General features: G+C 42.1%; 1 protein-coding gene across 1 annotated transcript; it reads left to right on the plus strand.

Moving 5' to 3' along the window:
* The first annotated feature begins 5,336 nt into the window (after positions 1-5,336).
* Positions 5,337-48,579, plus strand: inppl1b (inositol polyphosphate phosphatase-like 1b). Its single transcript, XM_034181641.1, has 27 exons — positions 5,337-6,796; positions 12,250-12,313; positions 20,825-20,963; positions 21,152-21,266; positions 26,295-26,435; positions 26,569-26,656; positions 26,737-26,814; positions 30,068-30,205; positions 30,307-30,421; positions 30,517-30,617; positions 30,698-30,800; positions 30,890-31,086; positions 33,512-33,629; positions 33,721-33,817; positions 33,896-34,034; positions 34,185-34,284; positions 34,400-34,488; positions 40,319-40,400; positions 40,584-40,673; positions 40,764-40,877; positions 41,106-41,194; positions 42,051-42,138; positions 43,084-43,236; positions 43,631-43,712; positions 46,703-47,498; positions 47,595-47,710; positions 47,978-48,579. The coding sequence occupies exons 1-27, from the start codon at positions 6,660-6,662 to the stop codon at positions 48,069-48,071; spliced, it is 3,663 nt and encodes a 1,220-aa protein (XP_034037532.1). The 5' UTR covers positions 5,337-6,659; the 3' UTR covers positions 48,072-48,579.
* The last annotated feature ends 23,510 nt before the right edge of the window (positions 48,580-72,089 follow it).

A 72,089-nucleotide genomic window follows, 5' to 3' on the forward strand; every position in this document is an offset into this window, starting at 1 on the left:
ATCATAGTCCATGGGGACTCCTGTCTGATCTCGTCCGTCAACCTGTCCATCACTACTGCGAACAAGAAAGGACTCAGAGCTGATCCTTGGTGTAATCCCACGTCCACCTTGAATGAGTATGAGTCTGTCATTCCTACTGTGCATCTCACCACTGTCACACTATTCTTGTACATGTCCTGCACTACTCTAACATACTTCTCTGCCACTCCAGACTTCCTCATGCAATACCACAGCTCTTCTATTGGCACCCTATCATAAGCTTTTTCTAAGTCCACAAACACACAATGTGACTCCTTCTGGCCTTCTCTGTACTTCTCCAACAGTATTCTCAGAGCAAACATTGCATTGTAGTGCTCTTTCTCGGCATGAAACCATATTGCTGCTCACAGATCTTCACCTGTTTTCTAAGCCTAGCTTCTACTACTCTTTCCCATAACTTCGTGCTGTGGCTGATCAACTTTATGCCTCTGTAATTACTGCAGCTCTGCACATCACCCTTGTTCTTAAAAATAGGAACCAGCACACTTCATCTCCACTCCTCAGGCATCCTTTCACTTTCCACGATTTTATTAAACAATCTGGTTAGAAACTCCACTGCCATCTCTCCTAGATATTTCCATGCCTCCACTGGAATGTCATCTGGACCAACTGCCTTTCCACTCTTCATCCTCTTCATAGCAGCCCTCAATTCTTCCTTGCTAATCTCTTGTACTTCCTGACTTACTCTCACCACATCATCCAGCCTTTTCTCCCGCTCATTTTCTTCATTCATCAGCTCCTCAAAATATTCCCTCCACCTTCCCAGCATGCCCGTATATAGAGGGGGTTCAGGGGGTTCAACCGAACCCCCCCCCCCCCCGAGAATTCTGCTGATTTTTTTCTGATCTGGATATCAACGTTATGTATTTTCTTTTCATTGATAATAAGCAACAAGCACTAACTGTTACACAGCTATTATCACACACCCTCAAGTTTCAATTTCCTCTGCCAGAGTAATCCCTTAAGTGATGAAAGGGGAAACTGCTAGATAAACTTTTCCCATGGGGGTTGAGAATTTTTGCTCCCTGGTCCCTATCCTCCTCTGATGTCAAACAGATTAGTAGGCTTGTAAATACCCATGTAGACACACAATTACACTTGTCTGGTTTGTAAAAACATGTTTGTATGTATAAGCTGAGAAATAAAGGGAGCTTCTCCTTCCTGTTGCAAATACTGTAAAGGTGCAAATATTCACGTGGGATTTATTATGCGAATTTCGCGAGTTAAACAAGGTCGCCAAATTAACTACTGCTATTTTAATACATAATGTACATCCATCCATCCATCCATCTTCTACCACTTAGTCCAATTAAGGGTCGCGGGGGGCTGGAGCCTATCCCAGCAGTCATAGAGCGCGAGGTGGGGTACACCCAGGACAGGACGCCAGTCTGTCGCAGGGCCACAAATAGACAAACAAACACAGACTCACCCACACACACACCTACGGACAATTTTAAAGATTCCAATCCACCTAACCCGCATGTCTTTGGATGTGGGAGGAAACCGGAGCACCCGAAGGAAACCCACGCAAACATGGGGAGAACATGCAAACTCCACACAGAAAGGCCACGGGAACTGAACCCATGACCTTCTCGCTGTGAGGCAACAGTGCTAACCACTAAGCCACCGTGCTGCCCACATAATGTACATATACGTACATATTCATAATGTAAACGCGAATATTAATACCGTTAAATACGAGGTCTGTTAGAAAACTATCCAACCTTTTTTATTTTTTTCAAAAACTATATGGATTTGAATCATGTGTGCTTGCATCAGCCAAGCTTGAACCTTCGTGTGCATGCGTGAGTTTTTTTCACGCCTGTCGGTTGAGTCATTTGCAACCGACAGGCAGGTATAAAGTTTGCATTAATGTTATCTTGGTTCAGGGTCTGTTCCAGCTGCTTTTAAACATGCTGTGGTTCGACCTCTTCTTAAAAAACCTCACCTGGACTCATCAGTTTTATCCAATTTTAGACCTGTGTCTCATCTGCCATTTCTATCTAAGGTTTTAGAAAAGGTTGTCTTTTTACAGTTACAATCATTTTTAGAAGACAATCTCATCCTTGAAAAATTCCATTCTGGGTTTAGATAGCAACACAGCACTGAGTCAGCACTTTTAAAAGTTCATAATGACATTACTCTGTCGGTGGATGCAGGAAATCCTGCTGTGCTGGTTCTGTTGGACCTCACAGCAGCCTTTGATACTGTGGATCACACAGTACTTGTTTCCCGGTTAGAACATTTTATTGGCATTCATGGTACTGCACTTAAGTGGTTTAGATCATATTTGGCTGAAAGGAGCTTTTCTGTCATGATTGGGGACCTCTCCTCATCAACTGTTCATCTGTCTTGTGGAGTGCCGCAGGGTTCTGTCGTTGGGCCGATTCTATTTTCTTTGTACATTCTGCCATTGGGGTCAATTATAACCCAGCACAACCTGTCCTTTCATTGTTATGCAGATGATCTGCAAATCTACCTGCCTGTGAGGACTAATGGGAGTGATGCTTTGTCATCATTATTTAATCGTATTCGTGATGTAAAGCAGTGGCTGTCCCAAAACTTCCTTTACCTGAATGATGGTAAAACTGAGATCATGGTGTTTGAGCGCTCTGGCATACCAAATGTGGTAACACCAAATTTTGGTGCTTTGGCGAACTATGTAAAACCAGCTGTCAAGAATTTGGGAGTGATATTTGACAGCTGTTTGAGGTTCGATCAACAGATAAATTCTGTTGTCAAAGCTAGTTTTTTCCAACTTCGCCTTTTGGCTAAAATAAAGCACTTTCTCAGTAGACGTGATCTTGAGACGGCCATTCATGCTTTCATCAGCTCCAGACTTGATTATTGTAATGCACTTTATTCGGGCATTAATCAGTCGTTTCTTGCACGTCTCCAATTGGTGCAGAATGCTGCTGCTCATCTTTTAACAAACACTTTTAGACGTGAGCATATTACGCCCGTCCTGTACTCACTCTACTGGCTTCCAGTTCATTTTAGAATTGATTTTAAAATTTTAATGTTTGTTTTTAAAGCTATTTATGGCCTTGCACCTCCCTACTTGTCTGAAATTTTAACTTTGCGCACCTACAGTAGGACTTTAAGGGCATCTGGCCAGCTTTACTTAGATGTTCCAAGGTCAAGATATAAACGCTGGGGTGATCATGCTTTCGTGGTAGCCCCAGACTGTGGAATGAGCTACCTCTTGAGTTACGTACTATTCCTGACCTAGCACTTTTTAAATCTAAGTTAAAGACTTATTTATTTAAACTGGCTTTTAACACAGTGGGGAGGTGACATGTTCTGTTATTTTTATGTTCTTTTTATGTGTTGTTTTAAAATTTTATTTTATATGTGTTTTATTTTTGTAAATTTGTGTTTTTAATGTTAAGCACTTTGGACACCAGTCGGTGCTGTAAAGCGCTTTATAAATAAATGTTGATTGATTGGTTCTTCCTGGGTGGTTCTTAGGGCAACTGATCCAATCCCAAGCAAGGACTATTTGTATATATTCCCACTGTCGCCAAGTGCTTGCTCACAGGGGGTCATTTTGACAGTTGGGGTTTTTCTGTAATTATTGTATGGCTTTGCCTTGCAATATGAAGCGCCTTGGGGCAACTGTTTGTTGTGATTTGGCGCTATATAAATGAAATTGATTTGATTTGATTTGATATAAAAATGTATTTCCTAAAATGATACATTTTGGGTTTCAAATGAAATTTATGTAGCTTTTTATCCCTCGAAATCCTCAAAAAGCTTCTGCTTCGGGGGGCTTCGCCCCCCACAAGGGCGTTGCCCCTCGATCCCACCGGGGGCCCTGCAGCCCACTGGACCCCCAACTCAAGGATTTGAACCCCCCCTTTCACATTCCTATATACAGCCCTGCCCAGCACACACTCCTCACTTGTCAGCACATTATCATGTGCATCTGTTACCACCCTAACCTGCTGCACATCCTTTCCAGCTCTGTCCCTTTGTCTGGCCAATCGGTACAAGTCCTTTTCTCCTTCCTTACTATTCAACTTCTTGTACAGCTCGCAATATGCCTTTTCCTTCGCTTTTGCCACTGCCATCTCCTTGTACTCCTGTCTACTTTCTTCATCTATCCGACTATCCCAAAACTTCTTCGCCAACCTCTTTCTCCTTATGCTTTCCTGGACCTCTTCATTCCACCACCAAGTCTCCTTGTCTTCCTTCCACTGTCCAGATGTCACACCCAGTACTGTCCTAGCTGTCTCCCTCACCACATCTGCAGTACTTTTTCATTTGTCCAAAATTGCTTCCCCTCCATCCAGTGCTTCTCTCACCTGTTCGCTAAATTTCACACAAGTCCTCTTTCAGCTTCCACCATCTGATCCTTTGTTGAGCTCTCACTCTCTTCTTCTTCTTTACCTCTAAAGTCATCCTACAAACAACCATCCTATGCTGTCTAATGACACTCTCTCCTGCCATCGCCTTAACAGTCTCTGATTTATTTTAGCTTGCATCTCCTATAAAGAATGTAGTCCACCTGTGTGCACCTTCCTCCACTCTTATATGTTACCCTGTGCTCCTCCCTTTTCTTAAAGTATGTATTCACCACAGCCATTTCCATCCTTTTTGCAAAATGAACTGCCATCTGTCCTTCCCATTCCTATCCTTGATACCATATCTACCCATTACTTCCTCATCACCTCTGTTCCCTTCATCAACATGCCCATTGAAGTCTGCTCCTATCACCACTCTTTCATGCTTGAGCACACTCTCCACCACCTCATCTAACACACTCCAGAAATCTTCTTTCTCCTTCATCTCACAACCTACCTGTGGGGCATATGCACTGATGATATTCATCATCACCTCTTCAATTTCCAACTTCACACTCATCACCCTGTCAGACACTCGCTTAACCTCCAACAGACTTTTAGCACACTCTTCCTTTAAAATGACCCCAACACCATTTCTCTTCCTGTCCTCACCATGGTACAACAACTTGAACCCACCGCCGATGCTCCTGCTCTTACTTCCCTTCCACTTGGTGTCTTGCACACACAATATGTCTACCTTTCTCCTGTCCAGTGGCCAGTCAGAATAGTGTTAATAGTTGGAATAATAATAATAATATAACAGTTGGAATAGTTTGGAATAGTGGCCAGTGAGGCCACTATTCCAAAAAAATATTTGGAATACTATTGTACTGTTATGTGCAGTCAAGACCTCATAGCAGCTCTGAAAAAGAACTGATTACATATTCAGGGCTAAATGTGCACGTCACCAGATGGGGATGGAGCTGTATTTGTTTTGTGGAGGCTGCGGTTGGTGGTCGGCACATTTCTGCTGAGTAATGAGAGGCAGAACGGCAAATATGGAACCAAACAGCTTCACTCTGAGTTTTTCACTCTGGCTAATGGAGACAGAAGGGAGCAGTGGGGCAAAATAATGGGTGATGTTTTTGGACAGGGCAAAAATGAGAACATGAGGGATGATCATAACCATATGGAGGAGGTTGTTTATGACGGGGACCGAGTGAGCAATAGAAGAAAGGAAGTTTAGGGAGTGTGACTGAAGAAAAGTATTCGGAGGGGAGAAAAAGGAGAGAGAGGGGGGGGGGGGGGGGAGGGAGGTGGAGGAGGAGGAGGAAGCAGTCTTCTGTTTCACACAATGGCGGTGAAGTTGAGCCCCTCAGAAGAATTCTCCCAGCTGTGTCTGCACTCTGGAATGTCGAGTCACTTCCTCTTGTCTGTCGTCCGCCGTGATGAGGTTGTCCTCTGATCCTCTGCGCCTTCCCTCTGCTCTGACAGCACTCTGAAGGACCGCCGGAGAACAAACCAGAGCAGACGAGACCCGTCCAGCATTGGTGTGAGACTAGCAGAGAAAGCTGAGAAGAACCAAAAACATCTCACCAGCTGCACCTTCTGAAAGATGTTTCTCTTCCTTTATAAGTCAGCAGAGCTGGGAAATGATTTGAATTGACTGGGTTTGTGTCACCTCTTTGGTTTTACTGCTGACTGATTTCCCTGCGTGTGTGTGTCTGCTGCGAGCGTGTGGGCGCCTGATTTGTTTGTTGCGCTTCTCTTTTTTTCTGTTGTGTTTGCAAGTGGGGCCTTTTTGCTTTGGGTCAGGAGGAGGGTTATTGTTTGTGGTTGAGCTCGACGCACGGTCATTGCATCAGGGGTGGCTCGTTCATTCAGACACTGCAGTTGCTCCACTTTGGCTCTCCTGCCTCACTCCACTTTGTCGGTCTGCGTTCATCGGAGGAACACACCAACCTGTGTTCAAGCGCCTTCAAGCCAAAAAAGTGAAACGGAGGATTTTTACCAGTTGCGGTTTCCAGTGGACCTCTTGCTGAGGTTGGGGCAGGCATGGATGCTTCCTCCAACAGGATGTGTGACCCAGAATGGAGACCCAGGAAGTGTGAACTGAAATAGTCTATTTGTTGCTTTTTCTTGTTGCAGTTGATGCTTCGTTCACAAATAAAGGGATTATAACTAAGTAACAAGCATTTGGTGATGGTGACTGACAGATGCATAATGACCTCTAAACCAGTTTGACGTGGTGAACTCACCACTTTGGGTTATGTCAAATTTTTCATTTCACGTGGAGTATTTCTACACATCTATTTTTCTCTGAGATCAATTGCCATGGCTACGGCCGCGTGGTATCATCGTGACATCAGCCGTGTCCACGCGGAGGACTTGTTGGCACGGGCGGGTAGGGATGGTAGCTTCCTAGTGAGAGACAGCGAGTCTGTGCCAGGGGCCTATGCACTGTGCCTGCTGTGAGTAGACATGCACACACGCACGTATGCATGCACACATGCACGTACACATGCACACACAGGCACACACACATTATGATGTTGTTGTTTCAAAAATTTAACCAAGCAGATTCCGGACACTTGCGTTTTCCCAAAAGTGTAGCATGGATAAATACATACAGTAAACTGGCAAACTTTACCAAATATAAACATTAACCTTAGAATTAATGCTTACCTTTCAGGTGACCATCTTTTCAAGCATAGGCAGCTCTACAGTGAGGCTTGATGGGGCTCAAACACTCCATGATTTTCAGTAGACCTACAACAAATTAAATTGATGTTTGCAATTTAAAATCGCTTCAGTTTCTCACATGATCTGTCTTAATAGAGTTGTCACCTCTGTAGTTTGTGTGTTATTTTGTCTGTAGGTTTTTAAAACAAGTAATAGCCAGAAGAGCAAACTTTCATGCTTTCTAATATGAGTCTTTTTTGCATCCTAAAGAATACATTTTTGGAAGATTTTTCTGTCTTGCATTTTGAATCTCTAATGACATTGTGTGAGTCATCAGGATTTTCTCCATGAACAATACCTGAATGACAACACAGTAGTCAGCGGTATATAATGCAGTAATATCTTATGACTGAGTATGACCACATTCATTAAACTACAATGAGTTCATCTTCATATTCATCCTCACTGCCATGCAAAATTGGTAGTTCCTTTAACCATTCATTCATTCATTCATTCATTCATTCATTCATTCATTCATTCATTCATCCATCTTCTACCGCTTAGTCCAATTAAGGGTCGCGGGGGGCTGGAGCCTATCCCAGCAGTCATAGGGCGCGAGGCGGGGTACACCCAGAACAGGACACCACTCTGTCGCAGGGCCACAAACAGAGAAACAAACACAGACACACCCACACACACACCTAAGGACAATTTTTTTTAAAGATTCCAATCCACCTAACCCGCATGTCTTTGGATGTGGGAGGAAACCGGAGCAACTGGAGGAAACCCACGCAAACACGGGGAGAACATGCAAACTCCACACAGAAAGGCCACGGGAATTGAACCCATGACCTTCTCGCTGTGAGGCAACAGTGCTAACCACCAAGCCACTGTGCTGCCACCTTTAACCATTCATTTGGAAGTTATTGATGAAAGATGTTGGATTCACTGACAGTTTGGGTGCCCTGCTTAGAAGAAGAAAATAAAGAAGCAAGTCTGCATAGGCTCTGAGGCCCAGGATTCCAGGATTCCATCATGTAAACTGATTTTACTGATTTCCACCAACTGGTGTGAGATTGGGTTGCATTACAACTGAAACAATAAAATGAAGAATGAAATAAAGGAATCAAAACATACAAAAACATCTCATAACAATCACAAAAGAGAGCAAGCCCAACAGTTCCAGTTGAATCATACAGCACTTCCAAAAAAAAAAACAAACCAAAAAAAAAAAAAACATACTACACGTAGCTAAATGTCGACTAACGACGACTGAACTCTGGACTGTGCTATGACTGCAAAACCTGGTTAAATGACAGAATCTAGCAACTTCAATATTTATCTTCTGCATTTAACATGTTCAAAACTTTTTTCTGATGATGATACATTGGTGAAATTTGAACAAATGTCAGAAAAAACCCAGAAACTGACGTAAGCACAAAAAATTCAGATATATCAAAGTGTGCGTAGTCATGGATCCACGCATGTTTGGTTTATACATCCCACAGAACATGGCATTTAGCACACGTTCACACGCACCAAACTCCTTCCTGGTCATGCCGTCTGAATATGTAAATTTATTCAAATAGTTTGGTTGTGTCGTGCTGATGGAACCATAAGTGTAGAGTGTTGTGTCTTTGATGACGTCCATTGTCTCTGTGTTGTGTGTAAAAACATTTTTTTTTTTTTTGAGACAACGTGTAAAAACAACAAAAGCAGTGACTTGATTGTCATTCTCTCACTCAGCTTGCTGCAATGTAAAATGAAAATTAAATGAGTACGCACACAGAAGTACAAAAATATTAGGTGTATGGTGGGTGACAGTGTGTGACATTAACAGTACACACACGTTTATTGACAAATACAGAACACAGTCAGGGGCTTGTTAAAAAGCTCTCTAGTTCCACCATCAAAAAAAGAAAACACATTAGTAAATGGATTGCGTTTAAATAGCGCTTTTCCATCTGCATGAGATGCTCAAAGCGCTTTACAGTTATGCCTCACATTCACCCATGCACACTCACACACCAATGTCAGGGTGCTGCCATGCAAGGCACTCACTGCACACCGGCAGCAACTCTGGGATGAAAGACCTTACCCAAGGGCCCTGATGTTAATATTTTTATATCATTTTATTTATTTTCATTTATATAGTGCCACATCACAACAATGTTCCCTCAAGGTGCTTCACACAAGTTAGGTCTAACCTTACCAACCCCTAGAGCAAGCACACAGGTGACAATGGTAAGGAAAAACTCCCTCTGATGATTTGAGGAAGAAACCTCTAGCAGACCAGAATCAGAGGGGTGACCCTCTGTTTGGGCCATGCTACCGACACAACTGACAAAACAAAATATACAGAAAATTTTGAATGTCCATGCCGGTGAACAGGACGGGAGGCTTGCACATAAAAACACCACCCCATTTCTGGATGGAGCTGCACCTCAAACAGAGAGAAAAACAGAATCAGGCATCAGAAAACAACAAATACAGTATCATTTGTCAGCATTAAGCAACATGAAAAACAGAAGAAATACTAAGGTGATCACCGACCACTAGCCATAAGCTTCACTAAAAGACACAAACTTTAGATAAAGTTGAGGCACTCTCTCTTTACTAATGAATGAATTTAAAAGGGTAAAAAGCATAGTAACATACTATGCCAGTATGCTAGCCATACAAAAGGGAAAATAATCCCTTAGTGATTGTCCGGTCTGGCTGGGGTTTGAACCAAGGATCCTCTGGTCTTTGCCCAGTGCTTAATCACCTCCCCCAAAAGTAGTAATAAGAATTATTAGTAATTAGTAATAAGAAAATATGTGAATGCATACATGTCCAAATGTGCCCGCACTTCCATTTGGAACAATTACGCAAATAAACTATAAACACCAAGCAGCCCCCCCATCATGCACCATGCCAGCCTCCAGCCTGATGCGCAATTGCGTACCACATATGATTTGAACATTGAAGGAATGAAAATTTTTCCTATTAAAAGAAACAAATTCATCATGTGATGGTGCCTAATAGCTCTTATCACATTCAGATGACTGGGTTCCCCACAGCTGGCATGGCTTGGCTCAAGGTTGACTGGCACACCCCTTACCGATCAGCCAGCTCACACTGGAATGCCCCTGATGCCAGGACGCCCAGCGTGGTCAGCACCTGTTGTGTGCACACTCACAGACACCCCCTAGGTCCTCACTGTATTGTGCTCTGGGCTGAACACAGTTCTGCGCACACCTTCAGTAACACTGTCCTTGGTAATCAAAATCGGTTTACGAGCCAATTATTGTCATTTGCAAGTAAATCCTCGCATCCCCTGAATACATGCTCATGTCAGATTGCGGCATTTGTAAGTAATTAAAACTTCCTGTGTCTCTTAGTTTATCGCATGTAGGATTGGAAACTTTTCATTTGCTCTACATTCCTGGAGAATCTCACCCTCTGCAAAATGATTCAGCAGCTCACACCCTCCCGTTGTTTCATTTGCCCGCAAGCAGCCTCGAATCTATTAAGGATTACACGGCTGTATCAGGATAAAGACAACTTCACACGCATGTGTTGTCCAGTGTAGTTTGATTTGCTTGCTCAAATGTAGTCCACCTCACCCATTCCAATCCTGGTTGAAGATTCCCTCTTTCTCCTTTACCCCTCTTTCTTCCATGGAGCCCCCGAAAGAGGGCGGGAGCTCCAGAGACCGCACGACTGACTGCTGATCAGCCCGAGCCAAATACATTCCTGAAAGCTGAGCCTCTTTCTTTGCTTTGGTTCTTCTCTCAGTACCTGATTTGTAGTTTCTTAAATTCCTTTGCTCTTGATTTTTTATTTATATTCCAATTATCTCCACCACAGAGTTCGTGTTTTCACTTTCGTCGATTGGTTGATTGTTAGCAGGGTTACTGAAAAACCCATAAACCGATTTTCACCAGATGAGGTGGGAAGACTGGATTAAGCAAAAAATAGAAGTCATTAAATTTTGGAGTGGCTTTAAAAAATACTGAAACATATTTAACAGAAATTCAGATGAACACAGTTGGTTTTCTTAAGAAATAGTGGGTGGCCTTGGCCACCAGTTACAGGCTTTGGAAATTAAAGAAACTTACAAACAAGCTCATTTCAAACTACACGTAACTTCAAAACGGCACATAGTGAGTGAACGAAGAAGTGTCTGCTATAGCGACATTCACAAGAAATCCTTCTCACAGGGTTGTGTTCACTTGTGGCTGTTATTTGAGTTTTAGTATGTTACTGCATTTAAACCCTAATAATAACAATAAGAAGAAGAATGGGGAGGTGATGGTCTTGTGGTTAAGCAGTGGGCTTGAGACCACAGAATCCTCAGTTCGAACCCCTTTCTGGCTGGAAAATCATTAAGGGCCCTTGGGTAAGGTCCTTAATAACTAAATTGCTCCTGGTGTGTCGTGAGCGCCTTGCACGGCAGCAACATAACATCAGTGTGTGTGTGTGTGTGTGTGAATGAATTGTTGAATGTGAGGCATTACTGTAAAGCACTCTAAGCTTCTGATATAGATGGAAAAGCGCTATATAAATGCAGTCCATTTACCATAATAATAATAGCTGAGTTATCTGATTTAGTGTGGAAACAGTTTAAATTTGGAAACTGGAAACTTTTCATTTGATCAACATTTCTGCAGAAACCCTGAGAATGAATAGCTTGGGCCGGTACGTAGGGTTTAATTAGTTCAGTTTAGTAGGGAGGTGCAAGTCTGTGAATAATTTTATTGGTTAATAGCAGAACCTTAAAATCTGTTATAAAATGATAACATTTATTGTTTTTGAGTTATTTTTAACAACCCCGAGGAGTTGGACTTCGGTATCTTGCTATCTAATTTTACAGGATACATGGGTTTTTCCAAGGCCTAGGAATTCTGGATGATAAAGTGTGGATTGCAATGCCCCGCTTATTCCAATAATTTGTCAAGGGCTCATATAATGTCACTTCTCGAGTGATTAAAAACAGAACACGTTCTTCTGAAGTTGCTGAAAAAGACTGATAATCAGAGCGTCCATCATGTACAGTAGAACAAAAAAGGCCCATCATGAGTAATTAGTGAAACACAATAAATGTGAAACACTGGAGTTTTGATGAGGAAAAAGATCACATCTTTACACAGCAAAGCATCTGGCTCTGATTTAAACCGATCATATTTTCCCTGTGAATGTTACATTTGCTCACAAGCATTTTGTAGTAATATGCAGTTTATGTGTTTGGTCTCCAAAGGTTCCAACGTCACATTCATACGTACCGGATTCTTCCTGATGCAGACGGCCTTCTCGCTGTTCAGGTGAGTGGGTGTTAAATGTCAGCACAAAGTACACACACACACACACACACACACACACACACACACACACACACACACACACACACACACACACACACACACACACACACACACACACACACACACACACACACACACACACACACACACACACACACACACACAGAGAGAGAGAAACAGAAGCATTCAGATGAATTTTGAGGGATCAAACAATGGATTGTTATTGCCCATTTGGAACACCAACATGTTTGTGCCTCGCTGCCGTAAAGCTGCAGTAGCCTCCTCATTTAAATGGCATCTCTGCCATGGTGTCGCATGCCTGCAGCATGACCTCAGCTGCACAAAGAAATAGATATTTTCATCATTCTTGCTCAACCCACACAGTAGTTCACTGACAAAATGTGCTTATTTGTCGTGTGTGGGTGTTTTTGGACTACATAATGGGTCAGCTGAATGTGGCAGTTTAAGACAAAGATGCTGTAAGTCTGTTTTTGATGCTCTGACTTGAGGCCTTTTAGTCAGCAAATGATTTAAAGCTACAGTGTGTTGGATTTAGCATCATCTAGTGGTGAGGTTACTGATTGCATTTCTGCAACTTCAAGCATTTGCATTGTTTTTCCTTCATGATTTTGCTTCTTTTGTGACAATGGATTCGTGCTCATTTGCCTTCTCTTGTATAACCAATATGTATGATACACCAGTTCCCAAACAATGAGGGTTCTAAAACTGGTTACCATGTAGACATGAAGGGGCTCATTCTCAGCTCATGAAAACACATTGATTCATTATAATTACACACTAATGAACACGTGGTTATGAATGCTATCTTCCATTTCTGCAAATAAACACCACTAAATCCTACATACTACTACATCCTATAGCTTTAATCATTGAAGATGACAATCAACAAAGACAAGGGTACAACGTCCCAAACACGAGCACACACAAACACAGAATGGGTGAGCGAGGAAAATAAGTATTGTATATTTTCAAGCAGCAAACCAGAAGCCAGTTTTTAGAATAAAGGCCTTTGACAGGTTTAATAACAGTTCTGTGACAGCTGGTTTCAAGTCTGGAACCTGGAAATAAACCAACACCCATAAACTCTCATTGTGCTATTTTAGGTGGCTTTCCACTGATAGAAGTATTTTCACTTTTTACTTCCCCACCAAAACTGGATTCGCTCCACTAACTGTCTCAAGTGCATGCTGGACTTTTTGTTTTTGCAAAAAGGGGAATGAAGTTATTTCAGGGATTATTTTGTCTCTTACAGTCTCATTGCTATTTATTTCTTTTTAATTGCTTTTCAAGACATCTTTGTGGTTGTGGGGGGGGGGGGGGGGGGGGATTTGAAGAGTTCCTGGCACATTTGTCATAGCTGGAACAGGAACGGTTTCTCTCACCGCACAATGAAAACAAACTCTAAAAAAAGGGCGTACAGTAGGAAAAGAAAGCGTTTGCTTTGTGTTGTGGTTCGTGTTGCATGCTGATGTCGTACATGTGAGTGGGGGCCGTGTAAGTCTGTTTGTGTTTCACCTGTGCACATCATGCCTGTTTGTTCAGTCTTAATTGCCTCTGTCAAGGTTATGTGATGAGCTGCGTTTATCCATTTGTTTGACTTATAGCAGGATTACATGTGATATATATGTGAGATGTTGTGAGATGATCTCTCAAACTAAATTTTGATAAATTCGAATGCACAATCTGAATCTATTTTACACCAGCAGTTCCCAGGCTTTTTTACTTGGAGCACCCCCCCCCCCCCCCCACTTACATCTAAAGCCCCTTTCACACCGGGTCCAATGTAGAATTGCGTATTGTGGCGTACCATCTACGCTGACTTATGCGGCTCTACGCCAAATTTTTGCTCCCTACGGAGCAGTACGCTGAGGGCTACGTAAGGAGGATGCAAAAAATGCAACCTGTTTAATTTTTTCAGCTTAGAGCGTTGGACGCAGAAAGCACACACTTTTTAAACAGGTCTGCGCAACACGGCGCTACTGCATGCAAATCTGCCCAACACTGCACTACTGTACACATCCAAAAACTTGAGTGCGTGCATCCAGAGTGAATCAGCTGGAGAACAGGTGTAGCGTGTGTGTGGCTGCATGATCATGCAGCGCCTCTCTGTGCTCAGAACAGGTGATCGAACTGGTGGATGTGTGTGTGTGTTCAGAAAAGGTGATCGAATCTCAACTCATAAATCCAGAAACAGAACAGAAACAGCAGGTCTTGGAAAAAAAAAAGAGCAGAGACACAGCTCCCTCTCTCTCTCTCTCTCTCGCTTCAGAATACTGACAAGAAACGGGATGTTTAAGTATGCTTGTGAGTTTAAATGGCAATATTTTCTACTATTTTTTGGAGGTGGGGATACACTCTGAACTTTGCCATCTGTTTCATGCAGACAGAGTGTTTCATTCACACATGGAGTAAAGGGGCTTTACCTGTTCATTTCAGCCCAATGCACCATCACAGTCTGAGGAACACTGTATCCACATAAAGCCTGATGCTGGAAAATGCCATCTGAAAATACTTTTAATTCCTTGTCATAGCTGGAAACGTAGCATTTTAAAACAAGTCCCTCTGTGTTTTTCTGCTCCAGGTGCGTTTTATCAGAGGACGCCGATGTCGTGCTCTGATCACATCTGGTCAGACAGAAACGCTGTAATCAACTTCAATCAACTTTTTTCTTGTATAGCGCCAAATCACAACAAACAGTTGCCCCAAGGCGCTCCACATTGCAAGGCAAGGCCATACAATAATTATGAAACACAGTCTACGTCTAAAGCAACATAACCAAGGGATGGTCCAGGGTCACCCGATCCAGCCCTAACTATAAGCCTTAGCGAAAAGGAAAGTTTTAAGCCTAATCTTAAAAGTAGAGAGGGTATCTGTCTCCCTGATCTGAATTGGGAGCTGGTTCCACAGGAGAGGAGCCTGAAAGCTGAAGGCTCTGCCTCCCATTCTACTCTTACAAACCCTAGGAACTACAAGTAAGCCCGCAGTCTGAGAGCGAAGCGCTCTAATGGGGTAATATGGTACTATGAGGTCCCTAAGATAAGATGGGACCTGATTATTCAAAACCTTATAAGTAAGAAGAAGAATTTTAAATTCTATTCTAGCATTAACAGGAAGCCAATGAAGGGAGGCCAACACGGGTGAGATATGCTCTCTCCTGCTAGTCCCCGTCAGTACTCTAGCTGCAGCATTCTGAACCAACTGAAGGCTTTTTAGGGAACTTTTAGGACAACCTGATAATAATGAATTACAATAGTCCAGCCTAGAGGAAATAAATGCATGAATTAGTTTTTCAGCATCACTCTGAGACAAGACCTTTCTGATTTTAGAGATACTGCGTAAATGCAAAAAGGCAGTCCTACATATTTGTTTAATATGCGCTTTGAATGACATATCCTGATCAAAAATAACTCCAAGATTTCTCACAGTATTACCAGAGATCAGGGAAATGCCATCCAGAGTAACGATCTGGTTAGACACCATGCTTCTAAGATTTGTGGGGCCAAGTACAATAACTTCAGTTTTATCTGAGTTTAAAAGCAGGAAATTAGAGGTCATCCATGTCTTTATGTCTGTAAGACAATCCTGCAGTTTAGCTAATTGGTGCGTATCCTCTGGCTTCATGGATAGATAAAGCTGGGTATCATCTGCGTAACAATGAAAATTTAAGCAATACCGTCTAATAATACTGCCCAAGGGAAGCATGTATAAAGTGAATAAAATTGGTCCTAGCACAGAACCTTGTGGAACTCCATAATTAACTTTAGTCTGTGAAGAAGATTCCCCATTTACATGAACAAACTGTAATCTATTAGACAAATATGATTCAAACCACCGCAGCGCAATGCCTTTAATACCTATGACATGCTCTAATCTCTGTAATAAAATTTTATGGTCAACAGTATCAAAAGCAGCACTGAGGTCCAACAGAACAAGCACAGAGATAAGTCCACTGTCCGAAGCCATAAGAAGATCATTTGTAACCTTCACTAATGCTGTTTCTGTACTATGATGAATTCTAAAACCTGACTGAAACTCTTCAAATAGACCATTCCTCTGCAGGTGATCAGTTAGCTGTTTTACAACTACCCTCTCAAGAATCTTTGAGAGAAAAGGAAGGTTGGAGATTGGCCTATAATTAGCTAAGATAGCTGGGTCAAGTGATGGCTTTTTAAGTAATGGTTTAATTACTGCCACCTTAAAGGCCTGTGGTACATAACCAACTAACAAAGATAGATTGATCATATTTAAGATTGAAGCATTAAATAATGGTAGGACTTCCTTGAGCAGCCTGGCAGGAATGGGGTCTAATAAGCATGTTGATGGTTTGGATGAAGTAACTAATGAAAATAACTCAGACAGAACAATCGGAGAGAAAGAGTCTAACCAAATACCGGCATCACTGAAAGCAGCCAAAGATAACGATACATCTTTGGGATGGTTATGAGTAATTTTTTCTCTAATAGTCAAAATTTTGTTAGCAAAGAAAGTCATGAAGTCATTACTAGTTAAAGTTAATGGAATACTCAGCTCAATAGAGCTCTGACTCTTTGTCAGCCTGGCTACAGTGCTGAAAAGAAACCTGGGGTTGTTCTTATTTTCTTCAATTAGTGATGAGTAGAAAGATGTCCTAGCTTCACGAAGGGCTTTCTTATAGAGCAACAAACTCTTTTTCCAGGCTAAGTGAAGATCTTCTAAATTAGTGAGACGCCATTTCCTCTCCAACTTACGGGTTATCTGCTTTAAGCTACGAGTTTGTGAGTTATACCACGGAGTCAGACACTTCTGATTTAAAGCTCTCTTTTTCAGAGGAGCTACAGCATCCAAAGTTGTCTTCAATGAGGATGTAAAACTATTGACAAGATACTCTAACTCCCTTACAGAGTTTAGGTAGCTACTCTGCTCTGTGTTGGTATATGACATTAGAGAACATAAAGAAGGAATCATATCCTTAAACCTAGTTACAGCGCTTTCTGAAAGACTTCTAGTGTAATGAAACTTATTCCCCACTGCAGGGTAGTCCATCAGGGTAAATGTAAATGTTATTAAAAAATGATCAGACAAAAGGGAGTTTTCAGGGAATACTGTTAAGTCTTCTATTTCCATACCATAAGTCAGAACAAGATCTAAAATATGATTAAAGTGGTGGGTGGACTCATTTACTTTTTGAGCAAAGCCGATAGAGTCTAATAATAGATTAAATGCAGTGTTGAGGCTGTCATTCTCAGCATCTGTGTGGATGTTAAAGTCGCCCACTATAATTATCTTATCTGAGCTAAGCACTAAGTCAGACAAAAGGTCTGAAAATTCACAGAGAAACTCACATTGTAATGTAATGTAATGTAATGTAGTGTAATGATTTAATCTTTTAAAGCACCAGTCAACTGTGATCAGGTGTAATTAGGTCTGTTCAAACCTGATAAGTGCTGCGACTCTTTAAACTAAAGCACTGTCGCTGTTGGTGCAATCATCAGACGACCTGATCGGTCAGGTCCTGAAACGCTGTGATGACTTTTAAAGCGCTGTTGCTGTTGGTGCGGTTTCGTGCACGCAATGGTGTCGTGCACAAGCGTGCATGAAACCGTCACAGCGGGAACACCATGCGAGCACCTGGAGTATGTGTAACCACATCGCGCAGCTGCTGTGGGAAAAAAAAAATACATGCCACTCACTGGATTCAAAACTGCAATTTACAAAAGCTGTGATTGCCAGCCAGAAACTTTACCACTGAACTACCATCACTGACCTGTAAAAGGTGTGTAAAATGCCTGAAATCGACAAGGAGATGGACGGATTTTAAAAAATAAAACCACACCACAAAAAACACCACATTTTATTGAATCCCTCTTATCAAGCGGACAATACATATATGAACCATCTGTTCCTCTGTAGATGACCCATGGTCACAGATGTTCAGTCATGAAATGACATGAATGGAGCAGTGTGCTCGCATGTCCACATCTGCTGAAACCGGCATGTCCAGCCGGCCCCACATGTGTGTCTGGCCGGACATGTGTATCTTGTGGACGGCGCACCTCAGGACAGACACCGCGTCATGTGGAACTGAGCTCACGTGGGTGACGTGACAATTAGATCACCTGCTGAGTGTTGTGATCTGACGGTCTGTATCACCTGGGGCACCCTGTCAGTGTGCGTGCTCTCCAGCCCATCACAAAGCGATATATGTTTTTACGTATTTCCATGTGAGGACAGCATGCACTCACACGCGCATGTCCATCAAAACATGGTAAGTGTTCTGCAGCTGTGACATCCAGGACCAGAGATGTCAACTGCTGCTGTTGGCAGCCAGCCACACCCCCTGTCCGCACAGACCAAGCTGCCACTCTGCGATCACATGAGAGGCACCTCGCCTGCAGGGGGCACATGAACCACACGCATGCCATGTGTTGGGGGGAGCGGGGGAGAGCGTGCGAAACACACGCACACGTGTTGTGGGGGGGGGGGGGGGGCGACAGTCTGGCACACCACATGTGTATTTTGCAACTTCACAGTCGTTGTGGCACTTAGACAAATTTCACATCCAGTTCGAAAGTGATCGTCTGCTGACTGTTTTTATGCTAAAAGCGTGAGTGGCCCCACATTTTCTAAGTGCTAAGTGAGCACTGTTAGATGTTTGTGTGTGTCACCTGGAATTTGACCGACACCTGCTGCGAGAGGGTTCGATGGGCTCTCACAGCGCACACTCTGTCTTTCAGCCACTGGTGTGCACAATAGTTGTAGCAACAGGTGTGGTTGGGGGAAGCGCCGATTTTTCACAATTGGCATGCAATTTCTCCTTTGTGCGCTAGTCGACTTAAATCGTGTTATGTGTGAAGGGGCTCTAAAAGATTGTTTTCCCTCAGCCTTTTATTGCACTTGTATTCCCTGCCACAGGGACACATGTGTAACTACCACTGCAGCCAGGAAGTGCTGTAACGCTGCTAATGATGTCACCTTTCCTGTGGGTTGCAAAGTCCCTCTGGGATGTATTTCATCATGACAAATAATTTGTATGGGCTTTTTTCTAGCATGCAAATAAATGTACTTCTGCTTATTTTTTACCATCAAATCTTTCAAGAGGAAACAGGACTGTGTCAATATGGAAACCTATGCAAACAACAACAGAGCCAACATAGAGCAGATAACCAATTACACGGGTTGCTGGATCAAGCCCTGACTGCTCCTGTATGCTGCTCTCAGTCCCAAAAATAAATATTTGAGAGTTAACAGAATATTGAATAAAGTCAAATCTAATTTTTCATTTTTGCTGACACATGTATTATATCTAACTTGGGTTAGTGAATTGTTTAGCCATTATGACTTGGACAAACCTAACATATCATCTGCATGTGCCAGAGACCTCAACACAGAGAGCAGACAGTGTAGTGAGTAAAAGTTCCTTAACCATAGTTCCTTAACACTCCAACGTCAAACACAGAGGGCAGGGAGCTCAATTTGACACATTTCAAAGGACCAGGCCATTGCTCAGGTTTCAGCTGGTCATTCAAATAAAATGAGAAATTCTGAGAAGTGAGAGGAGATGAGAAGTCCTTCTTTGGTCACCAGGCTAGATCTGCCTCATGGGATAGCATAGTGCAGTCCTTTTGCACACAATAGGATAAGAGGAAGACATACTACAGTCATTCCAATAACTTGACTGGGGTATTGACCTTACTGGTCAATTGTTATGAATTGTGATGGAAATATTTTCATCAGAAGACTCTTGCTGTTGCTCATCAATGTGTCCCTAAAAGTATAGATCACGACTGGTAACAGAATAAATCCACCTTGGTTCAATGTAGAAGCAAAAAGATCTGTTAAGAGAAGGTATGTTGGTTAAGATATAAGGAAACAAGATCCTAGATAACTTATGTTCAAGTGAGAAACAGAGTAGCAAAAAGTTTAAGAACGATAAGGAAAGAGTATGAAAAGAATTTGTGTAAGAACGTTAAGAAGAATTTCAAGAATTCTTTAAAAATTTATTATTGACTAGTTCGGGGTGGTGGCCAAGTGGTTAATGCGCTTGGTTTCAGTTCGGAAGGTTCTGGGTTCAAATCCCACCCCTGCCACATTTCTCCATGTAATGTGGAGTTGCGTCAGGAAGGGCATCCGGCGTAAAACCTGTGCCAAATCAACATGCAGATCCACCTTGGATTTGCTGTGGCGACCCCAAGTGCAAACAAGGGAGCAGCCGAAGGGACTTACTATTTATTATTGACTAGTTCAAGGTCATGGAATTTGATTTTCAACCCAATTTGGACAAATTGTAACACACAGTTAGATGGATTCCAGAACTGCCCTAGCAACGTCGAGGTCACTGGGGTCAAATATCAAATGTTAATGTCTTCATGCCCATGGATACCTAGTATTAAAAAAAAGTCCCTCGGAATGCATATTCTGAATGTGGCTTTTATTTTTAAAGAATGGGCAGACTGTGAGCATAGACTTTTATGTGTTTTATCATATTCACGTTGACTTCTGTGTGTTTCACAGACAACACAGGGAGTGCAGGTGAACTGTTTTCGCACACTGGAGGACCTGGTGTTGGGGTACCAGCATCCTCACAAAGGCCTGGTCACTCCTCTGCTCTACGCTGTTGCTCGTGATGCAGACACTGGAGACGAGAGCTCAGGTTTGCTCACAGGCTGTCACCATAACACATGTACAGATACAACACACAACACGGTACACCCGTTATGCACACAAAATTAAACAATATGTGCTCATAAAATGTCATAAACATGTTAAGATCCTCATTACAGAGCTGTGATATTCATTACTGATTGCTCATGGTTGTTTTAATGTTCCTTTGATGTGCAGATGATGAGAAGCCACCCCCATCTCAAACCAACACAGTACTTGTCACCCAGCCACCAACACCACCGGGACCTCATATAGTTTTCCTTGATAAGTTGCAGGAGCTGAACACATCCAGGTATAAGAACACGCACTTACGAGCTCTCCAACCTGTATTTCCCAGACAGTCTTATACATTGTTCCACCTTCTCTATTAAATCAATATATCCCGCGGTGTGCTTTGAACAGTGGTGGGCACAGCTAACCGAAAGTTAGCTTTGATAACCATTAAACCGCAAACTGAAAAGTGAACTTTTATGACGCTAAACTGATAAGCCCCTAAAAAAAATTTAGCGGACATTACCACTAACCGCTACGTTTTAGTATTGACTCTGTACACTGTTGGCTACTGATAAGCCAGTTTCGAGTTTAAGCGCCGCAGGGGCTGCTGGGTAAATTCAAACACAAAATGAACACATGGAAAATAAATAAATAAAAAATAAAACCCCAAACACTGTCATCATCTTTATCAGAAGCAGTAAATCGTAGTATTAGAAGTCACAGTTGATCTCTATTCTCAAGGTCGGTCATCTAGGCATTTAACCTCAAGGGGCAGGTTTTCTCGGTGAAAACATCGCTGAACTCAATACAAATGCATGTAATTTGCTCACTTTTCAAACGGGTAAGACTCGCCAATAAAGTCAATTTAATGTACAGTGGTTCATTTCAGGTCAGCTTGGTGTATTCTGGGTTTTCACATATCCCATAATCCCATGTGTGCCAGAGAGTTGCTGCACTCAAAACTTCATAGAGAATCCACACGATGACAATTGTAAATGAATATTATACTACAAAATGTCATTTTTTAAAATGCTTTTCATCACGTTAATAAGAGACTGCTGCCTGATACCCTGAAAACTTGCTAAAACAATTATAACAAAAAATCCGTGTCTGCTACGTTTAATCTGTGTGGAATTTAATAAACGCAAACCGAATTTCAGACATATTATATATATTAGTCTGGAACAAAGAGGACAAACAGTGTCGTAAAGAACAATAATCAAGACGTTAAAGAGCAAACTTCACTTTCCCCCAGAACGACATGAACAGGAAGGGAGCGTAGCTCACAGCAGCTCCCATTGAAAATAACAGAGAGACAGCCTGTGATTCTCACATGTTTACATAAAATAAATGCAATAACAACGTTTATAAACCCAGAGAATATATTCACAAGAGTTTTAGGCACAATATAAAAATAGTTTTATGTTGCGATGTTAATTGTGTTGTCTGTGTGCAGCAGTTAAAGTGAAGCGTGATCAGAGCGTCTCAATGCAGTTCTCAATGTTACTGAAATCTCGCAGCGCGGCGAACTCTCCGAGGTTTTGCGGGATTTGAAACCTGAAAAGCCTCAATAACTCAATAACTAACAGCCAGCTGACAGCTATCAGCTGAAGCAAGTTAGATACAATAAAAACTGGCTGATTTCATTAAAACAGCATACAGACCGAGCATGTTTTGACCGAGCGGCCAGTCACGGAAGCATGAATTCTCTCCTTCGGATTGGCCACTTTGTCCAAGTGAAGTAGTGCTGACCTTGAGAATATTATACATTTATAAACCATTAACGGAGCTACGGCTCACCTGTACTGCATTCACAAACACAAAACAAATGCACAAAAAACAAATAAATAAAAGTACTGACTTTTGCATTGCTTACATACCGTTTTTGTCCACAGTGTAACTTCTTGTCTTCTTACCAGCGCGTGTGTGCTTTGACCTGTGAAGCGGAAGTGTAGCTAACTCTGTGCGTTCATAAACAGGAACTAACATGTATGATTTTAGGGTTTATAAATGTTTTTGATTGTTAAATTTACTCACTTTACTAGCAAAAACAATGTTAGCGGACTGAAAGTTAGTGGAACTAAATTTAACAGAAGCGAATTGGTCCGCTGATGGTTTTCAAAGTTAGCTGAAAAGCTAATCCTCTAATGAAAACGTTAGCTTCACTAATTAGCGGTTAGCGGATTAGTGGAACTGTGCCCACCACTGGCTTTGAATAATACAAAATGAAACTGAAATGCAATGAGTTGGACAGGTTTTGTAATTGCAGATGAAGAAATGTGGGGTAGACCGCAGAACTGAAGTGACAGAAAATCAGGAAATGAAATACTGTAAAGGAGATGAACAAAGTGAAGGCAGGGGAAAGAATTAGCAGTAGGGGTGTCACAGTTGGGGTCATGTTTGTGTTTAGATTTCATGGTTTGGTAAAGGAATTTTAATCTGAGCAGCACAGAGGTGCCATCAGACACTTTAACACAATGAGAATGTAAATGTAAACTTCAGTGTTTATGAATTGATTACATCTGTTTCGTTTTTTTGTCTGTTTATGTCGCGCAACATGTAGAGCCAGACTCCCTTCAATATTTTGTGCATTTTAAGTTTTTTTTTTTTTACGCAATTGATGGCATCTCTTAAAACCTCACTCTGTACAGTAGACCTGTTCAAAATGTCAAATGTTACAAAATCTTTTGGGCCACATGTTGTTCTTGTTCCACTAATAAAATATAAGATCTGTGCCAAATTTTTTTCGTAATCAGACATTGTTTAGGGGTCCACCACAAAGCAACAATTTCCCCCAAACAAGCAAAAAGGGGAGACGACTTCCTCTGGGTGACCAATCAACCACCACTTTTTGCGATTAGAAGCCATCACATGTACCTGTAAAAGAAAAATAATGGCATCAAAGTCTTCTCCCGTTAGGGTGATGTTGCCTTGCCAGCGGAGGGAGAGGAAAATGTGTCACTCTGGGGGGACCACTAAATCTTATCTGATTGAGTTCAGATTTGGTCCTCAAGTGGAACAAAAACAACATGTGACCTGAAGTCTCTCACAACCTTTATTTTTTCACTATATAACATGAACAGCCCTACTGTACAGACTTGAAATCACTGTACACAGTGTCGCTATTTGACAAAAATCTAATTTGTGAAATTTTAAACAAATTCATATAAAACATTAGTTTATAAATTGGTGGTACTTTCTGTGTAAACTCAAATGTGCACTGATCTTATATCCTGGGACAGCGATTCAACACAAATGCGTGTCAGTACACTTTCACTTTCAGGTTCATGTTGCAGAAGAAAAAGGTAATTTCACCATTTACGCATTGGTTAAATTATGGTTCCAAAGTTTTTGATTGGAATAATCTGTTCACTCGCTTGAACTACCTGGTTCGCTGTTTCCTCTTTTCGCCTCAGAAACAGAGCAGAGTCAGGGGTGTGGCCATGCCTCCTGCACAGAGCACGGAACTAGAGTGACACGCGGTCTTTGAAATTGAGATGAAATGTCAGTGACTTATGGAAACAAAAAGCACATGGCTATCATACTGTGTAGAGCTGTACCGTGTATTCTGTGTGCAGTCCTAGGAACCGAACCTTCCTGTGTGTTGTGTACCTTACAGTTCAATACAAATACATGTATTGTGTGACACCCCTAATTAACAGAATGATGCTCAAGTGTGCAATCCCCAGAGGACAGTGCAACCCCACCCAAGAACACCAGAGGGAGATAGAGAACAGGGGAGTGACATATCAGGGTCATCATCATTGATGAACTAACCTCACTAACCAAACAAAAGAGACCTGGTAGCAGCAACAACCATAACATGGTGGCAGTCTGTTACACTGCAAGCATCATTTCATTGGGGCCAAAGTGGAGTTTCTGTTTTTTCTTCCCCTTTCAATAAAAATGTGAATTGGATCAAGTACAAATCTGTATCTTGATTTGTTTGAGTAACTCAAACTCCAATGACTCACTCACGTTATCCTCATCAAGGGTTGTAGTAAAACACAGAAAAAGTAATGTGCAAAATTTGTACATAACCATTGTAATTATCAGCTGGGAGGCTGTGATCACATGACCAAGAAAGGGCAGCTCTTGTAACTGCAAAAAAGTTAAATATTCCTCTTGTTATTGTAACCGTAACCCCAGCCCTCATTTCTAAATGCTGAATGTAAAAAACATGTTGCACATGTAAGTTTGTAGGATTATGCCCAAAATACCATGCTTATTAACTTTTTGTGTGATATAATATGAAACGAGAATACATTGACAATGTACAATGGAAAACTCCACGGTGTTCAGTCCAAATATGAGTATAGGTGGATCAGTAGGATAAGGAATTGGGCTACTAATATGTAGACCTGGGTTCCATTTCCTGTCACACTATGCTACAGTATGTCTGTGTCCTTGGACAAGACATTTCAACTGCATTGTCCCACTTCACCCAACTGTAAATGGGTATCGGCCTTGGTTGAGGAAGTAAGTTGCGTTGGGGGCAGAGACTCTCATCTGCTTCACACTGCAGAATCCGGGGGTAAGCACTTGTGCCAAAGGGCCTCATGGTCTATAAATAGAACCCATTGTTTTGACCAACACACAGTATAGTGGGAAAGTAAAAGGGGCTCAGTACAGATCTCAGAAAGAGGACTGCAGATTTACACAAGTCATGAATGTCTCTTGAAGCCATTTCTAAACAACTACAGTTTCCAGTATCATCAGTTTATACAAATGTACATTAGCACAGGTTATTTAGAGGTATAGCTACTTTGCCAACATCTCGTTTCTGGATAGTCAAACCAAATTCAAGGTGTGCTGTATGTATATTTTTTGACCTTGTGTTGATGAAAGAAAACCAACAATAAATCAATACTCCTACACCAAAAGCTTGTACAGAAGTGCACCAACATTGTAAATATGACCACAACTGTATTTACTTATCCTGTGTTGCAACATCAGATCAGTTTCATAGATGTAACACCCTAATTCATGGTTAAACATAAGGTTTATACAATTGTTATGTTCCAGAGTAATAACCATTTGCGTAATTGAGTAAGTACCTGCTCTCATTTAAATATAGAGCAAGACAAGGAGGCGACAAGATGTGTCAAACAGTGTGCACTTATAGCTTGAGCCCCACTCCAGTAGGGGGTGGTGCAGCTCCCCTCTACACCTCTGCTTCCAGAATCCCTGCTGTTGTTTATGATTTGCTTTGTTACCCCATGTTTAAAACTGATTCTTCCTTAAACATTCTAAAATAGAAATACTTCACATGGTGGGTCAAAACTGTGAAAACAAAATGAATGTGGGTTTTGTTATGTTTTACCAGTATGGCAAGTGAGGTGATTAGTCTGCTCAATGACTACCTCTTCAGCGAGTTGCCTCTCGACATTGAGAATGTACATAAAGGGGCAACAAGTCTATGTCACCTCCAGCGTACGTTGGGCACCGCCTGCCAAGGCCTAAACAGGTTGGCTTCATTTTGTTCAAAATGAATTTAAACCTAAAGTGTAGCTTTCTTAAGTGAAATATATAATGTGCAATTATTTGATGTGTGAAAAAACAAATCTCAGAAACAATATGTGTGTTATTCTGATCTGCAGTGAGATTGACCTGACGCTCTCAAGTCTGGAAACACTGGCAAAGGTGTTTGACCATCCCAGCTGCCCTTTGACACACACCAAGGCACAGGTACAATGGAACCACTGTGTAAAAATCAGCATTAAATATATCAGCTAATTCTTTAACATCTCTTCTTCTTTTGCAACAAGGGTCCAGAGATGGAGTTAGACAATCTGTTGTGCAAGATTTCTGCATTGGTCAGCCTTCTTTCTTCACTGGAGAAAAGGGTATGTTCATGTCTGTTGTATGCTCTTCACACCTAAATGCAAGGAAGTTGCTTAAAGTTTAGAGGAGGAGCCTTGTTTAGCACCCAGGAACAAAGTTCAGGATCCAAGATCAAAGCACACAGCTCAAAAGCATGGATCCGGTTCTTGATCTGGATCCAGCCCATGAATTACTATATTTGTCACTAATCCATGGCTTTCTTTTTGACCAAATGTCATTAAAATCAGTTTATGTCCTTTTGAGACATCTCACTGATAAACAAACTAATAGAAAAAATAAACAAACAACAATGAAAGCCTGGATCAAGATGAAAATTCAGGCTTATCTGCATGCGGTGAAAGTGTTGAATTTACTGATGCTTTCACTTATCTTGGTAGAGACATGTCATGTCTTTGGATCCTTGGCCTGCGAGACCAAGAAACCAACATCTTATCAATATCTTTGCAGGAGAATGAACTTTCAAGTATTCAGACTTCGGTGCTTCCTCTCTTAATGAAAGGTTGTGAGTCTTTGATGGTAACCAGTGACCTAAAGCCTTTGGTGCGCGGTCTCTTTGGAGGATCCTTGGGTACCATCAGAATGGATCTTTGGTTTGATTCCCTATCAAACAGGAAAACCTTGACAAGTCTCTTGGGCAGGGTCTTTAATTTCCAAGTTACTTCTAGTGTGCAGTTGAGTGCCTTGCATGGCAGCACCCTGACATCAGTGTGTGAGCGCGTGTGTGTGAGAATGGTTGAATGTGAGACATTATGGTGAAGCCCTTTGAGTGTCTGCATCAGTTGGAAAAGTGTTATAGAAATGCAGTCCATATCCCATTTACTTTGATAAGGAATATCAACTGCATTGAACGGGAATTGTAAGGGTGATGATACCAGTGGCTGGAGGAGGCCAAAGGGCTGTTGATGTTTTAATTTTGAGAGGTGGGGATCAACCAGTTGTCTGCCTGGGTGGTTGCCATCCATGACCCATTGCAATTCTGTGTGGCTGTTGCATCAGTGCGCTGCACCAACACTGGCCCCCAGACATGACCTGACCATGACTTTATGAAGTATCCTATTTCTTTGCCTGTTACTTTAAATGGACAGGAGTTGCTATATATTTATCCTGCTCTCAGAGACGTTAAAGGTATTGGGCACAGAATTAGTGAGCTCACTGAACATACCTCACAGAGCCAGCGGGAGGCCATGCATGCTTTTGTATTACATGTCACAGTAGTCTAAAAGAAGCCGTTTCATACTTAAATATTTCTTAGAGCTCAGAATTTCTACATCCCCTATATAAATAGTTATTCTTATTATTAATAACAAACGTGATTGTTTAGTATATACATCGCACTGGAGTACACTGGACCTCCCAAACTAATAAATATAATGCAATGCTAAAATACCCTCGGCCGTATGAGCATTGTGTTCTTTATAATTTGCAGTTGTTTAATGAATTATTAAGATCCTGTTGTCTTACATACAGTTTGTACATGTTCAATAAAGTCCCGCTGTCAATCAAACAATCAAAAATAATATTTACATTTTAAGAGCAGAAGTTGTGCAAATCAAGGAATACTTGTACTCACCCCAATAGAGCGCTTCGCTCTCAGACTGCAGGCTTACTTGTAGTTCCTAGGGTTTGTAAGAGTAGAATGGGAGGCAGAGCCTTCAGCTTTCAGGCTCCTCTCCTGTGGAACCAGCTCCCAATTCGGATCAGGGAGACAGACACCCTCTCTACTTTTAAGATTAGGCTTAAAACTTTCCTTTTTGCTAAAGCTTATAGTTAGGGCTGGATCAGGTGACCCTGAACCATCCCTTAGTTATGCTGCTATCGACTTAGACTGATGGGGGGTTCCCATGATGCACTGAGTGTTTCTTTCTCTTTTTGCTCTGTATGCACCACTCTGCATTTAATCATTAGTGATTGATCTCTGCTCTCTTCCACAGCATGTCTTTTTCCTGGTTCTCTCCCTCAGCCCCAAACAGTCCCAGCAAAAGACTGCCCCTCCCTGAGCCTGGTTCTGCTGGAGGTTTCTTCCTGTTAAAAGGGAGTTTTTCCTTCCCACTGTCGCCAAGTGCTTGCTCACAGGGGGTCGTTTTGACGTTGGGGTTTTTCTGTAATTATTGTATGGCCTTGCCTTACAATATAAAACGCCTTGGGGCAGCTGTTTGTTGTGATTTGGTGCTATATAAATAAAAATGATTTGATTTGAAATTGATTTAGTTCACCCTCTGTGCATTTGCAGGTATTAATGAGACAAATTTACCTCCATAGGAAGTTAGCGGAGGTTAGCATACACGCAATGTCTTGTAAATGACTCCAGGGGTGTTATCAGGTTACAAAAACAACGTTTTCAGTTTTAGAAGTGTTTATTTCTCTCTAGCATTTACATAATATATACAGTATGACAAAGATGTTATATTTACACACAAATGAAACAGAGTTTTGCAGCTAGCTACCAGCCTGTGACCTCACCATGCTAACATCCACGAAATGTCTTGTAAATGCGTTCAGAGGTGTTATTAGGTTCCAAAAACAGCTATTTCAGTTTTAGAATTTTTTCTCTCACTAGCTTTTACATAATATATAAGAAACACACACATATATATATATGCGTGTGTGTGTGTGTATATATATATATATATATATATATATATATATATATATATATATATATATACACACACACACACACACACAAAACTGAACAGATTGAAATAGAATGTTTGAATTGAATTGATTAGACACCCATGCAACAAAATTTCACTCATATGCTACAACAAAACTCATAAACAAAGTAGTCAAAGAAAACAGACAGTTAGAAAAAAAAAATAAACAATGTACATGGTGCCTACAGGCGTAGGCAGAAGCAAAGCTTATCAACACCTACACCCCTCCTTGAAGTCAATGTGACTTTTTAACCTCTGGAAATACCTCTTAAAATAGGTCAGGGTTAGCCATCTTTGAACTTGTCCAAGGTCTGTGTTCCAAGAATGTTCCCTGTAAATTTGAAGCCTCTGGCAGTTATAGGACTGGACTTATGCTGAGCACAGACAGACGGACAGATGGACAGCTCTAAAGCCTTCTCAATACCCGATGGCCATATATGATAGCCTTGGGTAAAAATACTGCAATTTATACTCTTTAAAATACTATGCCCAGTTCTCATTTTCAGTTGAGGGGTCACAAATATCTTGTGTGATAGATTGAGATTTTTGCTGGTGACAGATAATAACTTGCACTAACAATGCATCTCTTCTGACCATAAAGGTATTAAAAGCACTACAAGATGCAGTGACCAATCATAATCTGGCAGTGCAGCCTAACCCACCGCCTCCTGAACCAACACCTATAAACGTGACATCTGTCAAAAACCGGGTGAGGCAGCTGCCTGTCCACTCCTTTCAGGTACACAATCAGGACTCATGAATTCCTGTCATCTGACAACAGTTGCATTCAGTCAATTGACTCCTGTCTATATAAATGTGTTAACGCTTCTTTGTCTTTAGGTTAAGGTTGTGCGCTATGGCAGACAGACTGTTTCTGTGGATGTGGATGAGGGAGTAGTGCTTTTTGACAAGAAGCCTAGTTCATTTGGTGTCGAGAGAGTGTCTCACGACAGAAGTAAGACAACACGTGGAATAAATATCTGAGTAAATCTCATCTCCATCACTCACAGTTTGTGTGATCATCTGCTGACAATTGTCTCCGTGCACCAGTCCTTCAGCTCGTCAAGTTCCAGGGCAGCCCAGCCAAGGTGTGCATGGTGGTGGACAGTCAGTACAACGCACCACGAGAGCTGATGTTTGAGAGTGCGCGGGTAAAGCTGAGTGATGTGTTTTATTAATAATTCTTAGGCTCCCTCACCCATAATTCACAGTGTGACCGTCATCCCTTCAGAAACGTGACGCCTTCTGTCAGCTCTTGCAGCTGATGAAAACCAGGCATTCTCAACTGAGAGAACCGGATGTGATCTCTGTGTTTGTTGGCACTTGGAACATGGGTAACCATTACTGCGGTGACAGTCTTCATCTCCGTTAAGCGACTGGCAAGTCCCCGCTGTGTTTTGATGCTTCTGTTTTATACACGCAGGCGGTACGCCTCCTCCTCGTAGCCTGCAGTCGTGGGTGACCTGTTGTGGTTTGGGACACACTCCTGATGAGTCTACAGCCATACTGCCTCATGATATCTATGCTTTGGGAACTCAAGAAAACCCTCAGGGTGAGAGAGAGTGGACAGAACACATTAAATCAACTCTTCGCAGCTACACGCACATCGACTTCAAACAGGTAATATCCTTTTTTGTTTAATTAAAGGGGACAAGTTGTGCAAAACTGATTGATATATACCTGATACATGTTTGGAATTTGTGCCTCACAGCAAGAAGGTCTTGGGTTCGATTCCTACCTGGGGCCTTTCTGTGTGGAATTTGCATATTCTCCCTGCGTTTGTGTGACGTATCGGCTTCCTCCCACATCCAAAAACATGCATGTTAGATGAACTGGAAACTTTAAGCTGCCCGTAGGTGTGCATGAATGAGTGAATGTGTTTGTCTGTCTATATGTGGCCCTGCGACAGACTGGTGTCCTGTCCAGGGTGTACCGCGCCTCATGCACTATGACTTCCGGGATAGGCTCCAGCCCCCTTAACGAGTAAAGAAAATGGATGGATGGATGTTTGTGATTTGAATTACGGAATTCTCCTGCTAAAATGTAGGTCATATCCTGCTTACTCAGTCTACAAACACGGTCTGTGGAAGGCAGAAAGAGTGGGTGATTCCCCCCCTTTGGGAGGCCAGCAGCAGCTCCTTTACATTAAATAATGGGGCCGATGCGTGTAAAACGTCATTAAATTTTGCACAGAAATTGTTTTCTATATAATAAAAATATTTAGATAGCATGCCAAGCTCTTTTTTTTTCATTAGACAAATTTATGTAATTGTGGTGGGAGTGGATTCAGCATGTAAAAAAACCGACAAAATAGCACTTCATTTATATCTGTATGATGGGGCAGATATGTGAAACGATGCTTTTTTTGGTAAAAGCATTAAATTTTGCACATACGTTGTGTGATGTAATACTACTACTACTGCTACTACTACTAATATATCTATAAAGCAAGACATGTCTGTGTGTGGGTGTGTGGGTATGAGGCTCACATATCTCTCTGACTGTTTGTCAGATTGACCTCAGCTTTCGGATATGGCTTGCACATGGCACCATGATGTGCATCCTTTATTATGAAAATTTTCATCATTATTTTTCAAAACCTTTATTTTGATGTAACATTAGTACTTCCAAGATGGCGGCCTCCGTGGCGTCTCTGACCTGCGAGGCCTCCGTTTGTATACGGATTTCTGTCAAAATTTGTTTCCATGTTCTGTTTATTTTGTCATTTAAAACCTCTAACTTAAAAAAAATCTATACATATATTTATGTCTTTATTTTGACATGAAACGTGCTCCTCTCATAATGTGACCCTAGGGATAAAATCAAGTGCACCCTTTTTACTTTCCATGGCATTTAATGCCCGCTGGCATCCTTATTGTTGCATTGCTGCCACCTTCTGCATCATTCTGTTATAACAGTACTAACTCCTCTCGATGAGTCCAGTGCCTTTCAAGTATTTAAAAAGCCAACACTACTCCCTCTCACTTGACCTTGTGTCTAAAACACTTCCTACAGAAACTTCTTTCAGGCCTTACAACTGATTTCCTTAAGTTTTTACTCTTTAAGAAATAAACCATTCAAAAATGACGAGATATAGTTTGTAAAATAAAATATTTTGAGGGAAAATTAAAGCACTGTGCTAAATACTGCACAGGTGTATTCATTGGTTCTAATTTTTATTTTTTTATATTACAATTGGTGGCATTTGAAAGTTCTGCTTTCTGGCTGGCATTTCACAACACTTTATTTACAGTTCAGTTGGTCTGGTGATGGTCTTTTTTATTACATTTTTTAGCTCCCAAATTTCTATATGGATACAAACTTCCTATGGGTAGTAATGCTACTTATAATAATAATAATAAAAAAGTTATATCATGCCCAGCGTAACATTCTCCCTTAAATAACAAAATCCAAGATGAAAAAAAAATCCATGCCATTCCGGAATATCTTCAAATACTCTGTCCTTATTTACTACGTATATGTCATACACATGAAGTGTCATGTTCTAACTTCATGCAGAATCCATTCCATCTACAGTTACACTGATTAAAGAGAGAGAGATAAAAATGAACTTGGCATGCTACCGAATTTTGTCACTATATATATCTAACAATGTCTGTGCAAAATTTGGTGCTTTTACCATAAAATGCAAAAATCATTTCATGTATCTCCCCAGCAAAAAGGGGAACTCCTGAACTTTACAACCTGGCTCTACTGTTACATGTTTCAGGGATCACTTTTCATTTGGGATTAAAATTAATCTGAGTTTTATTGATTTGGAGCACAAGCACAGTCATTGGCTAATTGACCAATTAATGTAATGGCACACAAACAAAATAATAATAATAATTAGAATAATAAGAAGATACAGTTTTAATATGCTCTTGATAAAAATGAATGATTCCACTAAGTTTTGTGGAGACTGAACATATTTTGTGTAATCTGGTTAATAGGTAAACATGATAATCAGATAAAAGATTATTTTTGAAGCAATTGTTCTAACCTACTATTGCAATTTGGTGGGGGCGGGGGCATGGTCCTGTAGGTGGCAGTGCAGTCCCTCTGGAATATGAGGCTGGCTGTGTTTGTGAAGCCAGAACACGAGAACCGCCTGAGCCATGTGAACACAGCCAATGTGAAGACTGGACTGGGGAACACGCTGGGTAGGCCGCTGGCTGCGACACAAAACCACAAACCACAAAAAAGCACACAAAGCAAAAACAAGATGAACCTGAAAGATTCTGCTGCTTTCAGGAAACAAGGGAGCTGTGGGCATCTCCTTCCTCTTCAGTGGGACATCATTTGGGTTTGTTAACTGCCACCTGACTTCTGGAAGTGAGAAAGTCCTCAGGTACTGTGTATGTACCTGTGCATGTTACCCATTTAATATGGGCAGCAGCCAGCACTGTTATTTTGTGTGTTTGTGCAGGCGGAACCAGAATTTTGTGGACATCCTCAGACTGCTTTCTCTGGGTGACAAACACCTTGGGGCCTTTGACCTCAGCCTGCGCTTCACTCACCTCTTCTGGTGTGGAGACCTCAATTACAGGCTGGATTTGGATGCACAGGTCAGACTGACAACTGTCACATGTACATTATAGCTCATATTCTTCTGGAAGTGATCAGAATGCCCACCCTCTATGCTTGACCTGCTTCATGGTAACAGAACTGAGACATCCTGACCCCACTTTAACCTTTGTGCTTCTCTTTGACATCAGGATATTCTGAAACATGTGTCAAAGAGGGAGTTTGAGGAGCTGATGTGTGCAGACCAGCTGATGCGAGAGAGACACAAGAGGAAGGCCTTTTTTAATTTCAGTGAGTTTCACTGCAGAGATTCTAGTTGTGATGTTTGAAATGCTCCAAAGAGCAGCTTGTTATTACAACTACTCACAGTACCTTTGACTGGCTTTTTATCACTCCCCCGGTTAAGAGGAAGAGAAGATTGCATTTCCACCCACGAGCAGATACGAGCGGGGTTCTAGAGACTGCTACCTGTGGCAAAAGTACAAGTCTTCAGGGGTGAGTAGTGTCGCAGAGTAGAATATATGAATGCTAAAAACTGCCGGAGTGGGGCATTCAGTAAAGCATATACCTTCACCACGACCCAAAAATACAGTGGCTGAGAGAGGCCACAACACATCCAAATGAAGACAACACTAGCAAGTACAGAAAACATTTACAAATAGGACAGCAACAACAACAAAAACCCTCACAATTGCCTCAAAGAATGAATTGCAAATTGAGAAAATGATTGCAGTCAAATAACACATATATAACCTACAGAACATGAAACAGTTTAATATGATAACATGTCTGCTGCAGATTTACACAGCACATAGAAAAGCACAGATGCTTTGCAAAGATTTGCAACACAACAGAAGTACTAACAACGAAACAAGAGGTTTCTGCCTGGAGGACTGACTGACTTGTGTGTAAAATATATAAAATCAAATGTGAAAATATAGCTATCTTATGAGTAAAATCACAAATAAAATAAAGTTACTCAGCTCTGCTGATCCTTTTCACCAAACTGTAAACTGTTGTGCTGCAATGCATTATGGGAGTTCTGGGTTTTGGGGTTTTATTTGTTGTTGTTATAGTTCATGTTTGTTTAACAGTATTAGTGTTGTTGGTTTGTTGTGTTTTGAAGTTCAATTAGTTTAGTCAGTTTGGCTGAGTGTCATGTTGTTGTTCCCATAAATGTTAAATATAGTGTGTTTGATGACTTCTGCCATTGTGTCTGTGTTGTGTATAAAGGTAAAAGCACTTCCTTGTGGCAGAGTGCAAAAAAGACACAATCTCTGGTTTGGTTTTCAATCTTCCACACTGCTCGCTGCAATAATATGATGAATGTTTTTTTCCATTGCATTGCATCAGGTAGCTAGCAGTGTTAACGTGCCTTCATCCATGGTTTGCTAATTCTTAAGGCTTTTCGGGGTGAGATTCCCCTAAACTGACCTACGCAAAATAATCTGTTTCGTTGGGGTGGAAACAGTTAGTAGAGGCTTTGAGCGAATTTCTCCCTATCATTTTGACATACATTGATCGTCAAGTATGTGTATGTGGGAGTGCGGGGGCGGGGTGGAGCATTTAAGAGTCTTGCCTAGAGAGCCAAATCTAGGGAGAGGATCTCCACTGCGCAACAGTTCAGTCCCATTGCGATAATCTCCCAGTCGTCTAATGACAGTACATGCAAGTCTTCACTTTTTTAAAGACACATTACTGTATTGTTATCTAAAGACAAAACTTCTGAAATTTTTCTACTTTTCTTTGGTGGGTGAGCTCAACTCAATAGGTGAGGTGCGCATGCGCAGTTGCGCGGTGAAGCTCATCTCGACGGGACACGGTCACCCATCGAGATGAGCTCCACTACCGAAGAAAACCCATGTAAGTTTTATCTTTACATAAAAATACAGTAATAAGCATCTTTTCAATTTGAAAAGTAAAGACTTGCATGTACACACTGTCTTTAAAGCTAAATATTGTTGTTAGATGACAGGGAGATCATCTTGACACACGTAGCTGCCGATTTGCGCTATGTGGAAATTAACTGGACGGGACAGCTCATCTCAGCAGAACACAGGCACTGACAGCACACATCATGATGGAGGTGACAAAACATGAAGAAAATCTGCAACACTAGGGGTGCTGCCTTGAGGATCTATGGCACATGGGCTAAAATGCAGAATGCAAATCTGTTTGAGAGGTGTCCAAGTCTTTGTCGCTATCTTGCAGGTGTATAAACTAAGCACAAAGTTGGGTGCAATATGCAAAGTGCTTGGGTTTATCCAGTTCACAATTTTACAAGCATATCATGAAATCAGCCAATCAGAGTGGTATGTGCAGTGTGCACAGTGCTGTGATACTGAACACACTTAAAAGTAAAACGTGGAGAGATTTTATGGTGAGGAAACAGATCTGCATGGACAGAGTGAGTGAGAAGTTGCTGTGACAGTTGGATTAACACCTATGTGAATGTTATGTTCTTTAACACCTCTTGCAGGCGCTATGTGTATGGGCCCCTTCACACATAGTGCAAATACGTACACCTCAGGGTGACTCATGGCGGTAGAGCTTGTATGAGCGCACCATGAAACATTGCGCCGACGGGGAGGCGTGCACGATGGCGGTGCGACAGTTCATGCACGTGACAGTGTCTTTCGAGCAGGAACACAAACTGTGTTCCATGGGACGAGGTGCACCACATCACCGCTGATGTGGAGGAAAATACATTAAAACCAGCTGTATAATTAATGAGTATCACTGGGTTGATATAAATTTACATAAAAGGGGATGCAATACAGAAGCCCGTGGTTAAATAACACTGGTTAAATAAAAAAAAAAATGCCACTCATGGGATTTGAACCCGCATGCTCTGATTACCAGACAGAAGCTTTACCACTGCACTACAATCACTGTCTTGTAACAGGAGCAAGAAATGGCTAAAATCAACACGCAGATAAACATATTTGAAAGAAAGTGGCGTATTTGTCATACTGTTGGGTTGTCCTGGTCCTGTGGCGCGCTGCAGTCCTGTCAGATGTGAAATTCAGATCGCCTGTTGCGTGTCCAAACAGACTGCCAGTCCATTTTTATGTATTTCCACACAAGCACACACACGCACGTGTCAGTCAAAACACGGGATGTGTGCTGTAGCTGTGATGTCAAGACCTGGAGATGTCTCAACAGCTGTGGGCAGCCACCCACGCCCCCTGTCCTGTCAGCGCACAGACCGAGATGTCACTCTGTGATCAGATGAGAGATGCCTTTCTGCGGGGTGTGCGAACCACACGTACATGTGCCAGGGGTGGGGGGGGGGAGTGGTGGGGAGCACGCAAAACACATGCACACGTGTTGTGGGGGGAGTCGACACTCTACAGTCGTGGGGCACTTAGACAAATTTCACTGCCAGCTCGACATTAATTGTCTGCTGACTGTTGTCATGTTAATAGTGTGAATGGCCACACATTTTCTAAGTGCCAAATGAGCGGTGTTAGATGTTCGTGAGTGTCACCTGGAATTTGGCCGACACCTGCCACGAGAGGGATCGATAGGCTCGCACAGCGCACACTCTGTCTTTCAGCTGCTGGTGTGCGCAAATAGATGTAGCAACAGATGTACGAGGCAGGTACGATTTTACATGCTTTGCACACAATTCCTGCTTCATGTGCACTTTATGCGCAAATTGACCAAATTCGCACTATGTCTGAAGGGGCCCTAATGAATGTTCACTGACCACTGCTGCATTTAAGGTGCAACATTTGATACCAACAGATACATTTTCTTTTCAAGTCATGTTTATTGTAAAAACTGAGGACCGTGTATTCATCCACACAGTCTCAGCTGTAGGGAAGAAGAAAGGCTAAAAGTATGTACCAAACCAATGTTTTTAAAATTGTTTTTTTTCGCAGTAGTTTTTATTTCTATTTCATTATTATGGTTTGTGTGCATTTCAGTTTCATGTTCTTATTATGCGCTATTGCGCTTTGTGTCCAGAGTGTATGTGTGTGGCACTTGTAAATGTCGCACCATTTAAATACAGTACAACAAGCTTGATGCATCTACATTAGGCCATATTTTGGTCGTCTAAAATGCAAACGCCTTCTTGTGAAAAGAGGAATGCACCAGCTTTGCACTACCACGCCTCATTTTTAGACCCAACATGTCCATGAGAGCACAAATGCAGCCAAGTGTTAACGTGATCGGGAGGATGTGGGTCCCGGGCGTGAAAATGACATCAGCATTGGGTAAAAACTAGCAATGTTACTTGTGTTGGATCTTGTGCCGTTTTGCACCTGTTGGAAGGTAGGAGCCAACGTAGCTCTCAGATTTTTTTTTTTTTATATTAGACATGCAAGGTGACCCCAAAACAAAAAACAACAACAACAAAAACCCAGAACCCATAAAAATTGCAATAAATCCTACAAATCCTACTATTAGAACAATGGTCTTCCCCAACATGTCTTGGTCAACCAAGGAAAAGATATTTTGCCTGGAGGCCCATTTCTCCAATAAATCATCCCATTTGGAGCATAATTTGGAAAGAACTTAACTTTTATGCAAAGCAACCAAGATAACTGAAACTTTGGCTAATGATCATACACAGACTGAAGTTTAAGGATTTATTCAAAGGATTTATCCTTTGTAGGATTTATTACAATTTTTATGGGTTCTGTTTTTTTGGGTCACCCTGTACATGAACAATGATCAATAATTTTAATATTTCAATAACTAAAGTGTTTTGATCAATCATGCAGCCTAAAGGTAAAACAAACAAACAAACAAACAAACAAAAAACAGTTTTGTAAATAAACACACGCTCACTCACTCATCTTCAACCGCTTACTTCAATCAAGCTTGGCAACATGTAGACAAACAAACAGTCACACCTGCACACACACACCTACGGACAATTTAAAGTTTCTAGTCCACCTAACCTGTGTGTCTTTGGATGTGGGAGGAAGCTGGAGCACCCGAAGAGAACCCATGCAAACACGGGGAGAACATGCAAACTCCACACAGAAAGGCCACAGGTGGGAATCAAACCCATGACCTTCTTGCTGTGATGCAACAGTGCTAACCACTAATCCACCGTGGTGTAAATATGCAATGAAATATTAATCTCATGTCACATCACCTCATGGTGTCTTAATCATTCGTCTCAATAAAATGATATTTTTACTGCATCTGTTTATTGTGTCAAATAGACGGTATACTAGTAAAAATGAATGAGCCTCTGAGCATTCAATACAGTATATATCAATAATGTGTAACATAATCCCATTTTAATTTCAAGAATTAAACCACAATGTGCATGATAAGTGTCACGTACAGTAGGAATTAAAGGTGTACCGTGGCTGGGTTTTTTAGATTTAAGTCAGAAAAAAGAATTTTCTTTGGCACCACTATAATTTTATTCCTTAGCCATTAAATAAAGGATTCATAATATGATATTGCCAATATGACCAAATTTCCCATTGTATGGAAAAACCTTAAAATTTATCCCCTTGAAGGGAAGAAATTCCAGCTATCAGACATCATGTCCTACATTTGATAGCGACATCAAATCACATGGGGGCTTCCCCAACTTGTGTGAGGGATGCTGGGAAGCACACAGAGACTGCCAATCAGAGTAAGTAATGACAGCATGGCTGACTGCTCATTCGACAAAATAAACTAAGATGGCAGAAAACACCCAGAAACACCTTATTTCCATTTAAATCTAATATGTTTCTCACATATTTTGTAAATGTTAGCGAGAAATAAGCACTTCTCAATCTAAGATGGCTGGTTATGAAACCAGATAACGCCTCTGAAATAATTTACCAGATATCTTACAAATGTCAGCGTGCATGTCCAATGAACGTGCATCATCCAATGTCAAAGCCAATCTCTAAACTTCACACATGCACACACACACTTACTCCTGTAGACGGCGTTAAAAGAAAGTAAAATATTTTCTATGGAATAGATTAAATTAGATTAGATTAGGTAGAACTTTATTGACCTATGACAGACGGGTGTCCTGTCCAGGGTGTACCCTGCCTTGCGCTCTTTGACTGCTGGGATAGACTCCGGTCTCTCGCGACCCTTGATTGGACTAAGCAGTTGAAGATGTAAGTGAGTGTGAGAACTTTATTGATTCCTTGGGAAGATTCCCTCAGGGAAAATTAGGTTCCAGGAGCATTGTATAGGAGCATGCATGGTAAGAAGCACACAGAGTATCAAAAGTGAAAGTTAAAAAGAAAAACAGTTTGCAATATAAATACACAATATAAATACCAGACATATTGATCAATACTGTTCCTCTCATTCCTGACCCCTGTCTTCCTGTTACCCAATTTTGAAGGTGCGAGTCAATGTTCCATCGTGGTGTGACAGGATTCTGTGGAAGTCTTACCCAGAGACGCATGTCATCTGCACAGCATACGGTAAGATCTCGATTTAAAACAACAGCAATAACAAATAATGACATCCTTAACAATATGAGCAACAACAGTAGCATTAACAATTGCAACACTATGTTTTTTTTCACGTTATACTTTGCATATAAAGCAATAAGTACGTTGAAAACTTTTACTAAAATTTGCTTTGTTGGCTTTACATCACATCAGGTTGCACAGATGACATCTTCACCAGTGATCACTCACCCGTTTTTGCCACGTTTGAGGTGGGAGTGACATCACAGCTAAACTCTAAAACAGGTGCTGTCACTGTCGTTGTTCCTTCGACACCAACAGTTGGAGTATAAGTGAATCACTTAATTTACAGAAGAGTGTTGCTTTATATTTCAGATTCAAATTCGAGCACGGAAAGAGCTTGGGTCCAGCTCGACTGCATCGAGGTTATTGTGAAAACAGCAAGCAAAGCAAAGTTCTTCATTGATTTTCATTCGTCGTGCCTGGAAGGTGTGATGTCAAGTCAAAAACATTTATTATCTAAAGCAGGGGTGGCCACGTTCGGTCCTCGAGAGCCACATTCCTGACACTCTTAGTTGTCTCCCTGCTCCAACACACCTGAATCCAATGAAAGACTCGTTAGCAGACTTTTAATAAGGAAGGTGGCTCTCGAGGACCGAACTTGGCCACCCCTGATCTAAAGCATTTTGAGAAATTCATTCAAGTCTTTCTTTCCAGAGACCCGTCGTTCAAGTGAGAATGACTCACAGAGCTGCGATGTCCCGGGATTTCTCAAACTAGGATGGTCTTTCAAACAGCTGCCGAAGGTTAGAGGCTCAGTCTGTCTGAACCACTGATCTCTATATAATACTGGATAGCTCACTGGCCAATATTTTTGAAGAAAACAGGACGCCATATTACCACTCCGATGTTCTGCTCCTGAACGCTCTTTTCCATTGATCTGTAATAAGGTGCACGCAACTTTATTCTTTGTAATTTTGTTAAAAAATACCTTCATGTGCAGCTATAACCTGCGCAAATCACCAGATCAATGGCTGTGGACGAATATTTCACCTTTGTGAGTATGATTGAAATGGGAAGTAATGAACAATAATTTGAAGAGTTCTCTCCCTTATTCCAGCATATAGGCAAAGATAATAATAATAGTAATAAGTGGCTTATTAACACAACATGTGTAGCCACATGTTGAGTTTTTTGTTGGGCAAACTATTTTAAGACATTTATTAGGTCTCCTTGTGCATAGTTTTGGAGCTTTAGGCGTATTGCGTATTTATCCCAGTGAGATGTGAGTATTTGAGAATAGAAGGGAAGAAAGTGTCAAAGTAATAAAGAAAGAAAATAAACCAAATAGGTAATCATGGCAGGCATAGAGATTAGGAGGGATCAATCTTACATTATCCGAAGAACAAAAATAAGTAAATGAGAGAATCAGCTCAGTTATGACTTGAAATTGTTGACGTTCTAATAAGCTGTCTATGTGCGGTCTGCATAAGTTGGGAGTGGCAAGATGGCTGCCACTTTGCTTCAGCAGATTTTGAGGAGTGTGTGGGCCAATGAGCTATCCAGTAATATATACAGATCAGTGGCTTGAACATAGCTGAAAATACACTACTACACTGTTTAAGTCAAGCTGCTATCTCACAATTTGCATGTCTTCCATAGCTTCTTCCAGTTGTGTCAGACCTGGAGTATCTTCAGGACCAGCACCTGTTGTTGTCCATCAAGTCCTGTGATGGATTTGAGTCATATGGTTGGTCTGTTTAGTTAGCCATTTGAATAATTTCCTCCATTTAGGAAGCAAATAAGACAATGTTTCAGGGGAAGGTGAACTTAAGGACTATTTTCTTTTCTTTTTTTCTTTCTTTTTTTTTTTTTTTACAAATTTGGTGTTTGTACCACCACTGCTGAAAGATTATTTCAATTACCTACTGGTGCAATTACTGTGTTCAACATTGCAAGACAGGTTTTCCTATGTTGTTTTGTAGCATTCTAACTTTATGATGTCACAAGGTTCTACTGATTTCAACAGCTTATTCTGTCAGCTGATGGGTTATAATAGTTGGCAACAAGAGCAATCTGAGATTTCTGATGTCCGCCAAACTGGATCACCTCCAAAATTCAGTGGACACTTCCATGCCCTAAAATCTATTTGTGGTGAAAACTTGGTGAGGATCCATGAAGTAGTTTTTTTTTTTTTTTTTTGTAAGTAATCCTTCAAAACCTATACAAAGTGAAATATTGAACCAGAATCCAGATCCAGATCACCTCCAAATGTTAATGGAGTCTTTCATGGCCTCATATCTATCTGTGGTGAAAATTACATCAAAATCAGTGCGTAAACGCCAATGATTTTATTACGTCCTTGGTGGACGTAATTATGACGCTGGAGAGGATTCTTTCTCTCCAAGTGCACCTTCCAGTTTTATTTCTACAGAAATGTTGCTGCTGAGTTTTAGTAACTTTAGCAATTAGTTCTTTGTTGTTTGTCATGGGAGAAAGTGTTCACAGTAAAGAGTATAGATAATTCAAAGGTACAATATTATATATCAAAGACAACTCTGAGCTGAAGTGCATCCAGAATGTCAAAACAAACTGATCCAGAGAAGTAGATTTCACTCTTGGTAAGACAGGTCATAGCATTTATTGTGATTTATGGTAAATTTCCTGCTGGTTGTGTTTTGTCTTTTTTTTACAGGTGAATGCTGTGTGGCTCTGCGTTCATTAACTGGCACGTCACAACAGTTTGAGACGTTCCTGAGTCACCGTGGTGAGGAGATGGGCTCCATACGGGGCCGTGTCAAGGTCCATGTGCCTGCAGATAGACGTGAAACAAGGAAGAAAATCTATGGTGGGTCAGCTGCAACTGGCAAATCTGCCGTCCATCTGCCTTGCGTGCACTGCTACTTCCTGCTAAACTTTCATCTCTATAGTTGCTGCGCTCTTTGACTTGCTTTCACTGCTTCTTCTGTTTGGTTTCGCAATGATCCCTGGCTTGGCTTTGTGCTCACTGGTGTCTATCGACTGCTTCTGCTTTTGCCTTCTGATGAACTGGCAGTGACCAGATCCATCCTGAACCAATGACAGATGAGTATCTTATCACCATAACAACACACACAAATGCTACCATGTTGTGACAATGCATCCTGATGTGTCCTTTGTCCTACATGTGTTCCAGAAAGCTTTCAGCAAGTCTGGCTGATTTTGAAAGGCATGTTTGACTTCTACTTACTTCACTTTTTCAGAATGGTTCTGTTTTGAGAAAGACGAAAAAGGTCTCCTTCTGGGTCATGTGGGCCCTGCATGTGTGCGGCTTCCCGTAAACAGGTGAGTGCAACAAAACTGTAGAAACACAAACCACAAAAGAACTGTGGTCTTAAATACCATTGGCTCTAAGCAATACTATATATTCTAGGACAAGACTCACCATCCCTGCTCCTGGAGATCACTTACCCTACATGTTTTCCATTTGTACCTGCTGGATCCACAGTTGATTAGACAAGACTGGTCTTTCCTAGCTCTTGATTGGATGAGGAGGCCTGGTTTAGTTAATTAGCAGTTTGCTGGAGCAGGTAGCGTTGGACGACATGTAGGACGGGTGCTCTCCAGGAACAGGGTTGGTGGCCCCTGTTCCAGGAGAAACCTGTGACATTCCTGGGCACACCTGATAATTTTCATGATTTTCCTTTATAAATCATTGGTTGTCTGGATCAAAAATTTCAGTTAAATATATCATATTGCAAATGAACACAATGATATTTAAGAAGTGAAATGAAGTTTCTAGTATTTACAGAAAGTGTGCAATAAGTATTTAAACAAAATTAGGCAGGTGCATAAATTTGGGCACACTTGTTTTATTGATTTGAACACATTTAGCACTACTTATTGGAACACAAAATTGGTTTGGTAAGCTTATTGACCCTTGACGTCCTTACACAGGTGAATCCAATCATGAGAAAGGGCATTTAAGGTGACCATTTGCAAATGCTTCTCCTCTTTGCATCTCTTCTAATGAGTGGCAACATGGGAGCCTCTAAAAACCTCTCAAATGACCTGAAAACAAAGACTGCTCAACATCATGGTTTAGGGGAAGGATACAAAGAGATATCTCAATTATTTCAGCTGTCAGTTTCCACTGTGAGGAATATACTGAGGAAGTGGAAGACCACTGGTACAGTACTAGTTAAGGCCTGAAGTGGCAGGCCAAGAAAACTCTCAGATAAGCTGAAGCGAAGGACGGTGAGAACAGTCATAGTCAACCCACAGACCTGCTCAAAAGACCTACAACATGATCTTGCTGCAGATAGTGTCTCTGTGCATCGTTCAAATCTACAGCGCACTTTGTACAAAGAGATGCTGTATGATGCTTTAATGCAGAGGAAGCTTTTTCTGCGTACACACCACAAAGAGAGTCACTTGAGGTGTGCTAAAGCACATTTGGACAAGCCAGCTTCATTTTGGAATAAGGTGCTGTGGACTGATGAAACTAAAATGTAGTTATTTGGACATAACAAGGGGCAGTATGCATGGCTGAAAAAGAACACAGCATTCCAAGAAAAACACTTGCTACCTACAGTAAAATTTGGAGGTGGCTCCATCATGCTGTGTGGCTGTGTGGCCAGTGCAGGTACTGGGAATCTTGTTAAAGTTGAGGGTCACATGGATTCCAGTCAATATCAGCAGATTATTGAGAACAGTGTTCAAGAATCAGTGGCAAATCAGGGGCTGGATCTTTCAACAAGACAGCAACCCTAAACACTGCTCAAAATCTACTAAGGCATTCATGCAGAGGAGCAAGTACAACATTCTGGAATGGCCATCTCAGTCCCCAGACCTGAATATTATTGAAAATCTGTGGTGTGATTTTAGGCGGGCTGTCCAATCCTCGAAAACCAACAAACCTGAGATGTTTTGTAAGAAGAATGGTCCAAAATACCTTCAACCAGAATTTAGACTCTCATTGGAAGCTATAGAAAGTGTTTAGAGGCTGTTATTTCTGCAAAAGGAGGATCTACTAAATACTGATGTAGTTTTTCTGTTGGGGTGCCAAAATTTATGCACCTGCCTAATTTTGTTTAAAGAATTATCGCACAGTTTCTATAAATCCTATAAACTTCATTTCACTTCTCAAATGTCACTGTGTTTGTCTGCTATATGATATATTTAACTGAAATTGCTGATCCAAACAACCAATGATTTGTAAAGGAAAATCATGGAAATCATCAGGGGTGCCCAAACCTTTGCATACAACTGTAGTCATCGAAATTATTATTATTAACAAACGTGATTTTTCGGAATTGATGTTGCACCGGAGAATAAATCACAGGACCTCCAAAACCAGTTAAAAAGAACCCTCGAGTTATCTCGAGGTGACGCTTTGTAGTGACTTTGGAGAAGGACCATCCAGAAAAAGTTTTTTGTTTTGGACCCTAGTAACTTAGAACTCTGGTGGCACTTGCCAACAATGAGATAAAGTTGTGTGCCAAATTTAATGGTGATATATAACAAAGAAAGAATGTGGGGCTCCATAAATCTCAGCATCACAGCCATACCATATTTTCTGGAGTATAAGTTGTATTGGACTATAAATTGCACCTTTTTTGTGTATTATCAGTACTTTAATTTTAGATTTTTGTGCATTGCTGTAATTTCCTTTTTATCAATTGGTGTTTATTCTCTTATTATTACGTCCGCCAAGGATGTAATAAAATCATCAGCATTTATTTATTAATCTGTCTGTCTGTTAGCAGGATTACATAAAAACTACTGCACAAATTTTGACAAAGTTTTTCACCACAGATAGATATTAGGCCATAGAAGACTCCATTAATTTTTGGAGGTGACCCGGATCCGGATTCTGGATCAACATTTCACTTTATATAGGCTTTGAAGGATTATGTTTAAAAAACCAACTTCACGGATTCTCACCAAATTTTCACCACAGATAGATATTATGGCATGGAAGACTCCACTGCATTTTGGAGGTGATCTGAATCCGTATTGGTGGATGTCAGAACTCTTGGATTGCTCTTGTTGGAGTTTATTTTGTTTAGTGCTTTGATTACTGTGAAATACCTAGATAAATAGTTATTCTGATTTTTCAGAATTGAAGTTGCACCGAAGCATAAATCACAGCACCTCAACAACTAGTAAAAAAAAAAAAAAAAAAAAAACCTCTCAAGCTATACGCTGTAAAATATGGTATATACACAGAGGTTATCCAACTCCACATATAAGTTACACTAGCAAGTATTATGCTAGTAACGTATATGTGCAGTTCATTTACCAAAATAAACAAATGATTGTGTTTATTACAGGTCCTCAGCAGCTTCTCCGAAACTAACCCCAAGCAGCTACACCAATCCTGCCTACTTCATCTTTGAAGGTGTGCCAGTGGTACGCAGGGCGGAAGAAGCTCCGCTCCAGCAACGGCGCCCTCAGGTGATCTGGTCTGGAGACAAAGCCTTACAGCTCCCAAAGATCTCAGCGCGGCAGGGCTTTGACAGGAGGCCCTCTCGTCAGTCAGACTTTACAGAGATTGAAATTCCAGCTGTTCTCTCATCCTACACATCATCCATCGAGCTTCATACTCCACATACCAACTCCTCCTATCAGCTTTTCCCAGCCAAGGCCTCATTCTCCATACCTCCAGCCTCATGTAGCATTACATCACAGGGCCAGGAACAGGCTTTACAATCCAGAGAAAAACTCCAAAGTAAAAAGATTGTTCAGGACTCAATACTTCCACCTAACAACCTGAAGAACATGTATATGAACCAATCAGAAATCATTAGGGAAAAAACAAGAATGGACCAACATCACCTTCTCCCAGAGAAGACAAGTCCTGTTCAGTCAGCCAAGGTCTCATCGATTCTACCCTACAGCTCCACTCACCTGCCACACCGTCAGGGAAGTGTTTCCTGGATAATGGCGCAGAAGCCCACTGGACAGATAGGAGACAACTCTCTTACTGCTCTGCAAATTGCCAAATCACTCAGCGAAGTTGACTTCTTCCCCTCAGAGCAGACTGTTCCATCCGTACCTAACCACAGGCCAAGTTACAGAAATGGTCTGGCAGTGCCTGGAGACAGGGGGTACAGCTGGGAAAAAGAGGTATAGGACATTCAAAATCAAGGCAGTTTTCATAACTGTGAGGAAAAAAAACTAACTGCTGTACAGTAAAAATACATTGCATTTTATTTTATACAGGTGCCAGTTCTTCAAGGTGCACCAGAGACTGTACGGGAGCTCCTCAGTACTCTGGGACTTCAAAAGTACTGTCTGGGGCTCAGCCTCAGTGGCTGGGATGATCTGGATTACTTCAGGTAAAGTGGCGGTTTTATACTGATAACAAATAAGGCATATCATCAACATTTATTGTGGTGAATAATAATGAATGTGCTTTATTCTCTGTTCTACATCTGCATTATACTGTATGAATTTAGGAAGTTGCTAGAACATTTATAATAAATAACCACTGATATACAGGAACTACAAAACAATACAACTTTTTTAAAGTATGAAAAATAAATTCTCACTCTTGTCCGACTTGTGAAAGATTTGTTTTTAAAATCCTTGTGTTGTTTTCACAGTGGTATTACAGAGGAAGATCTTTGTGCTGCAGGAGTTATGAACCCGTCACACCGGCGAAGGATCCTTGACAACCTCCCGAGGAACTGGAACTAACTTTCTAGAAAGGAAAGTCATGACAGTGTCAGACATGACAGTCAGTTGAAATTGAATTAAAATGGGAAATTCTGGTGGGACTGAATGGACAATCAATAAACAGCAGGGAACAGACTTACTCAAATGACTAGAGAGGCAGGTTGTATACTGGCATACGCTCACCCCCACAAAAAAACATCACAGTCAACAACAACAAAAAAACAACAGACTGAAGTAATGCAGTTAGCAGTCAGAATCCAAAAATACTGATTGAGCAGAGGTTCGTTACTGGTAGCAGCATGAACCAGGCTTGGCAGGAGTGCATGTGACAAATGGAAAAGTTGTTATAAATGTCAAACAAAATAATAATAAATGTACATGTCAAACTGGAAATAATGGATGAGTGAAAGGAATGCAACATATGTCTACATACGTTCAACCATTTTTTGTAAAGATTTTCAAATGAAGGAATATGTCTGTATATGTATATATATACACATAATAAATACTGACTTGAATCATGCCTTAATTGTTGTGTCTGCATCTGTCTGCCATGTTTGTTCCTTTTGTTCATGGTTGGTGTACTGTCATGTCTGTTGCCCACGCCATCCTTTGATTTTCAGTGTGTGTGTATATGTCTTCCATTGGCTGTCATTCGTGTAGGTCCCTGTTCCTGTTGTGTATGTGCGCCTGTGGTTCATGTCTGAGTCTTACGTGTGTGTGTTGGTGTTTCGTTGTTGTCACTCCCCTGTGTCCATGTGATCAGTCTGCTGTCTGTGTGTCCTTATGCGCCCTGGTTCCAAAGTCATCGTGTCTTTGTGTTTTTGCTCCTGTCATGCCATTGTTTCCCCTGTCCACAGTTCATCATGTCCTTGTGATTTGTGCTCATCAATTTCTTTATGCATTTCTTATATTTATCATGTTTTGTCCCCCATTTACAATTTATTCTATTTTGAGTTCTGTGTTTATTTTCTGTGTGTATTAGTTGGCTTCGTTTTTGGTTTTTGCACAGTTTGTTATTGGATCATTGGTTGAGTGGTTTATTATTGTTTTTGTGTTTTTAGTTTTACGGTTGTTTCTGCATTTTCTGTTCTTAATGTCTTTATGTCTCAGGGTTTTTTTTATTTTGCTTGATCAGGTGTTATTTCCACACACCTTTTGATGTCTGTTTAATCTTTTATCTCCTTGTGTTCCGTTAGTTCCTCCCATGTTCCGGCTCTTCCAGTCCTCTGATTCCTCACACCTGTGCTCATTAGTTCTGCTTGCTTTTAAGTCACACCTGTCTGCTTTTTCCCTTGCCGGTCAGTTGCCTTAGTTACATGTGAATGCTAAGACACTTTGACACCTGCATGAATTTGATCTCCTCACTGGCGCACAATCTGGTGTGCCAGAGAGTAAACTTGTTGTAAACTCATTCTAAAGTGTTGTAAACTCTGTGTGGCTGCTTGCAAGTGCGCAAAGAAAATTTTGAAATGTTCAAAATCTCTGGCACACAATTTTGTGAACTTATTCAAAAACACTGTGGCTCACTGGGAATCAGTGCATCACCTCATCACAGCACAGCTCATCTGAACGATTATGAGATGTTAAATCTATAATAAACATAATTTTACAGATACTCATAAGAAGGAATGAAAATGAAAGTGTTTTACCAAGCCACTACATTATAAATATTATAAATAATTACCTTTGAGATGATTCCAAATGCGTTCTCCACGTTGTGAAGTGCACGAGAAAAGCTGCAACTGTAGAAAATTCCTCTGTGATTCCGGAAGCGATTACAGGTGGTTTCATTAGCCAAGTTTTGAGAGCAAATAATTAATCCACTATGAAATAAATATTTTATATAACACAGTGTCGAGTGGCACAAAGCGCAGCATCCAGTGGAACAAAGTGGGTCGCACTGGCACAACAAATTGCTTTTTGTAGGTATGTTGTGTCTTTATTCACCGCTGTGTTCTTGCCATTTGTTAGTTTAGTCAGCTCCTTGCACCTCCCTAGTGATCTCCGCTCTGTCTCCTGGTTTGAACCCTTTTTGTTTGCTCGCCCCGTCACTGATGTGTTGGATTGTTTGTCACTGTGGATAATTAAAGCACCGTGGTTTTTGCACTCAACTGTTTGTCTCCTGTCTGCCTGCATCTTGGGATTTCAGTTTGACTCTGCCACCTAAATGTAATATTAATAGTCATATTCACTAGCAAATGGTAAGTAATAGTACCTCTTCAGGTGTTTGTAAATAAAAAGAACAGAAACAATCTGCTTGTGCTCTTGATTTTGTTGCACAAAGACAAGATTTTATTTCAATTAATGAATGAATTACTTGTGTACAAACAATGGCCTGTATCATCACTTAGGGCCCCTTCACACATAGCACGAATAAGTAGGAATCAGGGCGAATCAAGGTGAAACAGCCCGAATGAGTGAACCATGAAAACATCGAGCACACGTCGAGAGGGACACATGGTTGGTCAGGCGTGAGCGATCCTGCTGTGATGTTTCGTGCATGAGCGTGAGCGGGAACACAGTGTGAGTAGCTGGAGCGTGTGGAACCACATTGTGCAGCTGCTGTGGAATACAATAAAAAAAAAAAATACATGCCACCCACGGGATTCAAACCTGCAATTGACAAAAGCTCTAATTAACAAACAGAAATTTTACCACTGCGCTACCATCGCTGTCCTATGAAAAAGAGCGTAAATGCCTAAAATCAACATGAATATAAATGTATTTTATTTATTTTTATTTATGGTGAAAAAAAAACACTGTAAATGCCCCTGTTGTGATGGAAAAAAATAAAACCACACACCATAAAAAACACCACATTTTATGGAATCCCTCTTATCGAGTGGACAATATAAGTATGAACCATCTGTTCCTCTGTAGATGACCCATGGTCATATATGTACACAGTCATGAAATGACATGAATGAAGCAGTACACTCTAATCATGTTCACATATGCTGGCCCAGTGTGTCCAGCCAGTCCCGTCTTGTGGACAGCGCGCCACAGGACAGACACCGCATCATGTGGAACAGAGCTCACGTGGGTGACGTGACATTCAGATTACCCACTGTGTTATGATTGGACCAGCCAGTCTCATGTTTTGTTTTGTTTTTTCATGCTCCCGTCACAAAATGATTAAAATTTTCATGACAGGGTATTTTTAAACTCACTATTACTTTAATTTACGCCACAGTCGTGGGGGCACTTAGACAAATTTCGCATCCAGCTCGAAAGGGATCATCTGCTCACTATTTTCGTGCTGACAGCGTGAATGGCCCCACATTTTCTAAGTGTCAAGCGAGTGGTATTGGATGTTCGGTTCGTGTGTATCACCTGGAATTTGGCCGCCACCTGCTGCGAGAGGGATCAAATGGGCTCTCACAGGGCACACTCTGTCTTTCCGCCGCTGGTGTGCGCGAATAGTTGTAGTGACAGGTGTACAAAGCGTTGGAGCTCAGATTTTTCATGAATGGCATGCAATTCCTCCTTCGTGCGCTTCATCCGTGTTATGTGTGAAGGGGCCCTTACAGTTGTGGTCAGAGGTTTACATACAGTCATCATGGACATGAATGTCATGCTTCAATTAAACAACCTGCTAGCAGTTGCTTCTGTCCCCGGAAAAACAGCCTGTTCTAGCTTCTTCGCCTGGTTAAACAACATCTATAAGTGGCAGCGCAGGTTTTGTGTCCACGCTCAAACAGACTCTGCAAGCAGCAGTGAGGAGTTAACAGCTCACTTTACACAACAGATTATTTGTTTTAGTTTAGTTATACTGTTGGAGAGAATTTAACTGGATGAAGCTCATAAACAGAACGATGACTAAAAGCTCGCATTTGATGTTAGTTCATGTCAGATAATTGTGTTTTCTTAACTTTGTAGTTGTGTATAGTATATGGCAAATTGCATACACATCATGTAAATCCGTTATTTAATTTGCTGCGTGGGGCTTTCATCGTGCTGCAGATCCATTGAACATGGATAATGTTAAATTTGGAAACTCTTGCAGGCAGCATGTGTAGAACGTTAATCATTGTTGGACCAGAAACAACAGAGCAGTATTAAGTAGAACATGGAAGTGATTGTGCAAGTAGCCCATAGTTTGTCTGAACACATCAGAGTAAAAATAAGACAGGAAGTACAAATGGCGCAGTTCTGCTCTATTTAGCAACCTGGACAGTGGAAAAACAGTGTCGTGAATGTGAAGTGAATGGATGTTTTATCTCCAGTTTTATCTGCTGCGTCTACAAATATTGATTGATTTGATAAAGGTCTTATTGAATCTGTTCTAAATGACCTTCAAATGATTTTAAAATGTATTCTTTCATTTTCCAACAAAGGCAGGAATTTACCATTCACCATTCACCTTCATCCTGTCAACTGTGTGCTTTGATCTTTCTGCTGTGAGCCTGAATCTGAGCTTTGAACCCGACCCGATTGAGCTTATAAAGCTTAACTGGCTACATCCTTCATGTCTTATTTTGTTTTCTATGTCATAATATAACTATCTTGTCATTTCATTGCCTGTGTCCTTTGTGCTAATTGTATGCATCCTTTCTGAACTAAAGCACATAAATCAAAACCTTGATTTATGTGCTGTTGATGCTATTTATGTGTTATTGAGCCATCTCAGTGTAATCTCACACCCTACTGTGAATCTGATCTCTCTTTTAAAGGCTGTTCCATTACACCATCATACGCTGATGTTTACTTCCACTTTAAAGTACAGCAGCAAAGCTTCACCTTCTTGTTTGGTCATGACCAATTTTTACACAAGAAATTCAAGATTTTTTTTAGTTATTTAAAATGTACAACGAACATGACTGTAGGTGAAAATACTTTTAGAATTGCTAACCTGATGAAATTCATTGACATTCTTTGCATTGATGACCCAGCCTAAGAGAAAACCTGAAAAACTATGTCTAACTTCAGTTAGTCAGGCCCAGAAGTCATTGGGCAGTGATAGTTTGGTCATTTTTCTTCTGTGCACCACAGCAGAGTTGAAAGTGAACAATTAAGAAGTTCTTGGAGTGCAAACTTTCAGCTTTAAGGCAAGGGTTTTAACAAAAATATCACATTAAACATTTAGGAATTACAGCTTTTTTATACACAGTACCTCTATTTTATCAGCCCATAAGTAACTGGACAAGGTGTTAGGATTACGACAAGACAAGGACAAGGATTAGGACAATTCAGGGGATGGATCATTTGAAAATTTACAAGTTATTGAATATAGATTGGAGTTCATTTACACCAGTCATTAAGAAAAACAGCCTGAATTTGACACGATATTCTTCCTCCTTCAGCTTGCACCATCTGATCCTTGGTTCAACTCTCACACTCTTCCTCTTCTTCACCTCCAAAGTCATCCTAAAAAACACTATATGACACTCTTTAGCTATACTCTCCCCTGCTGCCACCTTCTATTCTCCAATTTCTTTTTTGGTTGCATCTCCAACATAAAATATAGTCCACATGTGTGCACCTTCCTCCACTCTTATACGTAACCCTGTGCTCCTTTCTCTTATTAAAATAAGCATTGAAGACAGGCATTTCCATGGAAAATCTGCCACCATCTGCCCTTCTGCATTCCTCTCCCTACTTACTTCCTCATCACCTCTGTTCCCTTTAACAACATGTCCATTGATGTCCGCTCCAATCACTACTCTTTCAGACTTGGGTACACTGTCTACCATCTCATCAAACTCACTCCAGAAATCTTCTTTCTCCATTTCACAATGTACCTGTGGGACATATGCACTGATGACATTCATAATCATTCCTTCACTTTCCAACTTCACACTCATCAGCCTGTCAGGCACTTGCTTAACCTCCAACACACTCTTAACATATTCTTCTTTAAAATGACCCCAACACTATTTCTCCTCCCATCCACACCATGAATAAACAGTGTGAAGCTACCGCTGATACACTTGGCCTTACTTCTCTTCCACTTGATCTCTTGAACACACAATATGTCTACCTATCTGCTCTCCAACATATCAGCCAGTTCTCTCCCCTTATAGTCCTGAGTGTAAATAACAACCTACAGTGAAAACAGATGAGGCAGCTGTGAATCAGAAGCTGAAATAACTCCCGACACACTATGTATGTGTGTGTGTGTGTGTGTGTGTGTGTGTGTGTGTGTGTGTGTGTGTGTGTGTGTGTGTGTGTGTGTGTGTGTTGTAGGTAGTTAAAGAATGACTCTTGGTGTCAATGACCACAAAGTCAAAGTGATGACATTTGACAAACACATGAACCATCACCTCATAAACCTAAACACACACACACACACACACACACACACACACACACACACACACACACACACACACACACACACACACACACACACACACACACACACACACACACACACACACGGATTGCAAATTGCAAATAATGGGTCAGTTTCCATTTGTGAGGGAAGGAAATATAAGTTAGGTGCTGACTTAATTGTTCTGTGTACTACTCAGGATGTGCTGTAACCTACAACATGCATAATGTTCAAGTAACTAATTAGTCATAAAATTACTGTCAAAAATGATTGGGGTTAAAGCTGTAAAAAAAAAAAAAACTAAATAAAAAATATCCATTAAATAAATGGACTAATAATTGTATGAATGGGTGCTTTGCAAGTGCATTCCTCCATCAAGACACCGCACACATTATTTTAAACATTTAACCATATAACCATATGTATGGTTTAAAAATATTTATTGTAAATCAAGGTGCAAGCATATTTCATTAAAAAAATAGTGCTAATTTTGGTCATCCAATTATAATGTAGTTTTAGTCTTCCAATTCATTTTTTGTTTTAGTTTTAGACTTATATTGGTCTTTTCATTGTCATTAGTTTTAGTGTAGTTTCAATCTGGGTAACGTTTGTGGTATTTAACCCAATTTTAGTCACACTTTTAAAAATGCCTTCTTGGTTTGTACTTGTTCTTACATTTTTAAAGTGGCATTTCTTCACACAGTATGAAAATGTAGCTTTTAACTTACATTTGTTAGTATTTGGAAGGAATACTTGGAAACATGTTAAACATATATACATGAACTATTTAATGCAATATTATCCCTAAGAATAGTTGAAAAGGTTGGAATGTATCTCCACTACCTGGTCAGCTATTAACTATCAGTCTTCATTCAGAAGCAGTAAATTTCCATTCAGTATTTATTGTTTGACATTTGCCTAATAGCTGTAATCCCAGTTGAAGTTAGTGTTCACCATGGGTGCAATTTGGTGGGGGATAGGGGGGACATGTCCTCCCCCACCTTTTCAACCAGGGGGGACAGAATATGGTATGCCCCCCCACCCACCTTCTGACATATATGTGTGTACTTGAAACATGCTATGCCAGTCTTATGTGCAAACCATGTCTGAATAGTATCTCTGTTTCTGCAAGTTTGTGTTTTTAGCAGCATTGACTTGTTTACAACACCTGTTTCTTGTTTGTCACATTCAGAATTTTCTGGGATTGCATTTGCCCAGATTTGAAACCAAAAATAGTTGCCTCTAGGGACTAGTGTCTACACATAAGTATCAATGGACCATATGTTAATTTACTAAATTCTGAAAGTTAGAAAAGGAAATCAGAAAAGCTATCTGGGACCTCAGAAAGCCCATCTGCAATTATTGCTTGATCGCCAAAATCACTCTATGCAAGAGAAATTATGTTCAGTACGAGTGTTGTCATTAGTGCCACTTCAAAAATTAAATTCATGATAAGTAATTTATCCTAAACTTATGATCTGTTGTTTTTTCAAACTTATGCAAAAACAAATCTTGAGAAACAAAATACATTATGCGATGGTTCTGGATGCTCAGAATGCATCTGAGCTTATCTAGAAACCGTTGGCTTCTGGGGGCCTAAAGCAGCCCCCAGACCCCCGCCCTATGGGCTCCGGCCCTGTAGGCCTTGCACTTTGTCTCCACCCCCCCCCCCCCCCCCAAATTTCTAGTTCTAAATTGCGCCCTTGGTGTTCACCAGTTTGTTAGCAAATGTCTAACATTGCCCTATCATACAGACTTAATAGGTTACCATTACGTATGAAATACAATCATTAATTATTAAGATAACATAGCAGACAAGAAAATGAGCTAACCGAATAGTTCAGTGAAGCTAACATTTATGCTACACCACCCTGTTAGCACTTTCATATATGTTTCAATGTGAACGCATCTTAATGTTTGTGGCATTTTTGTTAATTTCTTTTTGTATAATTTGCACTTTATTGTTGTCATTCCAGGTGTTCATCATCAATAAAGTGATGCAGATACTCTGTCACCAATCACAAGTAAACAACATTTATAATGAAACACAAAATAATAATAATAATAATAATAATAATTATTATTATTATAATGAGCAAATAAAAAGTAAAAAAATCTATACATTCAGAATGGCTAAACTGCAAAAATGTGACTCTGTACCCAGTATAACTGTTTAATTTTGACTAATAAAACCAAAAACAAAACAAAACAAACAACCCCCCCCTCAAAAAAAAACAACCAAAAAAACAAACGAATCCACACATAATAGAAGACACAATCAGTTAACAAATAGCATTTCAGTAAGATAGGAGTACTTGTTTTGAGATATTTTGGTAAGTGAACGAGTTTTTAGTCATATCTGAGATGAAACATTCTTTTTTTGACTCACCATACGATTTTTAAGCTGCTGTTTTATTTGTAAAAGATGTAACATTTACAGTATTAATCATCTAAAGCTCAAAATTTCACCTAATTTCAAGGTTTACCCAAGAAATCTGAACTGAATTTTCATTTGTTCCTCTGGCAGATTTATTTTTATTTGTTACAAGTTCAATCTATCTTTTCATGCACCAAAACAAGATGTTTCCAAGAGTCTTTAACGTAGCAGGACTTTTAAGATGTATTATCTAAAACAAATCTTTATACTGATATTTCACTTAAGTGACTGCATTAGCTGCAAATTATATATTTAGACAAATATACTTGGTAAAATGCATTTCACATTTTAGTTCCCATTTTAGTTTCATTTTAATGCCAAGACAAAAATCTTGATTAATTTTTGTTTACAATAATTTTACTTTTTATTTTCTTTATTTAGTTTTGTCTTGTGTTAGTCCTGGACCCTTGGGAGAACTCAGCCTGGGTTAAAAACTCGGTCTGGGTTATAGTTCAGGGTAGGGTAAGGGGTAGGGGCAGGATTAACCCTGACCCCAATTCCCATCTGGTGCCAAGTTCGTATTGGGCCGACTTCTCCTGTATCTACTGATAAACACTTTTTAAGGAGATTTGTTCTTTCCACAATTAATATGCGTGAGAGACTTTAAAAATGCCCTACGGCGCAATGATGACATGTTTTTTTGAAAGTATCAAAATTTGTGTTCTTACTGAGCCCATACCCCAGCCCTCCACTAAGTTTCAATAAAATAGTTGCAGATTGACCAACCAACCAACTGACAGGTAAAAACATAACTACAGTAGAGGAAATAATTGTCAAAGTTCTGGCAATAAGGAATGACCTCAGACACCATCTTCAGTCCAGTGACCTGAACTTTGCAAGCAAACACCAAAATGAGAACTGAAAGCTGCATTTTTGTGTGAGGTAATAGCATATCATTGTCGGGAAAAGCACAGTTCAAACATTTTCCTATACATAGAGGGGATGGAGCCATGTGCATATAGTTTTGGGTAACTTATTAAACCAAAGCCTCCTGCTGGCTCAGTTTAAATCAGCTCATTTAAACCCCACTGCTCATCCTATCTTTTATTTCTTTACAACCAGACATTACTCCAAACTTTATTACAACATTATTCTAACAGAAATGCTTCAGATTTCCAAACACTGAGGAGACAAACCAATCTGTCTTGCACTGTTTGTGAAATCAAGTTGTGTGAAAGACCGTACAGACAAGTCAAGTCAAGTCAAGTCAACTCAAGTCAAGCCAAACTACACAGCTTAACGTGGAATGATATACAAGGCTTGTTGAGACACCGCGTACAGTAAAAAGGCTCAACAACACTGTACACAGTGTGAGTTAGGAACTGCTCATGCATACTTGGTAAACAGATCAGTTACTGCAAGAATATTCTGGTATCTGTCTGTCAGGTGACAGAGCATCAGAACACCATGGCTACACTGTTCATATAGTTTTGGCCTTGAACAAGTAACTTTTGTGTGTAAAACTGTACAACCTTTTTCCGTTTGGGGCCTATACATGTTTCTCAGCAGGAGTGTTACCCAGTGGGGGCAGGGGGTGAGCAGTGCCCACCCTGAGAAAAGATTTACTACAACCCCAGTTCCAGTGAAGTTGGGACGTTGTGTAAAATGTAAATAAAAACAGAATACAATGATTTGCAAATCCTCTTCAACGTGCAAGATATTTAATGTTCAAACTGATAAACTTTATTGTTTTTGTGCAAATATTTGCTCATTTTGAAATGGATGCCTGGAACACATTTTAAAAAAGCTGGGACAGTGGTATGTTTACCACTGTGTTACATCACCTTTCCTTCTAACACTCAATAAGTGTTTGGGAACTGAGGACACTAATTGTTGAAGCTTTGTAGGTGGAATTCTTTCCCATTCTTGCTCCGGGGTCTCCGTTGTTGTATTTTGTGCTTCATAATGCGCCACACATTTTCAATGGGTGACAGGTCTGGACTGCAGGCAGGCCAGTCTAGTACCCGCACTCTTTAACTATGAAGCCACGCTGTTGTAACACGTGCAAAATGTGGCTCGGAATTGTCTTGCTGAAATAAGCAGGGACATCCCTGAAAAAGACGCTTGGATGGCAGCATGTGTTGCTCCAAAACCTGGATGTACCTTTCAGCATTGATGGTGCCATCACAGATGTGTAAGTTGCCCATGGCATGAGCACTAACACACCCCCATACCATCACAGATGCTGGCTTTTGAACTTTGCGCTGATCACAATTTGGATGGTCTTTTTCCTCTTTTGTCCAGAGGACACGACGTCCATGATTTTCATAAACAATTTGAAATATGGACTCATCAAACCACAGCACACTTTTTCACTTTGTGTCTGTCCATTTCAAATGAGCTTGGGCCCAGAGAAGGTGGCAGCGTTTCTGGATGTTGTTGATGTATGGCTTTCACTTTGCATGATAGAGTTTTAACTTGCACTTGTAGATGTAGCGACGAACTGTGTTAACTGACAATGGTTTTCTGAAGTGTTCCTGAGCCCATGTAGTAAGATCCTTTACACAATGATGTCAGTTTTTAATGCAGTAGGACTGAGGGATCGAAGGTCATGGGCATTCAATGTTGGTTTTCGGCCTTGCCGCTGATGTGTAGAAAGTTCTCCTGATTCTCTGAATCTTCTGATTATATTATGGACTGTAGATGATGGAATCCCTAAATTCCTTATAATTGAACATTGAGAAGGCAGCACAGTGGATTAGTGGTTAGCACTGTTGCCTCACAGCGAGAAGGTCGAGAATTCCCGTGGCCTTTCTGTGTGGAGTTTGCATGGTCTCCCCGTGTGTGCGTGGATTTCCTCCGGGTGCTCCGGTTTCCTCCCACATCCAAAGACATGTGGGTTAGGTGGATTGGAGTCTTTAAATTGTCCGTAGGTGTGTGTGGGTGTGTCTGTGTTTGTTTGTCTGTGGCCCTGCGACAGACTAGCGTCCTGTCCTGGGTGTACCCCGCCTCGCGCTCTATGACTGCTGGGATAGGCTCCAGCCCCCCGCGACCCTTAATTGGACTAAGTGGTAGAAAATGGATGGATGGATGAACATTGAGAAACATTGTTCTTAAACTGCTGGACTATTTTTTTCATGCAGTTGTTCACAAAGTGGTGATCCTCACCCCATCTTTGCTTGTGAATGGCTGAGCCTTTTGGGGATACTCCTTTTATACCCAATCATGACACTCACCTGTTTCCAATTAACCTGTTCACCTGTGGAATGTTTCAAACAGGTGTTCTTTGAGCATTCATCAACATTCTCAGTCTTTTGTTGCCCCTGTCCCAGCTTTTTTGAAATGTGTTGATCCAAATACACCTAAATTAGGAAGAGAAGATAATCTACATACCTCTGTCCAGTGACCTCATGACTGCTCTTCCCGGCCATTTCTTGATCTCAAAGACCGAGAACCCAAAGACATGAATAGGTCACTCTCCAAGATGGCAAAGGGTACAGTTGAAACGTAAAAATGAACCAGCTATGTAGTTAGTAAAAATTAAAACCTTATGTCAAAAACTACACCCTACAGTTGTGGCATGGGAACTACGTGTAAATGAAACACAATTCATCAGGCCTGATGAAGTACAAAAATTCATACTTAAAACATATACTAAATTGTTTCACTTTTATCACATATATTTGATTTTATTTTATTATTAAAGCTATGCAAACAGCAAATTTGATAAATAAGGACAATAAATGTATCAGGGTAGCGGGTAAATACATAATGTTTGGTGACTTTGCATGCTTGTACATGATGTTTCACAGGTTGAACAACTCTGCCAAACTGCCATGGGGCATTTTACTGAATTCCTTTGCATCATTACGGACTGGCAAAATATCAGGTTTGGCTGACACTGTAATAATTCATTCATTCATTCATTCATATTCTATACCTGGTTATTCCAATCAAGGATCACAAGTGGGTTAGAACGTGTCACAGCAGGGCATGAGGCAGGGTACACCCTGGACAGGATGCCAGTATTTCGCAAGGCCACATATAGACAGAGAAACACGCACATCTCTGATCAGTTCAAAGTTTGCAATTCACCTAACCTGCATGTGTTTGGAAGTGGGAGGAAAGAAATCCACACTGTAATCAGTTCTGGTCAAAATTACTGGCACCCCTGTATTTCAAGTATAGAATTTAGAATAAATTCAGAAATAAATGCAAACTACCCAATTTTATATAATCAGAATATTTAATAAAATGTATCATGTTACTGAAGAAAAAAAGCCTTACATAATAAGGAAATATACTAACACAAAATGTACATCAAACATGGTCATTGGTACTCTTCTTCGCTAATGTTTGGTTGCAAGATCTTAACCATGTCACCATTTAGAAGGGTCTTGTAACTGTTTAGAAGCTTCTTGCATTGAACTGCTGGTAGTTTCTTCTACGCCAATGTGTTCAAAGTCTTTTAAGTTTGTAGGACTATATATATATATATATATATATATATATATATATATATATATATATATATATATATATATATACATATATATATACACACTCAACAAAAATATAAACGCAACACTTTTGGTTTTGCTCCCATTTTGTATGAGATGAACTCAAAGATCTAAAACTTTTTCCACATACACAATATCACCATTTCCCTCAAATATTGTTCACAAACCAGTCTAATTCTGTGATAGTGAGCACTTCTTTGCTGAGATAATCCATCCCACCTCACAGGTGTGCCATATCAAGATGCTGATTAGACACCATGATTAGTGCACAGGTGTGCCTTAGACTGCCCACAATAAAAGGCCACTCTGAAAGGTGCAGTTTTATCACACAGCACAATGCCACAGATGTCGCAAGATTTGAGGGAGTGTGCAATTGGCATGCTGACAGCAGGAATGTCAACCAGAGCTGTTGCTCGTGTATTGAATGTTCATTTCTCTACCATAAGCTGTCTCCAAAGGCGTTTCAGAGAATTTGGCAGTACATCCAACCAGCCTCACAACCGCAGACCACGTGTAACCACACCAGCCCAGGACCTCCACATCCAGCATGTTCACCTCCAAGATCGTCTGAGACCTGTTGGGAAAGTGTAGGAACACGGACCCACAACAGGGGGCGCAAATGAACGGACAATGGAGTAAGTCAAAATAACAACGCTTTACTGTTGTGAATGTGCACAACGAATACAACCAATCACAGCAATGGACAACAGTCAATTCACAAAAGTGTCGTGTGGGCAGGCTCGAAGATAGGAGACGCCTCTCCAAGGTAAGACCGGAACCACACGGCTTCCTCCGCCACAGGACCCCGGGAATACTGGAGCCGCCAAGTCCCGAACTCCCAGGTGGCCACTGCCTCCGCGTGTCGGACCTGGTACTGCTGGCGAGGAGCAAAGAACAGTTAGATGGGGGTGCGTATGCACCCAGGACTCCGAACAGCAGGAAAGGTACCTCCACCTCTCGTTGGAACAGTAATCCAAAAAACTAGCTCAATCCAAAAGATGCACTCTATTTGATTTGATACGTTACCTCTCTGGTAGAAACGATATCTCGGCAAATGAGGTGGAGATGCTGTCCTGCTGATATACCTCCGTAGTGATTGGGATCAGCTGTCTCCGGTGATGGGTGACAGCTGTCATCCTGGCTGCTCCTGTAAGGCGGCAGCGCCCTCCGGTGCCTGGAGCCCGCACTCCAGGCAGGGCGCCCTCTAGTGGTGGTGGGCCAGCAGTACCTCCTCTTCAGCGGCCCACACAACAAGACCCCCCCGTCAACGGGCGCCTCCTGGCGCACGACCGGGTTTGTCAGGGTGGCGACGGTAGAAGTCGGCCAGGAGGGCCGGGTCCAGGATGAAGCCCTTCTTCACCCAGGAGCGTTCTTCGGGGCCGTACCCCTCCCAGTCCACCAGATACTGAAAACCCCGGCCCATTCGTCGGACGTCGAGGAGCCGGCGCACGGTCCAAGCCGGCTCTCCGTCGATGATCCGGGCAGGAGGTGGCGCCGGACCCGGAGTGCAGAGGGGTGAGGTGTGATGGGGTTTAATCCTTGACACATGGAATACCGGGTGAATCGGGATTGATGACCTTGAGTATTTTGTAGGGGCCGATGTATCGTTCTTGCAGTTTCGGGGAGTCCACTTGAAGGGGAATGTCTTTGGTGGACAACCAGACCTCCTGCCCTGGACGATACGTGGGAGCCGGGGCCCGCCGCCGGTCTGCATGGTTCTTCGCCCTCGTCCGGGCCTTCAACAAAGCAGAACGGGCGGCACGCCACACCCGACGGCACTTCCGTAGGTGGGCCTGGACCGAGGGCACACCGACCTCCCCCTCAACCACCGGAAACAACGGGGGTTGATACCCCAAACACACCTCAAAGGGGGAGAGGCCGGTGGCGGACGACACTTGACTGTTGTGCGCGTACTCGATCCAGGCCAGGTGGGTACTCCAGGCCGTCGGGTGCGCGGCTGTCACACAGCGCAAGGTTTGCTCCATCTCCTGGTTTGCCCGTTCTGCTTGTCCGTTGGTCTGGGGGTGGTACCCGGACGAGAGACTGACCGTGGCCCCCAGTTCCCGGCAAAAGCTCCTCCAAAGCTGCGAGGAGAACTGGGGACCGCGATCGGAGACGATGTCTGATGGTATCCCATGCAGACGGACGACGTGGTGGACTAGGAGGTCCGCTGTCTCCTGGGCCGTTGGGAGCTTCGGGAGGGCCACGAAGTGGGCCGCCTTGGAGAATCGGTCCACTATCGTGAGGACGACGGTGTTTCCCTGGGACGGCGGGAGACCCGTGACAAAATCCAGGCCGATGTGGGACCAGGGGCGATGAGGCACGGGCAGCGGCTGTAGCAATCCCGGTGTCTTACGGTGATCCGCCTTGCCCCTGGCACAGGTGGTACAGGCCTGGATGTAACCCCGGACGTCGGCCTCCAGGGACGCCCACCAGAAGCGCTGCCGGACGACTGCCACGGTTCTTCGCACCCCAGGGTGACAGGAGAGCTTAGAACCGTGACAGAAGTCCAGAACTGCAGCCCTGGCTTCTGGTGGGACGTAGAGTTTGTTCTTCGGTCCGGTTCCGGGGTCCGGGTCTCGTGTCAGGGCCTCCCGGACGGTTTTCTCCACGTCCCAGGTGAGGGCGGCCACGATAGCGGACTCCGGGATGATGGGTTCCGGGGGATCCGACGGCTCCGTTTTGACCTCATCTTCGTGTACCCGGGACAAGGCATCCGATCTTTGGTTTTTGGTCCCGGGACGGTAGGTGATCCGGAAGTCAAAACGGCCGAAGAACAGTGACCAGCGGGCTTGCCTGGGGTTCAGTCGCTTGGCGGTCCTGATATACTCCAGGTTCCGGTGGTCAGTGAAAACCGTGAATGGCACGGACGTTCCCTCCAACAGATGTCTCCACTCCTCAAGAGCCTCTTTCACCGCAAGGAGCTCTCGATTGCCGACGTCATAGTTCCGTTCGGCTGGGGTCAACCTGCGGGAAAAATAGGCACACGGGTGAAGGACCTTATCGGTCTTCCCGCTCTGGGACAGCACGGCTCCTATCCCTGAGTCCGAGGCGTCCACTTCAACCACTAACTGGCGACTAGGATCGGGCTGCACCAGAACGGGTGCAGACGAGAAGCGCCGTTTCAACTCCTTAAACGCGGCATCGCACCGATCCGACCAGGTGAAGGGAACTTTTGGTGAGGTCAGGGCTGTCAGGGGGCTAACTACCTGACTGTAGCCCTTAATGAACCTCCTGTAGAAATTAGCAAAGCCTAGGAACTGTTGCAACTTCCTACGGCTTGTTGGTTGGGGCCAGTCTCTCACCGCCGCAACCTTGGCCGGATCAGGAGCGACGGAGTTGGAGGAGATGATGAACCCCAGGAAGGACAAAGAAGTGCGTTGGAACTCACACTTCTCGCCCTTCACAAACAGCCGGTTCTCTAACAACCGCTGCAGGACCTGACGTACATGCCGGACATGAGTCTCAGGATCCGGAGAAAAGATGAGTATATCGTCTAGATATACGAAGACGAACCGGTGCAGGAAGTCCCGCAATACGTCGTTAACCAAGGCTTGGAACGTCGCGGGGGCGTTTGTGAGGCCGAACGGCATGACCAGGTACTCAAAGTGACCTAAGGGGGTGTTGAATGCCGTCTTCCACTCGTCTCCCTTCCGGATCCGAACCAGATAATACGCGTTTCTAAGATCAAGCTTGGTAAAAATCTTGGCTCCATGCAGGGGCGTGAACACTGAATCCAACAGGGGTAACGGGTATCGGTTGCGAACCGTGATTTCGTTCAGCCCCCTATAATCGATGCATGGACGAAGTCCGCCATCTTTTTTACCCACGAAAAAGAAACCTGCGCCCATCGGGGAGGTGGAATTTCGGATCAACCCGGCAGCTAACGAGTCCCGGATGTAGGTCTCCATTGATTCGCGCTCAGGCCGTGAGAGGTTGTACAGTCTACTGGACGGGAACCCACTGCCTGGAACCAAATCGATGGCACAATCGTACGGACGGTGGGGGGTGAGTGTGAGCGCCAGATCCTTGCTGAACACGTCGACAAGGTCGTGGTACTCCACCGGCACCGTCCCCAGATTGGGCAGGACTCTGACCTCCTCCTTAGCTTGGGAGCCGGGAGGAACCGAGGAACCTAGACACACCCGATGGCAGGTCTCGCTCCACTGAACCACTACCCCGGACGGCCAATCAATCCGGGGATTGTGCTTCAACATCCAGGGAAAGCCTAAAACCACACGGGAAGTGGCCTGAGTCACAAAAAACTCGATCATCTCCCGGTGGTTTCCTGACACCACCAGCGTTACAGGTGGTGTCTTATGTGTGATCGGAGGGAGCAGGGAGCCATCTAGTGCTCGAACCTGCACAGGCAAGGTAAGCGCCACCAGAGGGAGCCCTATCTCCCTGGCCCATCTGCAGTCCAACAGATTCCCCTCAGAGCCCGTGTCCACCAGTGCTGGGGCCTTCAGGGTTAAATCCTCATACAGGATCGTGACTGGGAGTCGTGTAGCAATGTGGGTGTGTCCCACGTGAATGTCTCGGCCCACCCCTAGCCCAGTCTCTAGGGGCGGGCGTTGGTGTTGTAACCGCTCGGGGCAGTCTCTCACATGGTGCTCTAGTGCACCACAAACAAAACAAGCTCCATGGGCCCGTCTCCTCTGTGCAGCTGGTGCCCTAAATGTTGCCCTACTCGTGTCCATAGCTTCGTCAGTAGGGGGAGCTGTGGCCCCACGGAGCGCAGGGCCGTGGAGCGTGGGGAAGGCGGAGCGCGGTCGGAACCGGAAGGGAGAGGGACGGCGCGTGCCCGGCCACGCCCTTCGTCTCGTTCCCGCCGACGTTCTTCTAACCGGTTGTCCAACCGTATGACAAGATCGATAAGCCCGTCTAAATCCCGCGGTTCGTCCTTAGCCACCAGGTGCTCCTTGAGAACCAAACAAAGTCCGTTTACAAAGGCGGCGCGGAGGGCAGCGTTATTCCAGCCGGATCTCGCAGCCGCGATGCGGAAGTCGACTGCATAAACAGCTGCGCTCCGACGCCCCTGTCTCATTGACAGTAGCACGGTTGAAGCGGTTTCTCCTCTATTAGGGTGATCGAACACGGTTCTGAGCCCCCTCACAAACCCATCGTATGTCAGAAGGAGCCGTGAATTCTGCTCCCAGAGCGCTGTAGCCCAAGCGCGTGCCTCACTGCGAAGCAGGTTTATGACATAAGCTACTTTACTAGCATCGGTCGCGTACATAACGGGACGCTGTGCGAAGACGAGCGAACACTGCATCAGAAAATCCGCGCACGTCTCCACACAGCCTCCGTACGGCTCTGGAGGGCTTATGTATGCTTCCGGGGAAGGAGGGAGAGGTCGTTGAACAACCAGTGGAACGTCAACGTTACGCACAGGATCTACGGGAGGGAGAGCCTCCACCTGCGCGGCGAGAGCCTCCACCCTGCGGTTCAGGAGGACGTTCTGCTCGGTCATGAAATCCAACCGAGTCGTGAAAGCGGTGAGGATCCGCTGCAACTCACCGATTACCCCTCCCGCGGACGCCTGCGCGTCCTGTTCTTCCATTGGCCGTTCAACAGCCGGTTGACGCCTCTCGGGATCCATGACGCTGGCCGAGATATCCTGTTGGGAAAGTGTAGGAACACGGACCCACAACAGGGGGCGCAAATGAACGGACAATGGAGTAAGTCAAAATAACAACGCTTTACTGTTGTGAATGTGCACAACGAATACAACCAATCACAGCAATGGACAACAGTCAATTCACAAAAGTGTCGTGTGGGCAGGCTCGAAGATAGGAGACGCCTCTCCAAGGTAAGACCGGAACCACACGGCTTCCTCCGCCACAGGACCCCGGGAATACTGGAGCCGCCAAGTCCCGAACTCCCAGGTGGCCACTGCCTCCGCGTGTCGGACCTGGTACTGCTGGCGAGGAGCAAAGAACAGTTAGATGGGGGTGCGTATGCACCCAGGACTCCGAACAGCAGGAAAGGTACCTCCACCTCTCGTTGGAACAGTAATCCAAAAAACTAGCTCAATCCAAAAGATGCACTCTATTTGCTTTGATACGTTACCTCTCTGGTAGAAACGATATCTCGGCAAATGAGGTGGAGATGCTGTCCTGCTGATATACCTCCGTAGTGATTGGGATCAGCTGTCTCCGGTGATGGGTGACAGCTGTCATCCTGGCTGCTCCTGTAAGGCGGCAGCGCCCTCCGGTGCCTGGAGCCCGCACTCCAGGCAGGGCGCCCTCTAGTGGTGGTGGGCCAGCAGTACCTCCTCTTCAGCGGCCCACACAACAAGACCAGCCACTCAGACAGCTGCTGAAACAATCGGTTTGCATAACCAAAGAATTTCTGGACAAACTGTCAGAAACTGTCTCAGGGAAGCTCATCTGCATGCTCGTCGTCCTCATCGGGGTCTCGACCTGACTCCAGTTCGTCGTCGCAACTTCGCACAGCCATTGAAGAGGAGTGGACCAACATTCCATAGGCCACAACTGACAACCTGATCAACTCTATGCGAAGGAGATGTGTTGCACTGGTTAGATCTTTGAGTTCATCTCATACAAAATGGGAGCACAACCAAAAGTGTTGCGTTTATATTTTTGTTAAGTATATATATATGGCTACTTTTGTCTTTCTGTCTGTCCGGAATAGGCTCCAAAAGGTGAGCTCCCCAAAGTTACATATTCTGAACCACCATGACATGGGCTACAACCTGGTACTATTTTCAAACAAAAAAATTAATATTAAGACAACAATATTAATAATAATCTGATACATACAGTTGAACCCAAAAGTTACATATTCTGAACCACCATGACATGGGCTACAACCTGGTACTATTTTCAAACAAAACAATTAATATTAAGACAACAATATTAACAATAATCTGATATATACAGTTGAACCATATGTACCTCAGTGGCAGTTGTACTCCAGCACAAATCTCTCAGCTTTAATAGCTGGCCGCTGGCCCTATGCATATATGCAGGAGCTCAGTAGCCTGCCTACTGCTATAAACAGAGCCCAGACTCCTGGGCTATCTGCTGCTGGCTGCTGGCTAGCACACATAGCGTGGGTGTGCATGCCAGCTTGGTTGTATAACCAAGCAGATTCAAATATCCCCCTTGATATGAATGCATCCTTTCTCTGCACATGCTGCACGTGGGTGCTACAAACCTGTTTGACTTTCCTTGAAAAGATTTGAACAACTCTACAAACTTTAGTGTTTTCAGACCTGTTTATAGCAAAAACAAATGTGGGTTTTCTGTCATTTACTGACTAATCATATACTGAACATTTTGATTGTAAGAATATAAATACACAATTCAATACAAAGTAACTTTCTTCCATGTGCTTTGTTATCCCCGTACTCCCCTTTACCAATATTACACCCATGATATTTGACACCATGTGTGAATGAGTAGATATGCCATCCTACTTAAAAATCCACATGAATTTTGATAAAACTTATACACAATCACTATAATACTTATCAGAATACAGCCTATTCCTTCTTGGAATGAAGGTTTTCACTCCTAGCAAAGAGCTTTCAACCACAGGCTGTAAATTAAACTTTAAAAGTTTACTGGATAAAATATCAAGCTTTGTCTTTTCTTGCAATTTGTACATGTATTTCTAAACATTTGCACATTTTCTAAAAATAGAGCTGTCGAGTGTACATGATGTGTATCACTTGCCTAGCGTTGATCATAATGTATCAGGCAAACGCATGTTTTCTGTATCACAATGGCACTCTGCAGATCATTTGAAAAAGTGATGTAGTTCTAACTGCTGATGGGGCAGCACCCTTTCAATCAGCCAGTAAGCGGGCACAGAGCCTGTGTTCTCCAATGGCGCGTTGTATATATGCTGCTCATTATGATGTAAATATCATAAATTCAATTTTGTTATTTATCAACTCTTCACACCCTGCTGTCCTATTATAATAGTGCACTAGCTTTGGGGTTGATATAATAGTTTTGGTATGTTGATGTTTCATGGCTCAAACTGTTTTTAGTGGTCAAATTTGTATCACTTCCTGTTCCGGAGCACAGCGGTGTTTTTCTGTATCTGTTAGCTGTTTAATCTGCGCAGTTAGATTGATCTAGTTATCTAGATTACGATTTGTTTCCCAGTGTAATCTTTACGTGCCTTAACTAAAGCACTCCTTCTGCTGAATCACCTCTAAATTATTTACACATTATTCACTTTGCGTGTTTTTAGGAATCCGCTAGCTTAGCGTAGCTACTAGCTCTTAGCCGATTTAGCATGGCGGCTTCTCCTGTCTCTCCCGCACTTTTCTGCTCTGGGTGTGAAATGTTTAGTTATTCCTCGGCCTCCTTTAGCAGTAATGGTACTTGTAATAAGTGTAGCTTATTCGTAGCTTTGGAGGCCAGGCTGGGCGAATTGGAGACTCGGCTCCGCACCGTGGAAAATTCTACAGCTAGCAAGGCCCCTGTAGTCGGTGCGGACCAAGGTAGCTTAGCTGCCGTTAGTTACCCCCTGGCAAATCCCGAGCAGCCGGGAAAGCAGGCCGACTGGGTGACTGTGAGGAGGAAGCGTAGCCCTAAACAGAAGCCCCGTGTACACCGCCAACCCGTTCACATCTCTAACCGTTTTTTTCCCACTCGACGACACACCCGCCGAGGATCAAACTCTGGTTATTGGCGACTCTGTTTTGAGAAATGTGAAGTTAGCGACACCAGCAACCATAGTCAATTGTCTTCCGGGGGCCAGAGCAGGCGACATTGAAGGAAATTTGAAACTGCTGGCTAAGGCTAAGCGTAAATTTGGTAAGATTGTAATTCACGTCGGCAGTAATGACACCCGGTTACGCCAATCGGAGGTCACTAAAATTAACATTAAATCGGTGTGTAACTTTGCAAAAACAATGTCGGACTCTGTAGTTTTCTCTGGGCCCCTCCCCAATCAGACCGGGAGTGACATGTTTAGCCGCATGTTCTCCTTGAATTGCTGGCTGTCTGAGTGGTGTCCAAAAAATGAGGTGGGCTTCATAGATAATTGGCAAAGCTTCTGGGGAAAACCTGGTCTTGTTAGGAGAGACGGCATCCATCCCACTTTGGATGGAGCAGCTCTCATTTCTAGAAATCTGGCCAATTTTCTTAAATCCTCCAAACCGTGACTATCCAGGGTTGGGACCAGGAAGCAGAGTTGTAGTCTTACACACCTCTCTGCAGCTTCTCTCCCCCTGCCATCCCCTCATTACCCCATCCCCGTAGAGACGGTGTCTGCTCCCAGACCACCAATAACCAGCAAAAATCTATTTAAGCATAAAAATTCAAAAAGAAAAAATAATATAGCACCTTCAACTGCACCACAGACTAAAACAGTTAAATGTGGTCTATTAAACATTAGGTCTCTCTCTTCTAAGTCCCTGTTGGTAAATGATATAATAATTGATCAACATATTGATTTATTCTGCCTAACAGAAACCTGGTTACAGCAGGATGAATATGTTAGTTTAAATGAGTCAACACCCCCGAGTCACACTAACTGTCAGAATGCTCGTAGCACGGGCCGGGGCGGAGGATTAGCAGCAATCTTCCATTCCACCTTATTAATTAATCCAAAACCCAGACAGAGCTTTAATTCATTTGAAAGCTTGTCTCTTAGTCTTGTCCATCCAAATTGGAAGTCCCAAAAACCAGTTTTATTTGTTATTATCTATCGTCCACCTGGTCGTTACTGTGAGTTTCTCTGTGAATTTTCAGACCTTTTGTCTGATTTAGTGCTTAGCTCAGATAAGATAATTATAGTGGGCGATTTTAACATCCACACAGATGCTGAGAATGACAGCCTCAACACTGCATTTAATCTATTATTAGACTCTATTGGCTTTGCTCAAAAAGTAAATGAGTCCACCCACCACTTTAATCATACCTTAGATCTTGTTCTGACTTATGGTATGGAAATAGAAGACTTAACAGTATTCCCTGAAAACTCCCTTCTGTCTGATCATTTCTTAATAACATTTACATTTACTCTGATGGACTACCCAGCAGTGGGGAATAAGTTTCATTACACTAGAAGTCTTTCAGAAAGCGCTGTAACTAGGTTTAAGGATATGATTCCTTCTTTATGTTCTCTAATGCCATATACCAACACAGTGCAGAGTAGCTACCTAAACTCTGTAAGGGAGATAGAGTATCTCGTCAATAGTTTTACATCCTCATTGAAGACAACTTTGGATGCTGTAGCTCCTCTGAAAAAGAGAGCTTTAAATCAGAAGTGTCTGACTCCGTGGTATAACTCACAAACTCGTAGCTTAAAGCAGATAACCCGTAAGTTGGAGAGGAAATGGCGTCTCACTAATTTAGAAGATCTTCACTTAGCCTGGAAAAAGAGTCTGTTGCTCTATAAAAAAGCCCTCCATAAAGCTAGGTCATCTTTCTACTCATCACTAATTGAAGAAAATAAGAACAACCCCAGGTTTCTTTTCAGCACTGTAGCCAGGCTGACAAAGAGTCAGAGCTCTATTGAGCTGAGTATTCCATTAACTTTAACTAGTAATGACTTCATGACTTTCTTTGCTAACAAAATTTTAACTATTAGAGAAAAAATTACTCATAACCATCCCAAAGACGTATCGTTATCTTTGGTTGCTTTCAGTGATGCCGGTATTTGGTTAGACTCTTTCTCTCCGATTGTTCTGTCTGAGTTATTCTCATTAGTTACTTCATCCAAACCATCAACATGTTTATTAGACCCCATTCCTACCAGGCTGCTCAAGGAAGCCCTACCATTATTTAATGCTTCGATCTTAAATATGATCAATCTATCTTTGTTAGTTGGCTATGTACCACAGGCTTTTAAGGTGGCAGTAATTAAACCATTACTTA

The sequence above is a fragment of the Thalassophryne amazonica genome, chromosome 11, assembly GCF_902500255.1.
Source record: "Thalassophryne amazonica chromosome 11, fThaAma1.1, whole genome shotgun sequence".
NCBI lineage: Eukaryota > Metazoa > Chordata > Actinopteri > Batrachoidiformes > Batrachoididae > Thalassophryne > Thalassophryne amazonica.

Coding starts and splice junctions, on each gene's coding strand:
- inppl1b (XM_034181641.1), top strand. CDS start 6,660: ATGGCTACGGCCGCGTGGTATCATCGTGACATCAGCCGTGTCCACGCG. Junction 26,436..26,568: donor GCCTGCCAAGGCCTAAACAG/GTTGGCTTCATT, acceptor TCTGATCTGCAG/TGAGATTGACCTGACGCTCT. Junction 30,801..30,889: donor TGTTGGCACTTGGAACATGG/GTAACCATTACT, acceptor TTATACACGCAG/GCGGTACGCCTCCTCCTCGT.